Source organism: Manacus vitellinus, unplaced genomic scaffold, assembly GCF_001715985.3.
Source record: "Manacus vitellinus isolate BGI_N305 unplaced genomic scaffold, ASM171598v3 scaffold_7_pilon, whole genome shotgun sequence".
NCBI lineage: Eukaryota > Metazoa > Chordata > Aves > Passeriformes > Pipridae > Manacus > Manacus vitellinus.
The window spans coordinates 24,195,981-24,268,069 of record NW_021940813.1 but is presented as its reverse complement, the minus strand read 5'-3'; the positions used below and the strand labels follow the sequence as shown (position 1 = coordinate 24,268,069).

Genomic DNA, 72,089 nt, shown 5'->3' with positions numbered 1-72,089 from the left:
TCACACAGTGTCCATAGTAACATAAATTCAAACCCTACCCCCAAAAAGAGAGATGAAGCATGAATATGTGAATGCGCCTACTTATCTCTCATGTACAGCCACCATGGTCTTTTATTTCATGCTCAGCTAATACAAATCTGCATATCAAAGAAACCAATAAAACTTCATAAACCACAGAATTTTCTTTCTTTAAAATTAACACAGTTGCCTTTTTATAGTTTCCACTAAATCTATTAAAATCACATAGAATGACCTCTTACAAAGAGAGCAATTACTTGAAAAAGTAACTTACCATGACAATACGTGGCTGTACACACTTTTGAGAAGCGACACTTTTTCAGGCAGAAAGCATTTGTCATATCAAAACAGCTATTATCAGACAATCTGCTATGGACCCCTTAACATGGAAAGGGAGGGAGAAAACTTCCCACTTGCTTTTTGACAGCATCTGGTTTGCAGGGGATAAAGTGTAGCTTCCCAACCATATTTTTTTCTTTGGAAAAAGCCTGCCTAGGCCAACCACAGCCCTTGGCAATCTTGTCAACAAAAATGACATTTAGAAGAAAAAAGTGCTATATTTGCATGATGTGGATCCTTTTTTTTCAAAATATAAATCTTTAAATTCTTCATATAATATCTCAGGAGGTAGACTGATAAAGAGAGAAATAAATGAGCAACGCCACTTGATACTGAAGTCCAAGCCTCACCCTCTTTGATTCCTAACTGTTTTTCATAGAGCTCAGTGTAGTTATCTGCATGCCTCCTAAATGGGAGCGAAATACTGCTAAATTAAACTTCCCCATTAATTTCCCCTACTTGCTGTTTCTATATCTACTTTACAAATGTAGAATGCACTGCGCAAGAGATACTTCATACAGATACATTAGTGGTGATTTCTGCGCTGTCTGCAGCTTTCCTATGAGTTTCTATATTTGCCTGCTGGACCTTGTCATGTTGCCTCCTCCAGAAAAGGAGGCTTCCAGTGAAGGTGGTTGACTGTCCCTGATCACTTCACATTGCTACAGAGGTTTGGCAGTTTCCTCACTGAAGAAAATGCATAACTCTTCCAAAGGACATGTGGGATGGACTTGGTGGTTTCTCTGAGGACTGCTTTGGAGAACTAAGTGTAAGCTACATGAGCATTACATGGTACTCAATTAACTCTCAAGTACACTGTGCTCTGTGGATGGTAGTTATGGGGGACATCAGTGCTCCTCCCTGAATGAGGAAGAAGTACTGCTGCTCAGAGAGGTTCTAAGCACTTATCCGGAAGCTGGTGATGGTCAGCTCCTTTCTGAGATGCCACCTTCCAGGACAGCAGCACATGGGGGAATATCAGTTACACGTTCAGAGCCATCTTAAGGACTTGGTCTTGGGTCATCCATATTGCAAAGTAGCACTCAGAAGATACCACTTTGGCTTCAGAAGGATTGCTGTGTGGGGTCACAGCTGATAGGGGTCTGTCACAGAGGACTCAACAGCACATATGCAGCAATGTCAGACACTGTCTCTGCTTGTGCATGTGCCAAGGGCATCCCTGCACCATCCCTGCTACTGCTTGAAGGGGATCTGCATATGCTGACAGACCATTTGGCATGTCAAATGTAGATATAAAAGCATTTTCTGCTAAAGAAAAATGAGACCAAATAGGAAACACACTCCTGAATTCCTACTTCAGTCCATGCAAATGTGTTTAGCAATAAATAGACACAATCAGAGATGCCTGTAACATCCCATCCATTTTTGTAAGGTCCTTTAGAGCTAACAGCTGGAGTCCTGAATGTGTATGGATGGATTTTTGGTAAAGGTTGGACTTTGCTGGGTTTTCAGTTGGCCATGCAAATGTTCTTAAGTTTATATTAACTTCAGTTTGCTACACTGTGGTAGAGGAGGTGTTAAATCTTCCAGGTGACCAGTGACAGAATCCACATTATTGAGTTTGCTGTGATCTCTGCAAAGACTTAAACACCAAAGCCATAGCCTTGTACTGTCAGTATACTGACTAGAAGAAAATCTATTTGCATTTATTAGTTGAAAAACTGAGACCAAAAATCAGCAAGTAACAGACAAGTTGTGATGCAGTTAGGATCAGGTTAGTTTACAATCTGTCTACCATTTGCTGCTTTGGTTTCACCTAATTAATGCTAAGCCATCCAAAGGAGGGATGTCTTCACACATGTCCATTGATTGTTTTTTCCAATATCCCAGTTCATTCAGGACAACAAGTTTACCTAAGATGTCACAGAAGACTGAGGTGATTGCTATACCAGAAATGTTTTTGTCCAGTTAACTATCAGATGACGTAACTTCTGAGCTCTTTTACAAATTCCTAGGGCAACAAACCTCTGGGAAGTGCAATGTCTGGGCCAAACCTAGACTCCAGGCCCTCTGTAGGTTGGGCTGCTTCCTCACCTCTTCTATCTCTCATCCTCCCCTCTCTGAGGTGCAGGGAAAGCTCACAGACTGTCCCACAGTGCTGCCTTCTGCTGCTTCAGCCAAACACCCTCTGTGGTGTTGTCCATCAACAAACTACTTCAGTTCCCCTTTGCCTGGAAAAACTACCTCTTTGCAGCACTTCAGTAAAGATTACTACAGTAACATTATGAAGTGTAGTAGATTTATTTTCAAACTATAGCAAGTTGAAAATTCAAGATTTCTGGTACAGAAAACATCATAACTTCAGCTTCTTTAGCCACCAGATCAATTTTCCATTTAATGTGGAATAACTTATGTCACTTGATGATCTCCAGGGACCTTTTCATAATAAACCACTTGACAAGTGAGGCAAGTAAGGTTTGCAAGATTTATAATTGATCACTGGTGCTATTGTAGACATGATGGAAATACCATATATAACATAAATACGTTTTAGTAAGAAAATATTATTGCTTCATAATCAGGTGTAGGTGTTAGTCTCTGATTTGGCATCTCTTTGGCATAATGAGCCTATGGTTCTGCATCTACAGAATATAAAAATAATGATGTTTTTATAAGGGTGCCAGACATCTTGCCTGTATATGAAATGTAAATACTGTATTCAAGCTGTAGGCCTTGAAATTGGGTGTGAAGGAGGGATTCTGTTTGGGCCTAAACACAGGCAAAGCTTTATTTGTGGGCTATATTCCTATGGAAGTGCAGCTGTTCAAATGCTCTTAATACCCAACAAAGAGAGCATTGTTCTGTAAATGCATTTGCTGGAGTTGTTGGGGCTCTGGCCAGCTGTAGGTGGGACGACTGCAACAGCAAGAGCCTGTCACTCAGCAGCCCAGTAAACGATGCCTGGTGGCTTCTCATAGCGATGACGGACTGCGTCTGGCTGGGGCTGTGAACAACAGGGCAAGAAATACCTTGCTCAGACACAGTGTGCGGTGCACTTGCACTTTCACTCATGCAGTCAGCAGAGGAAAGCTTGCTGTGATTCTAGCTAGAATATGTGACTAGTGTGGCCTTTTAGGCCAAAAGGACAATTACAAGGTATAGTCCACCTTGCTCTGTTTGTATTCATACATCAATTCCACAAAACAAACCATAGGAAGGAAAAGTTGTAGGAGTCCCAACCTAGCTGTCAAACCCTGGTCTCTGAGAAGCTGTACTGCCTGGAGAATTGCCTATAACCACAAACAGAGACAACAGAACAGACAGAAAACATCATCTGTTGCATGCCATTTCACCATAAAATTTGCAATCATGAAGCATTTTCTGAATTATTTAATTGTCACTAAAATACTAAGAAGCTGTGCAACAATATTATGTGGTGGCACAGCTATAACTGTTGGAAATTTCACTAGAGAATTATAAATCCTCCTGTTTGAAGGCATAGGGCTAATACAAATAAAGGTGAATGAATAGATTATTGCAAAATCCTAACAAGGATTTCTTGACCATTTATCGTAAATATTCAGCATTTTCTGAAAAATAATATCAGGCTAGATGGATCATTAATAGAATCTGTGGTGATAACAGTCATGTACTGGCACAAAAAAAAAAAATGCTTTCCTTGAGGATAACATTTGATTGCCAAGGAAGTCTTCCTTTGTGTTCACTTGTACAGTTATCATGTCGGCACCAGGAGAACATCAAACCTAACAGCATTTTCCGTAGCTCGGCTAAGGCTATATTACAACAGTAGTCTGTAAGAATGCTAGTTGGGAGGTTTTGTTTCTCTGATTGATTATTTGTTTGTTTTCCAGAGACACTTGGAGCAATGCACTCTAACACAGTCCCTCTGTCTTTCTTCCAGGAATGGTTAAACTTCAGCTGGAGTTTTGAATCTCCTACTGTCTTTGAAGTAATTGATTTATTCTTTCAGTTCAGTTGGCTCATACTGTCACTTTGAGATCCTGAATGCAACCCCTATTTGCAGCCCAGACAAACCTGCTACCAGATTGGCAACATGAGAAAAAATTTGTAGTAGGAGAGAAGTAGAGGAGGCAGAAGCAAATTAATTTGATTCCACTCTTTAAAATGATAACATTTACACAGAAGTATCTTATGCAGAGGATTGCTTGAACACGATGCCCTCTTCAGTGCTTCACGTGCAAGTTCCCCTGGGGATTGACTTGCTATAGCCAAGGGTAGAGAGGGTATCTCCCCTTCTGGCTGCAGCTATCCCAGAATCATATCCAGAGGCTAAGCCACATGACTCAGCTCCCTCCCTCCCATTTTTATTTCTCTCTTTCTGATCATATTTTCATTATAGAAAATGACAAGAGAACACTGCAAGGTCAGTCCTCTCTGCTGACATTTGTTGCAACACCTATAGGGATGGAAATACAGAATGAAGTCTAGTTTTTCAATTTTCCATATCTCCTATTAGTTTCAGTCAAGATTAACCATAACATCTTTAATAATATCAAGGTACAAAGTTGAACATACATGCTGGTGTTTTAAATATATTTAAGGCTTATTTTACTAGTTTGGACTGCCTGTGGTTCTGAAAATTTCCTTAGTTCTTTTCATTGACAAATCTGTAGATAAACCAATTGGTCTTAAACTGTCCTCTGCTAGGATGCCTCATGGTTTTTTTAGAAATTATGTGATCAACCCTGTGAAACTCACAACCTATCTCTAATTTTTTTGAGCTAAAATTAGATTTAGTGGCTTAAAATTTGTGAGTTTGGAACAATATGACCTAGCTATTTTAAAAAAAAATGAAAGATATGAGAAACAAGATTATTCTCACACAAACATAAATTAATAGGACTAACATTTCAATGGGCTTATGAATAAAAGTGATTCCCCAATTTTTTGAAGTTTTGTCCCAGCAGTTACTTTCTTTAGCACTAAGACCACCTCTGTTCACCTGCTGCATACCCTGAATTTTTTTCATAGTGGGTTAACTCAATCTCTCTACAGCATTTTTATCCTCTTCCAAAGTGACATCCTGCCCCTGTTGCAATAAGTGTCTTTCTAGGAGTCTTGATTTTCATTCCCTATGTATACCAAAACTGTACTGGTGAGTTGTCATCAGCAGGGAAACAATTCACTGGAGAAAGGCATCTCTGTGGAACTTCAGTAGTGGTCCTGGCTGAAAGTAGTGTCACTGAGCTGGGGCACGATGGAGAAACAAGTCATTTCTGAATGCTCCATGGTGTCTGTGTCTGCTGAGACCAACCAGAGCACCTGCTATATCCATGAGCTCCTTCAGCCAGTACCAGCCAGCTGAGCAACCAAAGGGTTGCCCTTTCCTCCCTCCCTGCTCACTGCCCTCACTCTCTCTCACCCTTCAGCAAGAACAAAGGCAGGGCACCAGAATAAGAATCTGCTCTGGGTTAATTTTAATACAGAGCTGGCTATCTGCTCTGATGTGCTTTGCAGCCGACACAACCACACTAGCTGGGGACAGGACAAAGAAGTGGGCTTGGGAGACTGGAGCAGGAGGAGTATGTGTGGAAAGGAAGATTTCTCCTTTCCACAGCACATCCCTCACACCACCTGAAAACATGCAATGACAGTGGGAAGAACTCACTACCGCTTCACAGTACATCTAAAATATTACACCTAAGCAAGACAAACTTATTCCCATCTTTTATTATTTTACATCAGAGAGTGTTTTATTTATTAAAGGAATGTATAATTTAAAAACTAAAAAAAAACCTGTTACCACATCTTTATGCAAGACAACAATTAGTTTGCTTTAACTTTGAGATTTTGTTCCTCACACTACCTAGATAAATCAAGTATCAGATGAAGATTTAGGTATTTGTTACACAGGATTGTTCCATGAGGAACTTGGGACCACAGTGCAGCTGCATTGCCATGACCCTAGTTCTGCAATCAGACACCACTGTGGTTCTGTGTAAGAGCTTACCCAAGTGGAACTGATTGCAGATTTAAAACTTAAATTTACCCATTAGAGTTTGTAGCAGTGGCCAAACCATATTTCTCTAAATTTTCTGATTAAATAAGAACATTTTGGATTTAGGTCGATTATAAAATTTATTGCAAAAATAATTTTCCTCTCATGAAAAGTTGAGGTTCTACTGATGATGTACTTGTATACTAACTTTTTTTGGTTTTTTGGTTTTTGTGGTTTTTTTGTCCCTTCCAGTTAGCTCTTTTATTTTCCCAAATAAAAGCCCTAAAGCTCTAAAGAGTGATTAGTTTGTCACTTTCAGGTAAGCAGAGAAAAGTGTGTTGAGCTCATGGAGAGGCTGATGTTCTCTCACCAGATCTCATATGGGTGTCTCGTACGTGGTGGTATTTTGGTCTAACTGCTATTAGGTTTTAAGGTTTTAATTAAAAATTATCTCTCAGAAAGACAGGGGCACATCCAAGACCTGCAGCAAATGTACCTGTGATCAAAAGTCACTGCACTGTGTGCCTAAAGAGTAGAGCAGGTAGCACAAAGTGAGATGGGCAGGAGGGAGGCAGCTTGTCTTCTGCTTGTCAAAAAACTCTCTGTAGGTGATTCCTTTGGAAATAAAGAAGTTGCAAAGAGATAGCTTTTGCAAGAAAAGAGTCATTTTTTCTAAGCAGACAGAAGCTGAAGTGGTTTCCTGATGGACACCACCACAGAGGGTGTTTTGCTGGAGCAGCAGAGAGCAGCATCATGGGATGGTCTGTGAGCTCTTTCTGCACCTCAGAGAGGGGAGAATATGCGATAGCAGAGGTAAGCAAGCAGCCCAGCCTGCAGAGACTCTGGGAAGCACATTCAGGAGACAGCAACCATGACCACAATGACTGGTGGTATAGTCTCCTCTCTGGTGGATAAGGATGAAGTTTCAGACTGCCCTGTTACATCCTATATGTGTTGGATATAATAAGGGGAATTTTATTTGATACATGGACAGCATTGTTGATTATCATTGGCTTTCCATTCTTCACCTTCAATAATGTGTTCTTTGTTTTATAGACTTGGTGCTTTTACAGACTAAACTTGGTGTTTGCTAGGAGGAAGTATTACATGACAAAAGCATTTAGTTTCCCAGGGACCTGGTTGAAAAATCAATCTAATACTCTTTGTTATTAATACAAGAAAGAATCCCTAGAAAATTAAATAGGCCTTTTTTTTCTTGCCACTAGTATCTGGAAAAAAAAGAGTTACAAAAGGGTTGTTCTCATTCATTTCCCAGTGGAAAGATACTTTATTATTGCTTTTGTTAACATAATTATCATCATACAACCTGAATAATTACAACAATAAACTTCAGCAAACTACAAAAGTACTGAAAGGACTTAAGTGTAAAAAAATCTAGAGAACATATTTTCCTTTGCATAATGTGAAAGAAAGTTATATGAATGACATCTATTTACTTTTCCAATCCAGCTTCTATTAGTATACAAAAAAAGCTGGAGAAGTTGCTTCACAGATATTTTTCTCAACCAATCACCCAAATGTCATAAAATGATCCAATCATAAAATGACAAGTCTGCATGAGGTTCATTATCCGATCCACTGATTTTTCACAAGAATCAGCTTATTTATAGGCTGGTGCAGCATATCAGCTGCATACAGTAGTATTAAACTACTTTTACAGAAAAAGCCACCATTTTGTATCACATTAGTGAGATTCCATTTGAGTGTGTTCACGACAAATGGCTCCCCTGCAGTTGTCTCAGCATTTAGTTTCCAGACAAGACCCATTTATTGCTTCATTTATTGATGTGCAACACAAGTTATAGAATAAATATCATATCAGTGAATCTAAAGCAGTAATTCACACTGTTCTTAGAGACATGATGTCTGGAGAGTCTAAAACTAAACTAACTCCAGGAGATGTTTATGAGTATTGTGAATGAAGGATAAAAAAAGCAACACCCAAGAGTGATAACTTGATGATGGGACTTTAATTTAATTTGAAGTAATGCAACCAAACTGCATGAGGAAGGAATGGAAGGAACAATCAAGTCTCGTAACCAACACTATTTTATCCTGCCATTAAATTGTTATAATTATCCAGTATTTGACCAGATGGTAAGTCATTTCTAAAGTCAGACCAGGTGTTCAAGATGCAGAGATAATCACAAAGCTGATGACTGTGGTGAAACTAATTAAAAAGTGTGTTGCAGTGGCACAGTGGTGCTGTGGAGAGAGAGCGACCAAAAATAACACAGTAGAAAAATTCTGAAATAGTATAACAAAGTGAGTTGGAAAATAATAAGCAAAAACAAACAGAATTTAATTCATTTAAATTATCAAGTTCAGAGGAGTGCTCTAATAAACTATTAGATAATATAACCCATTGGGACTTTCTGGGATTTTGTTGCTGTTTTCTAACACAAATAGGAAGATAGAAGTGAAAGACAGAACTAATAAAGATGAAAACTGTCAACATGATCAGAAGGGCAAAATACGGGCACAGATGCACATCAAAATGAAATATGGGCACAGAAAGTCCTTTTCATGCGGATGAACGCTGATTACATGGCCACAGCTGGAAATTATAGAAAGCTTTATTCATTAAAGACTGACTATCTTCAATTAGGCTTTGCATTCATGACAAAACAACTGAGTAGCAAAGAAATGAATTGCCATGCTGTGCCTGCAGCTCCCACGAACACGCTGCCCTGCAGCCAGCACGCTTCTGCTTAATAGACACCTTCACCTTCCTGGGACCAAAAATCAATTCAGACATAAGGGAAAATGCATTTAACTGGAGGCGGATGTTGGGAGGGTGAGGGGGAAAGCAAACTTCCAAAAAAACACCAATACCTAAACACCCCACAATGAGAGAAATCAAAATGTCTTGTTGCCAACTTGGTGCATGCTGGTCTACCCTGCCAGCTCTGTACTCTGTGATCATCTCTGGCAGTCTGCTCTAAAAATGTAAGTGTGAATGCTCATGCTGTGCCCATGGCCCTGAGGAGATCACTAATAGGCTTCGTGCTATGTCCACACACGAAGCCTGATGTTAAGGGTTCCTGGGCACAAGTAAAAGCTGAGACCTATTAAAGACATCTCTCTATGTGGTTTTTCAGCAGCTGGACATCACTGGCAGAACGATTGCTCCTCTCTGTGCTCTTGCAACCTGCACCAAAGCCTGCGACACCCAGAGGGATGGGAGCTGAAACATCCACAGGCTGATTAGAGTTTATAAGTCTTCATCTTCAGTGAGCAATTTTCCATTAAAGAATGATGAAAATTATGTGCACGCCTTCACCCTGTGCTGCCACATTGTGCTGATGATGTATTTTGGCACAGTTGCTTTTGCTAGTAATAGCAATTAGGAGAGTCATTCTGTTCCTTGCCTTCTATCTCTGGGGGAAGTTTCAGCTGCGTGAGCTGACCACACTTTGTGCAAGGATGCTAGTAGTAGTGTTTGCAGTCTCACCCAGCTCTCCATCATTAGGGAGAGTTTCTCCTTGTTGCAGTTGTCTTTGTCTGCAGAAAGATGGAGATTTCTTGGTGCAGAGGCATTATGATTTGAAAAAGGAATAGGTAGCAGACGAAGTTGATGTCTGTTGGTAATCTGATTAATTCTGCCAGTAAAAATTTTGCACTTACATTAGTTCTAGCAGTAACGTATTGTTGGCCTCTCTCTTGATTAAGGCTACAGATTGCAAGAACCTTGCAGCTGCAATCTAATGTTTCTTCATACTTTCTCCAGGAAGCAAAATGGGTCACAAGGTATATTAATGGCTGCGAACAACTGATATCTGTTGTACCTTACTTAGCCATTGATGTCCAGACTGTTAAAACATTATCTCCCTATTGTTTTTATCAGTTCTCCAGCTGGCTCAAAACCAGAAGATTTATTTTTTTATCTATTCCTCTTTTTTTTTTTATTTTTTGACCTCATATTTTGGAACTTTTCAGTCAACTTTGGTTGTGACATGGACATTGGGAATACACTTCCCTCACTGGAATGAGAAAAATAAGGACCCATAATTGGAAACAGGAGTGCAGACTCCAGATAATGGTGCAAGTCTACGGAAAAGAGTTTACCCAGTTGAAAATGCAGCTGCATTCATTCCAGCAGTGCTTCCTCACCACAGAACATACACTGCAGGGTACGAGGCTTTCCAAGTATTTTTAACCTCTTAGGCAACTGGGATTGTAGTATAAATGTCTCAAGGTATTTCATATTCAGTGCTTTGCAGTTTCTAATGGATATTTTTCTAGGGACGAATGTGAGCAAACAGCCCATGGACTGCAGCTTCTGTGGAAGCTGATTCAGGCACAGTATCTTTTACTATTACGGTTATTTTTAACCAGTGCATAATCTCCTGCACCAAGTGTTGTTTCTGACTGTCTTCTTGCTGCCATACTTGCCCCATGTTTAAACAAGCAGGGAGTTTCCTGTTTTTTGGAATCAGTCAAATAAAGATAGGTTAAAGGAACTTGGAAATAAAAGCTTGTATATGAATTCAATAAGAACACCACAGGATTGATGTAAACACACTGCTAAGAGAGGGAAGAAGAAGAAAGTTTCCTGATAAACTACAGATTTTTTAATGAGAGCCTGCATACTTGGTCCTGTGTCTGAGTTTACAGTGACCTGCAGAGGTCTTTAAGGACTATGTGATCAAATTTTCAGCATTCAGTAGGCCTTGCCACCTGCTCACCTTTGCATGAAGAATTGAGGGAAAGGCCCTTTTTCCCCCTGACCCTGCCATACAATGATCTCTGCTGGTTAATGGCAGGTGACATTCCACAAAAGGAAGGAAGAGTGTAGGAGCCCTTCTTGTTACCTTTCACAGCCAGATTCAGCCTCAGATGGGCTTTGGCTTTCCAAACCCCATCCCTATGTAAGGACCCAAGAAGCATTCCCCATCCTGGGTGTTTGGCTGGAGGGGCTCATGGCCAGCTCAGAGCTGGTATAACCAAGGAAAGTCCCCAGCCTATTGTGACAGTGTATGTTATCTCTCCTGGGTTTTTTTGTCCCTGCTTCCCCATTCTGTACACTTTGTTTTTGTGTCCATGTTCCATCAGGATCTCTTTGTTCGTCTGCCAGGCCTACTGCCACCATTACTTGATTTCTTCTATGTCAGAATGGACCATGCTTGGAAACTGAGGACTGAAAATCAACCAGCTCTCCTGGATCTCTCTTCTGTCCAGGGCCATATCCCATGAGACTCTTCCAAACAAACTTTTGAACAGGCCAAAGACTATCCCAAACAGGTAATATAGAGGTTCTAAGAAATCTCTTCAGTCTTCACGGTTACTGCATGACAGACATGAGGTCCTCAGACATTCACTCAACCTAAAGTAGCCTTGAGAGTCATCTGTCCCTGAGCTCATGGGCATGGTTTTAAGATAACACTTACTTCAGTGATGACTTTACATCATTTGCCTCAGTATCTGCTTTGTATTTCCCCTTTCAAAATAAACAACTAAACAAAATTCATCTTTTGAACAGTACAATAAACATTTTTCCCATCATGAAGACTAGAGGGTCCGTGCTGCTCCCATGCAGGTTTCACAAACATTCACCCACACTAGCTTTGTAAATGGCTTCAGTCCTGCAAACGTGTTTAGATGTGACAATTCTGTGTTATTTAAAATTTAATGCATGATCAAGGACCTCAAAAATCAGGCTCCACATGAGATTAAGCTCAGTCCAAGTAGATATAACCTACTGTAATATTTACATATGTTAATTCTGTCATAGAATGACTACAACCATCTCAGTAATAAGTATAGTCATGCTAATAAAACCAAGGTGTCTAGAGAGGATAATTACTCTATGACCTTACTGCTTTACAGTGAATGACCTTGTAAGGCTGGGGAGTAGAGGTGGCTGAAAATGTTCTGATAGAATGTTTTTCCTTTGGAGAATGATTCCAGAACTGGGACATTGCACAAGAACATATATATTGTCCTGAAGATTTTGACACAAAATCATCAATGTTGTTTTAATAATTCTGCAGTTCATAGCTTGATGTGATCACAAAGCTGTTTGAACTAGTGTATCAGGATTTGAAATGCATAAGGTACAATATAAAGTTCAAAGTAAGAAACTAAGTATGAAGTCTTTCAATAAATTCATGACAATGTTTTTCACCCTTTTTAATTTGCTCCATGAAGTTTTTTTCATTCACAACATGAAGAAGGAATGAAAGGTACAATGTTTCTGATTTTTTAACTTAAAGGACTAAAAGCAGTGTATTACCAAGGCAAAAGGCAGTCCACTGTCTCCTATATAGGGGGGAAAAAAGACATTGTCTTAATTATTTTGGACTTCTTTTCAATTTATATAGTTAAGGCACTCAAATGATAGCAGTGTTCTCATGGTTTGGGAAGAAATACCTGCATTCTGCAGAGAAAACAGATGTTTTTTCAAACTCTGAAGATAATCAGCATATTTACATACACACTTTTATGTTTAACTGCCAATTTCTGTTTCCCAATTAAAGTGGTTTATTTGACTGTTATCTTTAGCTAATTAGTACTTATTTTAGGGAGTGAATACAGAGTAGGTTTCATGGGAAAGTAAACTCATTGGCTTCAAGTAGGGGGAATAGCTGGATGGCTGAAAGAGAATTGCCCCAGATAATGAATTCCTGTGTGTTTTGTAATGTAACCTAATGCCTCATGCAGCTACTAAACTCCCAGATGGCCCAGCAGAGGCACATACTCATCAGGTGACATATTAGTCAATTCAAAAGATAATTAGTAAGCACTCCTCTTTCTGTAGTCTTTAAGCATTAGAAAGATTCACATTCCACTCTTTCATGTATTGGCCTCCAATTCAAAACATATGGAGCAATTCCTCTTTTTTTTTCCTAGAGGTGCTGCTCTCCTGCTGCTGCCACTGACTTCAGCACATACTTTTTTGCTAAAGATGCTATTGTACATTTTTGCTCATGCATCTTTGATTTTCCAAGCCTCTTCACTGTCAGGGTATCTGCTATTGCAGATGCCTCTTCCAGGTTTCAGAGTAGGGGCAATTTACTTTTATCTTTCCTATATCAACAGCCCTGATGCTTTACTTCACCAAGAAGGATATGATTCAGTTACTGGAGGATGTCAGTGCTGTGTATGTGTTGGCAATAGGACAGGCAAAAATTTGGTAAAATTATTTACCAAAAACAGAAGGCAGATGAGGGATGTGCAGGAAATGGGTCCAGAGTCTGGTGTGGTTCTGAACTATAGTATGGATCTGGCTCCTCTTGGTTTCCATCTCTTTAGACAAGTATCTTAAAACTATTAGCCCCAACAAACTGAGTGTGTAAATGTGTATATAGCTGAGTCTAGCTCTCCCTTAGGATTTAAGTTGGACAGGCTCTGAGCCAAAGGGCACAGCTGTTCTATTCTGGTATTCAGTAGATCACTAGATTCCTCTCCCTATAACATTCTAGCCTGATTTCTTTCAGCAGCAAACGGTGCATTCAGCAGCAAACAATGAAAAGTGTGAAGTCTTGGGCCAAGTCTTGGGAAGCATGTGCTGGGACCTGACCCTTCACAGTCTGAATTTCAGACAATTTGGCCTGGATCTGTTTTGCATCCCTCAGGTGCCCACCCTGCAGTTAATTTCTCCACAGAATATCCTTATCCATTCTATCAGGTGTTCATAACTTGAAGGGATTTTAAGTATACATATGTATACTTGAACATATAAGTCAGCATACATAGAATAGTTGCATATACTGGACTCAGTTGTCTGTCAAATAATCTGTTTAAATCTTTTGATCACAGTTGTTCTTTCCTCCATTTTTTTATCCAATTGCTTTTTAATCATAAATTTCAGGATTTTTTGTGTTTGCTCATACCTCAGTCTCAATTTTCTACCATTAAAAACTTGACATGACAACTTATATAGGTATTATAAACTGGGAATTCCACTTGAATAAATTGTCATGCACCTACCAGTTAGTTTCATATAAGTGCTTAAGCAGCAGTGGCAAGTAGCAAAATCCTGAGCCTACTTCTAGATCTGTAATTGTTTTATGTTATTCCTTTATATATTATTTGGGCAAACCCTCAGACCTCTCTGCCCATGTGCTCTGTAGCATATGGTTCCTGCCAAGTTCAGTGATGTATAGGAAGAGCAGATAGCGATCCCACTCCTCTCCCCACATTCAGGACCTGGGGTTTTTGTTGCACTTCTCGATCGTTTGGTCTCCACCCCAGGCAAGGATGACACTGGAGGGGGTTATTTTTCCAGGCTGTGGCAGGGATGGCATCCAGTTGATCATCCTGGGTGTTTCTATGGCTTGCCATTGCTTCTCTCCTTTGTTATATTACATTCGTTGATATAGAGCAATTCCTTCTCAGCTCTCAAAGCTGCTCTTCTCCAACAGCCAGTAACTGTTTGTGATGGAGCTATTTACAGATATGCAGCCTTTTTTTACAACCTGTGCCCCAACTTTCAAGTTCTTTGCTGTCATTCCACACTTAAACCACACTCCAAACACAAGGGCTTCTGGTGCCAGGCTCCATTTCACACAGCAGACTCCCACAGAGAGATGGTAACAAGCCTGGTAGGATAGGACAGGGCCTGGCAGTGTAAGGCAGAGTTAGCAGAAGGCTACTCTTACTGGGTTTCCTACCTCTCATAAATGCTTATAAAGTCTAAGGAAAATTTTCCGTCACAGTGATGTACCAATTATACATCTCCCCAGTCATCATGAGAGGATTCATAGGCTCTGCCCTTTACAAACTCTGCCCTTTACAAACTCTTCATTCTGTTGCTGCTCATTGTTGCTGCTGATGTGCAGTGGCTCTTTTTTACCAGTAGGAAAAGTAGGAAAAATGGTAAAAAGTTCCCTTCCCCATCTTCAGAAGGACCAAACTTGTTCAGACCTAGTAAATTGCAATGTACTGGAAAGGAGCTACCACTGAAATTTCTGTCTCTGTGTCTTCTCTTGGAATAGTTCCCATCTCAAATCACATAGGCGTCTGATGTGGATTGCAGGAATATGGATAAATATCTGGATTTCATAAGTTGCTTCTTCTGCACTCCTTCAAATTAAGGAGAACCATACAGACTTCTGTAAAACATTGTCAGGAAAAAAAGCTCTGAAACTTAGAGGTGAAATTTGTTACAGCTGTGGATATACACAAAGCCAAGTGTTAAAACCTTGAAGAAGAGATTAAATGTGTAAACAAGAGGAATTTTGGAGCAACAGAAGTTTGAACCATAAAAATTAGGAATATTATGTAAAAGTACTGTTCTGAAAGAGGAACTTATATGTTCCTGTGAATGGGACAAAATTTAAACCATACTTAGTCAGACTAGCAATTTTGCCTATTGAAAATACATTGTTTATAAAAACTGTTTTATACCAAGAGTATTATGTCTATGAAACTCTAATGATCACAGAATCAATGTCTTAAATTTTGGGAAGCAAAGGTTTAACTGTGTTGGAGACCACATAATAATTATTGGACTTATATGGTTTGTTCTTAGATATCTGTAACATTCCGCGTGAAGAGTCTCATAGAAGTCTTTGCTGTCTTTAATATCTTCAGGTATCTGCCAGCGAAATGTACTTCAAAGAGCAAAATTATCTCTCCCTGAAATCAACAGAGACACCCATACTGACTTCAATAGGAGCTGCATCAGGCACTGGTGACCAGCTTTAAAGTTCAAAAACATTTCAACAATTTTCAGCTAGGGAAAAGGTGTTCATTGGGACACAGCTCAGGCCTGTAAATGCATTTACATCTGATTGATGAATAATGAATAATGAATAATTCTATAATATATAATTTGTGCTACAATATTTATGAGTTTGTGTGGAAGGAACTTATAAAGCATGTAGTAATGAAGTTACCAGAAGTAATTTTCAGTGCATTTCAAAAAGTAAGTTGAGATCTGTACAAAGTACTCTTTTAAGATGGCAACTATTATGCATAACTTCTAGGGAATGATAGAATCATAGAATGGTTTGGGTTGGAAAGGACCTTGAAGATCACCTAGTTCCAGCTCCCCTCTCATGGACAGGGATACCTTCAACTAGACCAGGATGCTCAGAGCTCCATCCAACCTGGCCTTTAACATCTCCAGGGACAGGGCATCCATAGCTGCTCTAAGCAACTTGTTTCCATGCCTCACCACCCTCACAGTAAAGAATTTCTTCCTAATATCTAACCTAAATCTCTCTTTCAGTTTAAAGCCATTCCCCCTCACCCTATCATTGCATACCCTTGTAAAAAGTCCCTCTCCAGCTCCCATTTGCTCCCTTTAGGGACTGGAAGGTGCCATAAGGCTGAACAGCCACAACTCTCTCAGCTGTCTTCATAGGAGAGGTGCTCCAACCCTCTGGATCATCTTCATGGCCCTCCTCTAGACTCCCTTGAACAAGTCCATCTTACGCCAGGGTCCACAGAGCTGGATGCAGTACTTCAGATGGGGTCTCACCAGAGTGGAGTAGAGGGGCAGAATCACCTCCCTAGACCTGCTGGCCACTCTGCTTTTGATGCAGCCCCAGGACACAGTTGACTTTCAAGGCTGCAAGCCCCCACATTGCTGGGTCATGTTGAGCTTCTTGTCAACAAACACTGCAAGTCTCTCTCCTCAGGGCTGCTCTTGATCCATTCTCTGACCAGCCTGCCTTTGTGCTTTGCATTGCCCTGACCCAGGTGCAGGATCTTACACTTAGCCTTGCTGAACTTCATGAGGTTCTCATGGGCCCACCTGCCAAAATTCCTCTGGATACCACCCCCTCCATCCAGTATGTTGACAACATCACTCAGCTTGGTGTCATTGGCAAACTGAGGGTGCACTCAATCCCATTGTCCATGTTGCCAATGTTACATAGCACTAGTTCCAGTTATGACCTCTGAGGAATGCCACTTGGCACCAGTCTGCACTCAGACATCAATTGTTAAACACAACTCTTTGAGTGTGACCGTCCAGCCTATTCCTTATCTACTGAGTGGTCTATCCATCAAATCCATGTCTCTCCAGCTTAGAGACAGGGATGCTGTGCAGTGTTGAAGCCATGTTGGCTGTCTCAAATCACCTCCTTATTTTTCATGTGCATATAATTATATTCATTAAATTAATGGATGAAATCTTATATATTGCAGGAGTCTCCTCCTACTTATCGTTCCTACGAATTTTAAATCACATTCAATATAGTGTGACTCCATAGAGAAGACAGTATCCTTAATCTTCAGATGAACTTCAAGCCTATGACTTCATTAATCAGAAGATGAGTTCTTTTAAATGTTTTAAATCTTTGAAAAAGAAAAACTACACATTTTAATTAGAGTAAATGTGAGCTTTATTCCCTAGAACTCCTACAATGAAGAAACAGAAACATTTTGCACAGTCCTATATAACAAAACTGTTTAGAAAGGAAAAGGAATGTAAATTTGCATTCTGGCTCTAATTTAAGATTCAGAAGTTAGAGATGCTTTCGACTCAAGACAGTCCAAGAGCTTTAATAGTTTTGATTTTGAGCAAAAGTAAGAGAAAATCATTTTAATTCCAAATCTTAGATAAAGGCAAGTTTGGGCTTGATTCTGTTGTTTAGTGACAAAATATACCATTTCTTCACGTTCTTCTGTTGTTCCTTCATGGTTGCAACTAATGATGTAAGATTAGCTGAGTTTCTATACAAGACTGTGTCGAACTGAGACTAGATTTTAAAAGGTGACACTTAGGCAAAATTTTCTGCATTGTGCAAGGCAATAAGGCCCTTCATGTTCCAGAACTGAGTTGTAATTATAACTGTAGGCTCATATTTAAGTCAAATGATTCAGTATGAAGTACTTAAATTTTGAAGAGACTGTACATTGAGATTCCATTACTCAGTCCTGCTCCCCTCTCCCCATTCCCGTACACAGAAGTGCTTTACAACCATTTTATTATTATTTTCCATTATGAGTGGTGCTTTTCTGGTCTCCTTTCCCTTTTCCTCTCATAACCCCTGAATGTATTGCTTTGTTCAGACATAAAAAACTGCAAGTATTATAATAAAATTGCTTAAAAGCATTGGAAAAAAGCACTGGAGCACAAAACTTTGCATTTCAGATCGTTAACCCAACACAAATAATTTAGTTCAAATTGGGAGGACTGTAACTCACTGTTCACCAGAGGGGCCTGCTGCTGATCCATATTTTACAGAATGTACATTTTTAATGAATAAGGAACAGCTTTCCATTTTGAAATGGAATGAAATACTGATTGTTCTGTAATTTAAAAAGAAAAAAAAAAGGAAATATCTCACTGCTCCTGGCTGCAATGACAGACTTGATTGCTCATCTTCCTCATAGGTCAGTTCTATTGTCTCATTTTTCCCCCTCCCCCAAAAAACATGGTGCAACCTCTCATTTTTCCCTTCTCTTTCCTCTTAATCCCCCCTCTCCCGACCCCTTTTCCACTGGTACCATTCCAAGATTATTGCTCCTTCCCCCTGAACTGCCCACAGTTGCTCACAGTGCTCCCCAGTGGGGTGTTGCCACCACATCCACAGTGGTGGAATGGATTTTCCATCTCAACACCCAAAAGGGCCAACCACATCCTGGGATGCATCAGGCACAACATCGTCAGCCAGCTGAGTGAGGGGGTTGTCTCTGGTGCAGCCTCACCTCGAGCAGCCTCACCTCTGCACTGGTGCAGCCTCACCTCGAGCACTGTGTACTGTTTTGGGCACCACAACATAAGAGAGATATTAAGCCATTAGAGAGTGTCTGAAGGCAGGCAATAAAGATGGTGAAGGGCCTTGAGGGCAAGCTGTATGAAGAGTGGCTGAGGGCACTTGGTCTGTTCAGCCTGGAGAAGAGGAGACTGAGGGGAGACCTCATTGCATTTACAGCTTCCTCACAAGGGGAAGACAAGGGGTAGGCACTGATCTCTTCTCTCTGGTGACTCGTGACAGGACCCAAGGGAATGGCATGAAACTGAGTGGGTTTCATGGAAAAGGAAAAGGTTTTTCACCCAGAGGATGGCTGGGCACTGGAACCGGTTCCCCAGGGAATCGGTCCCAGCACCAAGCCTTCCAGAGTTCAAGAAGTGTTTGGATGATACTCTTAGGCACATGTGTGGCTCTTAGGGCTGTCTGTGCAGGGCCAGAAGTTGGACTCAATGATCCTTGTGGGTCACTTTCAACTCAGGATATTCTATGATTCTATGATTTGGCCATCTGTGCTGGACACCTCTACAATTTCACTCCCTGAACAGGGGCATTATTCAGAAACCAGGATGCCCTTCCATAAATCCACGTGCTCTTCTTTGCCCAGACCCCTTTAGGCAGGGCAGTCTAAAGAGATGATTTTTACCCTGGGGCTGGAACAAGTGTGGTTTGTGCTGCGAGCTTCATCTGTCATTGTGGGTTTATTTTGGTTTAAGGTAGCTACTCCACTGTTCTCAGATTGCCTTTCACTCTTATAAAGGGGGGTGTAGATTGATGGCATTGGCAAAACAACACAAAGAAAGGCAAACTGCAGATGCCAGCTCCCTGCCTGGCCTGAAGAGAAACTTTCTCCTTTCACAAGCACCGTACAAATGCCCAGTCATCCATTCCGTAGCAAGAATAAGGGAGAAATTATCCTAGCATTTGGCACACTGCCAGCATGCTACAAAGATCCATATACTATACATAGTGGTACTGCACTTTGTATATTTTGATTCTAAAACGTTTCTGCGAGAGCCTCAGCTGGGTCTCTTTTATCAGTCAAGGGCCCTTGCAAAAGGGTGGGGGAGGATTTAGAAGGCCGGTTAACAAGGAGGCTTCTCGCAGAAGAAAACCTTTCCAGGGGCTAAAACTAAATGAAACAAAACTCTAAGCTGCTACTCTGCCTCCCTCTAGTGAAGCGGCAGCACCCGGGAAGGGCGGCCACTGCCTCCTCCTGCCCCACTTCTCTGCATCTTCAAGCATCGACCACAGCTGGTTTTCTTTTCTTTTTTAGCCTCATTGCACACATTGCCATACTCTCTCTCAAAAACCAACGAACAAACAAACAAACCAAAGACCTGCACAGCACACAAAACTTTTGTATGTGGGTTTTACTCTGTTGTTCTTCTTACACTTTTCTTTCAGCTCACAGAAGGAGGGATGACTAAGCCTTTCCTGGTGATTGCAAAACTCCAGGTGTTTGAAAAAGAAAAATCCCTCCAGTTAGTTCTCCTAACAAACTGTAAGCAAGATGAATGAATTAAGAAATTCTGATGACAACATCTAGGCAGCTGTTATCATTCCTGTATTAAGTCTGACTAGTAAATGGGATATGGTTATTCCACTTTAAAGACTATCTTGGGGGATGTTTAGATCAGGTCTCTCTGTCAGCTGCATCTCAATTATTTTTGTGTTACAGAAAGTAGTAGTATGGAGTCCAACAGCCAATGTAATTATTTACATCCTCCTGACATGATCTTCTAGTGAAACAGCATGTCAAAAATAGTTATTCGCATTACATGTTATAAACCTTCTCTTTGAAATGCAGACAGTGTATGTATATGGTCATGCAGCACCCTAAAACAGACTTTTGTAGTCCTAGTGGTTTAAAGCCAGTTACTTTAAAATTAATTTAAAGCTTCATATCTGACTAGCAAGTACAGCATATGACATGTTTTCCATCCTGCACCAATAAAACACTCATTATAATCTCCAGGTCCATATTCTTTTCTGACTGCAAAGTCAAAAGCAGAATCTAACTCCTCGCATTTGGTGAATGTTCTTGCTGAAGCAGGAAAGTAAGAAGCCAACTTGCAAACTCCACAGCTGCTGCAAGGCCCAGACACCTATTTTGGACTGATCCTTCCTTCATGCAGTGAGCTGCCAATCGTTCACTCTAAGGGTCAGTCACATTTCAACACTGAGGAAAATTTGGTTCCATCTTTACATCCTACAAAAGAGTAGTATTTTTCTAAGACAATAATTTGAAATCAAGAGGGAACACTTAGCCATTTCTACAAGGTGGTATCTCTCTCTCCCATCCAATGTGTGATTAACATACAGCAGGTGAGAAAGTGAGTCCCAAGAGGGTGATTGAGAAGACTAATGCTACCTTTACATTATGGTAACCTGTAGCAAGAATCCATTCAATCCTGGGAATTTGTCGAGCCTTTTCAATTGTACATTTATTCAGCTACAGATTGATTTGAAAATATGTTATCTGGATCTTTCGAGGACAAGTGGTGCTTCTAATCAGTTCCTCCCCAAAATTAGATACTGTTTACACACTACAACCACAAACATCCTAGACTTCTGGAGATTTGTATTCTACATACCTCTGTTGTGTTTTTTCTTCTGGTACTGTTACGGCATTGTAGAAGCAGAAGATTCAACTGCCCACATTAGTGATCTTTTTCTTTTTTTTACCGTTTCTTTCTGCTTTGTGTATGTCTGATATGGACTGGATTTGTTAGAAATATGCTCACTTATTGGTGTTGCTAGTTTGCTCTGCTGCAGAGTGTTCTGCAAGAATGTACATTTTAGAGAGAAAAAGGAAATCAATTACTTCCTTGCAGTCTGTACAGTTTTCAGATATCTTCTACCTGACATCCTATTCAGTATCCCACAGGAGACAAGAAACTGGGTAAAGAATCTGTGAAAATAATGTTACTAATTGCAATACTACACGTTACATATATTGTGTTTGCATAATATGTATACAGAGAGAGTTTTAAATACATATAACTCCTTGGCTCCTCTTTCTTCCAGAACCGCAGCATGGCAGCAGATTCCTGCAGATGGTTTTGCCAATGTCATAATAGGGCTTGGAGCAAGCTCAAAACCCTAGTATGAGGCAGCGTCTGCCCCAGGCAAAGGACACAAATTTAAATAAAAATCCCAAAGATGCAAAACGGTGCTACTTGGATTTCCAAATTGTGTCAATAGACAAGGTCATGAGTCAAGTCAGGTGAGACCTGCAGAAAATTCAACCAGCTGTAGTGGTATTTTGGACAGTGCTTGAAAGGAGACAGAAAATCAGTAGTTTATTACCTGAGTTCAAATTTCAGCTTCTAAAAGTGTCAGCTTTCTGGGGGTTGTGACACTTGCCTAATAAACACTGTGTCTCACTTTTCCATTCTGGGGCATTGGGTTAGCTCTGACTCACAAGAAAAAAATCCTCCTATTAGGTAATGAACGTCGTGCCTGCAACTCTCAGCGCCTCTTAGTCCCAAGAAAAATGTCACCTTAAGAGCTATATTATTTATTTCTGCAACCATCAGTAGAATAGACAGGACAGCAGGTTTCGCATGTAATATATCTGAGCTGATTGCTTTTATGTCTGTGGCTAATTAGGAAACCAGGAAACCTCTGATACTAATCTATTAACCTTGAGAGAAAATCACTGCAGGAGAAGACATTACAGTAATGAAACCCCCTTTTTATACAACAGTGATTGCTGATGGGTATGGACAGCAGTCAGACCAATGCTGCTGGTCTCCCTCTGCCTCGCGCAGGTAAACGCACAGAATCGCAGACGGAAACCTTACCCATCTCTTTTTCAGGAGCAATTCGCTTAATTGTTTGGCCGGCAGATGGAACCCTCCTACTTCTTATTCTCCTATAGCTTCACTCGAAATCAAGAGAAAGGTAGCTCCAGTCTTTTTGTCAGCTCGGCTTTCCCGGTGGGGCAGCCCAGGCTTCCCAGTGCCCTGCTCGCTCTCCTCATCTCTGCTTTCACTGTCACTGCCACCAGGAGGAGTATATGACCTTTCCAAAAAAAGGGGAGATAAACTTGCTTCCTGTGGGCTGCGTTTCACTGCCTGACCACAAATGAAACTCTGAAATACTATGAAAACAGAACATGCCTTTAAGCTTTTCTGACAAATGTATGTTAGTTTTCCCCCACAAGGGGGCCTACAAGAAAGCTGGTATGGGACTTTTAGGGTGAAGGGGTAATGGCTTTAAACTGAAAGAGGGTAGGTTTAGATTAGCTATAACGAAGAGATTCAAAGGAGTATTTGGTCAAAGAGCTCTAGGACACCAATTAAAGCTTTAGCCTTTAAAGCCTGAGAAATCAACACTTTTCACACAGAGATCCTTATTTAAGCACAGCTTTAGACTACTGGTTTTTCAATATTGTTTCTTTACTAATACTTTGTTTTCTTACTCTCTTTTTCCATGTTTCACACAGAAATTGACTTACTTTTCTCCCTTCGAACATATCACATTATCAGAATATTCATTCTCTTTGTCACTATAAAAATATTTGATTGGTTAATATAAAGTAATAAGCAGTTCTTTCCCCTGCTGATTTCACCTGTCAATTAATTGCTAATTGTTACCTCCATTGAGCCCTGTCTTTAGTCAAAGTGAATTATTTTTCTTATTTTAAAAGTTTAATACAAATCAGTCTCACCTCTGGAGTTATTCTAACCATGTGTAACCAGTGTGCAAGTTTCGAGCTGGCTTCCCGCCAAGTCCCCGAAACTCGACAACAAGGACCCGCCTCCCAGAGAGGGAAAAGGGAAAAAAAAAAACCAAGCAGCCAAAGCTATAGCAAATATATATATATATATATATATTACATATGAGACAGATACACAAAAGGAGAATACCACACACAGAAGGGGGGGGAGTGGGGGGGGAAGGGGAAGGGAGAAGGACAAAAAGGGGCAAGGACCGAACAAGCCAACCAGCCGACCGAAGGCAAACTAGCAAAAATCTCACCACTTCCCTTCGAACAGGCAGGATGGCTAGACACGGCCCAAGGCTCTCCCCTCACGCGTGGCAGATAACGGTAGTCACTGTAGGCCTCGGCTCCAGATAAACCAGACCAAAACAGGGACCCGCCGTTCTCGAACCTCGCCGGAAAGGAAGAGAGCGAACTCTCTTATCAAAGCCTTATTTATACCCTAGGTTACGTAAAGGAATAGCATGGAATACTTCCTTGGTCACCTTCCCAGTTCCTTCCTGGTTACAAGCTGGTTTCCAGGAAGGCCTAGACTGAAACCATCACAACCAGCAAGGCCTCGAGCAGTAGAGTCATGTGTGAAGAATGCTGCTGCTTCTCAGCAGCTGATATGTGTCCTCACATCCCCCCTGTTCCCTCCATCCAGCTGCAAGTTCTACCAGCCTTTTCTTCTTAAGCGATATTGCATTGCAAATGTTTATCTCTACATCCTCTTTGCTTTTAGCACTACTGCTTCAGAGATTTTTTCCTTGCCATTGACATATGTGTCAGCTTATTTTTTCTCCAGATGGATTAGCTTCGTGTTTCCAAGTTCAGCATCACTCCTTCCCCAAGAGTACTTGCAATCACTCCCTAGTCTCCTTTCTGTGAACCTTTATCACTCCTAAGGGCTTCACTGTTTAACACTCCTACTCCTCTTTTTAGGTTTAAATTTCTTCTCTGAGACAGATTTGTCTTTTCCTGGCTTGCCTCAAAAGAACAGACAATGCAAAGAATGAGAGACACAAGTTTTAAGATCTCCTGGAATTTTTGCTTCATTAGCCATTGTTCTTCATGAACTAATAGTTTATTTTCATATATCAAAGTTCCAGTTGCCTCCACAACTACACTAAACACATACAGAATGTATGTGTATTTTACATAGTCTTATATCAAAATTCTCATTTTCTCCTTAAATATTTAGCTTACTACGTTTTTTTTTCTACTTTGTCACTGCAAATTACTTTATGTTTTATTATAGTATGTTATTGTTTATACCTTGATAAAATGTATTTATATTTTCTCCTAAACCAAACAGAATAGACAGCACACCTAACTTCATACTACTCTGGCAATCTTCCCTTTTTTTATGTCCCCAACTTCTTAAAAAACTTTGAAATCTGAAGGAATAATGCTATATGTTCATCATTTGGTGAGGAAAGGGTTACAGATGAGATTTTTATCTTCCAATCTCTGTTGTCTTCTGACTGACCAATGGCTGGACCTAAATTCCCACTGTATTTCAAGAGAGACTCTTAAGAAACTCATGTTAACAATATTACTCAAGTGAAAAAGTACATTCATGTTTATATATTCAATGAAATGTGATGTGTGTTCCATGAAAAAAATATATTCAACACATGTAAGAGTTGTATCATCATTCCTTTGAAATTATTAAATTCTGGCAAGCTAGAAATCCTCCACTATCCTCTACTCCAAATGACTTCAAGTCTCTGAGCATGATCATAGCCAGGTCTCCTGCCTTCTTGGCTTCCAGATGTTTGTTGATGCAGCCAGCTCTGGCCCTCTATCTATTTTATTTCTTTTGGTATTTCTGTGAGTTTTCAACTTCTAGAATGTCTCTAACTGGCAGCATGAGAAATGGGAAACCTGTACTTGTTCATATAACAAGCCTAGCACAAGTGGCAGCATCAGTGCTGCTCTGATGCTGCCTCTGTTACAGAAAGAGCAGATCTGGTGCCCCCCTCTTCTATGACAACACATAAATCATCTCACCCCGACAGGGAGATGCACCATGTAAACAAACAAAAACAGAGCCTACTATTACAACAGAAAATATATATCCTTAGAATATGTCAATAAATAATGATGTCTCTGCTTGAAGGTGAAATCCCTTACCAGAGAAAGGGAAAGCCTCACGTGACAGACGGCAGGCACATAATTTTGGTTATGAGCGCAAGAATAAGATACACTGCAAGAAGTAATACATTGATTTGTAATATGTCATTTCTGTTGTGGTAACTGCTTGTGTTTACCACAAGATAATTGAGACGCAGCTTATCCTTAATGAAACTAAGATAAAGCTGCCCAATGTTTACAAATAAAGCTGGATGTGTCAACAGGCAATAGCAATAGAATAGCCAATGGCAAATCCACTCCCTCCTGAATGTGGTGGCCATGGCTGTAAAGATCTTCTGAGGTATGTACAAAGTCCTTGAGGATTACGATGCATGAGAGTCTAACTGGAAGTAAGTGACCATCTTCAATAGCTAGTTCTGGATATAGTTTTGCTCTGAGGTCAGTGAAGATTTAGGCTGAGAGCATCAGCTTATACATAGCAGCCACACAATGTTTGCAAGAAGTCAATACCTTCTCCCTGTGCTAGGTCTGAATTGTGAATTGGAAGCAAAACAATTTTTCCCAGATTGTCCCTTGTTTTTCACTAGTTTATTTTGGCATATACAGTTGTTTTCTGTGATTAGGTTTGGAGGCAGGGACAATGTAAACTGTTGTTCTGTCTTTTTTCCTTTTCTACCTGTGAATATAGAATATATTTGGTGAGATCCAAAACCATTATTCATGGAGGCGATGAAAGGCTGGATTTGTAGTTAGTAAAACTAGATATCTCACTGAGGCACTGAGGCACTTCTGCACAGCAACCAAGAGTTCTGGGCACCTTCAGAACAACTGCAGAAACACTAGCAGTGTTGATGGTTCCTGCTCAGTCCTAGAAGAAAGCTGGTCTACTTTCTGTGGTGTGTTTTCACACATATTTATGACCTCCCAATGAAGATTTTGTCCTGGAGAGAAATAAGCCTCAGAAATAGAAATCATTCCTATTACAGCCATTCCCAAGAACGCCCACTCCCAGAAGTGGACATCTGCTGGCTGCTGGGCCCAGCTGCAGCAACATGCAGGACTCTTGAGAAGAGCTGGGCTGCAGCTGCATAAGACATCAATGCTTTCCAGCTTGGAAGCACATTTAACACAATGAGGACTAGAGAAGGAAATATAGGTCTGAGGGAGATGGTAACCTCTTTAGATTGTAAACTTTCAGGTGTGGACAGTCTGGTTGTGCTTTTACAGTGCTGTTGCTGCCATGAACCTTGCCCAGTGCCTGACACCGAATAAACAAAAGGATTGTGCTGATGACCTTGTGAGGTTGACCTGTTGAAGTCATCAGACTCACCAGACATTTTTATTACCTCCAATGCAGATTAATAAAAGGATACTTGTAATTTAGAAACTTCACTAACTAGGTTGCGTGCACTATCCATAATGGTAATCATGTTCTAAGCTTCATAACAAGAGGCCACAAATTTGTTGCATGTTTCTATTTAAAAATTAGCATGATAGAAGTGCAACAAGACCTGCCTATCTGAAAAACCCTACAATGTTTATATATGTCACAATCTTGGTCTTTCCAACAGTCTCCTTTATTTTTCCCATAAGAAAGATACAATACAGCATGTCTGTATGATCTTCTTATCCCGATACTAGATGGGATAAAGGGCTTAAAAACCTGGTTCTATTTTTTTACAGTCTTCTTCTAAATAAAAGGCCTGAGGAAGAAGTAAACACTATATTTCTCTACTCTGTGCTCTTTGCTCTCCTTGAATGAGCCAAGGAATAGAAGCCATGTCAGCGTATCTCTGATCTCTAGTAAGAGAACTAAAGACTGAACTTGCCATCCATGCCTCCTTTCACCCAGTTGGGGAAAGGAAGCCAAATGCTGAGGAGAGTGGCAAGTGTTTTGTTTCCCCACCAGCTCTGTTGGAGGTTGTCACTGTGTGACACTGCAAGAACAGCTCCCCTTCCCCGAGCTGTGGGTGCTGCTTGGTGAGTAATTATCTTCTCTAATTCCAGGATTTTCACACTTCAGCAGATATTGTACACTTGACTGTAACCTTTACTAGTCTCAAATGGCTCTTCTCACATGAAACATCTGGAATCACAGTATCTTTAAATTGATTCTTTCTTCCTCTACTCCTAGAGGAGTTTGAGATGCAGATGGATGTAGCTTTGCTTTGTGTTCCTCAGTAAGGGACCCACTGTGACCCCTGGCTCAATTCTATAGATGCAGAGATAACCTCTGCAGACATCATCCTGCAACACCACTTCCAAATAATAGAGTACACAAAACCCCTTCCAACCTGTTGGACTCATGGAAATCTTTGGGTCCAGAATGCAAGCCAGAAGCAGGATGAAAGGATCTGTGATAGCATATCTTGTTGCATCTGCTTGCCTCCAGTGCCTCCAGTATCTCACTGCTTCACCATGCAGGACCTTACCTGCAAGTATTTGTGGCAAATCCAATAGAATTATCTCAGATAATGTGTGGAAATATAGTAATTTGCAACCACAGTATAACTCCCCAAAAGTATGCCTGAAACACAGAAATATTTTTAAATAAAATGGACAGACATAAAAGTAATTATAGCAGTACAACCCTTTCACCCTTCCTCTGCTTTAACTAAATTTCACTACCTCAAAGTCAACATCAAATGACTTATTACTCAGTTCTGTTACTGCAGGAGACTGGCATTTCTAAAATACTGAAAAATCAATGCTCTATTTTAAAAACACCACAACATCAGGATTCTTGAGCCAAAACTTGGCTCTTCGTCATGAATAAAATACCTAATAGATTGTACAACAGGGTATTTTTTCAGGAAAACTTTTTGCAAGAAACATGAACAAATGAATCATTCTGCAAGGCAAAATGTCATTGACTGATTAGATAGACAAAGCCAGGCTGGACGGGGCTTTGAGCAACCTGTTCTAGTGGTGTCGCAACCCATGGCAGGGGGATTGGAACTAGATAATCTTTACAGTCCCTTCCAACACAAGCCATTCCATGCTTCTAGGCTTCTATCTGTAGGGAAAAAAAATTAAAATAACTTTGCCTTCCTGTGTGAAATAAAAGCTGAAGAAATCACCAGGTATCTACAAGAAAACTTTTTTCCAGAAATGTTGGGGTTTGTCAAAGCAGCTGAATTATCCCAGTGGAGTCTGGAAGGTACCTACATTCACCGAGCTGGGAACTAATCACAAGTCTCTTAGCAGCTTCCCACCTCCATTAATATAAAACAGATATACAATCAGATCCAGTGTCACACACTAACTACTTGTGCTTCTCACAATCCCCAAGGTCTGAAACTCCATTAGGAATTCATTTTATGATACTGAGACACTAATTCTCACCTATGATGAGCATTGCATGTCCCCGACAGAAAAGCAGCAAGGATTTTTGGGGAGATGAGATCACACCTATTAACAGGCAAGCAGATCCCTAATGGGGTGCCGGTAAATAAAGTATCTCGGCAGCCTGCTCAGGGAAGCAGGTGGTAGAAAGTGATGAGGAACTCTTCTGTTTGAGGCAATGGCAGGTTAAATGAGGCAGAGGCATTTAAGGCAGACAAAATGAGGGTAGAGGGAAGCTGTCCTGCCTGGGACAGGAAATTAAAATTGGGAGCATATGGCTGTAGGGGCACAGGGAAGGAGTGGCAGGTGGGTAGGGAAGTCAGCCTCCCAACAAACTCTGCTCTGTGCCTCCATTCCTGTGCTGCCGGGTAGAGCTTTCCTTGACAATTCCTATTACCACCAGGTGATTTATAGTCATCTCTCTCTCAAACGAACCAAAACAAGTCTCTTCTGATAGACTGTGTTCTGCAAAGCATGAGGGTTTGCAATACAGCTGCTATGTGTTATCCCACACAGCAAATGTGGGAATATTTATATGTTTTTTTAATACAACAAATATATTTCCCCAGATGCTCTTGACTGAACATATTGCTAATAGGAGTGTGTTCAGCTTTTCAGAATAAAATGCCTTTAGAAAAAAGAGAAAATATTAAAAAACTGAAGAATCAAAAGTGATTTTTAAAAACTAAAACAAGATTTCATCTGCATTTATGATTTTTTCTTCTCAGAACTACTCTAAAATCTACATTACAATATTTCTTATTAGCTCCTTCTTCTTAAAAATGGCATTACCCAGAGGGGATGGGTCACATTAGCTGGGTAGGTTTAGCACAGCAATGGAAAGCAAGCAATGCCATACTGTATGAGCAGGAATTCTGTATGCTAATGGTTGAATATAAGCCCTTCTAATGAACAGAAAACTAAGTCAAATATCTAACAAAACAAGTTCTAACACTCAGGTGTTGGATGAAAACTTTGCTCTATTTATTTCAAAGATTATATGAGTATGCTACTTAAATTTCCAGAAGACCACTTCCAGTTGTACAGCTTGTTTACTTAGAAGTGTTAACAGATGCCAGGAAGTCAGACCATTTATTGTGAGATGCATCTCCTTATATTTCTTATTTTGGAATTATAATTATTCCTGGATATATAACTTGATACATGTTCCTATTGATTCTCAGTCCCCCTGAAATGAAGGAAGCATATTTCATCATGAAGAATAAGATATCTCAAAGAATTTGAGAATCACCAAGTATGTCTTAAAGACTTTAGAGCAAATGCTTTCTTGACAGTCCATTTAAGAAATGAGCCTCTTTCACATTTCTGAGTGATTGAACAATTATAACTTGTCAATTTTTTTCATGATCCACAGTTACTTGAGCCTTCCTGACATAATCTCCAGGTAAAGGGTTTTTTGTTTGTTTTTTTTATTTATTTTGTAATGTGTGTTCTCAACCTGCAGACTACTTCTCCCATGGTTCACAACTCTGCTTTACCACAGAATTAAATATAAAGGACACATATTTTTTTTCTCTTGTGCTCAGCCCACTAAACCACTCTCCCATGAATTTTTATTTTAGTGACATGAGACTACTCCTACTAAACTTCTTGTGAGATCTGCAATACTTTCAAGGCCTAGAGAGTATATCTAGAATAAAAACATCTAGCTACTAAATATAAAATAGCAGCTTTTTTGAAATGTATGTATGTGCTACTAAAAAACATCCTTCTCAAGCATTTAATAGAAAGTGCAGCAAATACCCATGTATGGCACTTTATGGCTCTTAACAAATACTTTTAAATAGAAAAAAACTTAAAATTTCTCAGGTTTCATGGTAACGTTCTTTTAATTAACTTCTCTACTGAGCTATCTTGCAATAACTTCTATGCTTCACTGAAAACAATGGGAAAATTGACACTGAATTTAGTAGAGAAACTACATCTATCCTTACTTTTTAGCTGTATATACTGAGAAACACAAAATATATTTAAAAAAGGAGAAAAAAAGAAAGACAACTATAAACCAATATCTATAAACCAAGTTATATAGATATTCAATACAGTTGCAAAAGGAAAATCCCCATTCAAAAAATATTAAAACAAGACTACAGACTGAAATACTGAAGTAATTCACCTTATATACTCAGCTCTGAAGATAGTAACCTTACTGGAGGATTTCATTTTGGTTTAGGCACAAAACTGTGAGGAATATAAAGGTCAGGTTGGATGGGGCCTTGAGCAGCCTGGTCTCGTGGAAGGTGTCCCTGCCCATGGCAGGGGCATTGGAAGTAGAGGATCTATAAGGTCCCTTTCAACCCAAACCATTCTATGATTCTATGAATTTTTAAACTTATGGATGCCAGGAACTCAATATCAAAGAGCATATTTTTAAGATTTCCTAATCAATACGGTGATCAGCTGCTATTAAATTTTACCATATCTATGTATTAAATATCCTCGAAAAAAAAACAGATCTAAGAGGTATTTAAACATATTTGAAGAGATTTTTTTAAAATTTTTGTTGTTGTTGTTAAGAGAAATTCCTGCTAATTTAGAAGCTAAAGGCCAAACCAGAATAGAAAACAGTTTAAACGGCATCTTGGAGTGCCTTCTTGTAAATATTCCTTTACAAATAAGAATACACTGTACACTTTGTATGCTTTCTTTCACTGTGGGGTGCTTGCTCCTGATACCTTCACATGCTGCAGGAAACTTTGTATTTCCAAGGCTATGTTCATATCTTGAACAGAAAAAGGTTTTCAACTCCATACTTTATTTTCATGTCTTCGCAATCACTAAACTGAGTACAAAGAACCCAAACTTCAGGTAATGTACATCAACAAAGTACCGTGATTGTCATGGAAGCATGGTAATTCAGAGCAGTGGAAGATCTAGTCTTAAACTAGTTGAATGGGGAAAAAGGGGTCTGCTGAGAATTAAAAATCTTGCACAGAGGAATAGGGTTACTGATTTTGTTTAGTATTTTAGTATTTTATAGCTATGAATGAAAGTCCTTCTATAAACAAATCTATTTGATATGAATTATGTCATGATTAATATCTCCACTACAAATTTATTTGCATCTCATATTTTGAGAGTGATGATCATTTGTGTTACTGCCACAGTCTCTGTTTGCTCAACTGATTGCTTTGTTGTTGTTTTTCTGTCTGCTCATCTATACAAGTGAAATGATCTTGTCCTTTTCTCTTTCCTGCCTGTTTTCTCAGATCATTTAACAATGAGCTACACTTTCCATTGTAGCCCTTCGTGATGAAAAGGGGGGAAAAGTATGGGGGGAGGGACAGAGCACTGAAGTCAGTGTCAGATTCATACAAAGTGATTTCCTTGCTGACAGCAACTTTGCTTTCCAAAAATCTTTTTCTTTTCAAAAATTGTTGTGTTTGAGGTTACACGCATTTCATTTTTTTCCATGGGGTCATACTTCGATGGTTCAGTACCAAAATCTAGTTTTATTTGAATCTGGAAATTCTGAGATTGTGTTTCTCTTTGGAATAAAAAAATAAATAAAGATAAAGCAAACCGAATTTTTATTGTAGTTACCATTAAAAGGCACAGAAAGTTACAAAAATTTTTTAAAAAATCATTTAATTCCCTCTTTTTTGACTCTTATAAAAAATATTATTTACAATTGTATTGCCATCTTATTCCTGAATAACCAAAATTGTTTGCAATAGACTTTAGCAAGGACCCTCTTGAACTCTGCTACTGAGTGTGTGCTGGATTGTAGTCCAGACCACATCCCTGCTCAGGCAGCACTCATCATTTGGTATCACCTCAAGATACCACAGGTAGGGATGCTGGGCTCGGTGGTTGCTGTTGACCCCTCTTACTAATGGAAGAAGTGGGTAAGGGATTGGGATGTACATGACACCAACTATCAAGGCATGTTATGTCTGCTTTTTATCTAACCTAATAAATAGCATATGGGAGTTAAGCCAGAACTAAAGCAGAAGTATGCCTGTCTGAGGAGAGATTCCTTCCCTTCACCATGCCCCACAATGGCACTCATGCATTGGCCCTGACACAAGGGAGCTTTCATGCTCACCGTCTGACATGTAAGGCATGAGCCCCACAGGCTTAAACAAATAATAAGTATCCAGTGATAACATATTAGTCTGTAAATTATCTACAGAGGGGAGAGGAAGAGAGAGGAGGGGAGGGGAGGACCTGCTCCATGATCCTTGATGTCCTCAGGTGGGTCTAAATTCTGTTTGCAAGAACTGCAGAAGTGCTCTAGGAGACTGGAAATGCCACAATGACTTCCTTATGATGAGGAATACTTTCAGTATTAAATGTGAAATTTATTAATAGATCAAGTGGAACAGTGTTTTTTCTCCATTTGCAAAAAAAAAATGAAATAAATTTTAAAAAATCCATGTTTCTTGTACTTTGTGCCATTATTAAATTTCCAGTTTCAAGATTACCATAGATATGAGTAAATTGTCTACCACTCTGGCACTATAAATGAGTATTCCTTACTACAGCAACATGGCAAAATCTACTCATTGCAACACAAGATATAATCCTTTCTACACCCATAAATGTTTTTCTTTACCTAGAAAGATTTTGGTAGTGGGTGGACAATCAAAATCTGATGACATCAGAGAAGTTGATGATTACATCAGAGAAACTACCCTCTGAAAATTATAGCAATTACATGGCCTCCTTTCTGGCATATCAAGAGTTCAGAAAACAGCTTTGACCTCTTGAATCTCATTGTGATTTACTGAGATAATTTTTAATTCACTCTATAATTTGGATGGAGAGGCACTGAGAGGGGATGAGAAGAAGTCCATACCACATAACTCTGGCAGTAAGTGAAGATGCCTATAGAAAGAGCTTAAAAATGTAAAATTTCCCAGCAGAGCAAGGAAGACAGACAGATTTCAGTAGATGCTCCAGTTCCAGTCCAGTCTCTCTTCCTTGGCAGCATACGTAGTCTAGGGAAAAATCAACTTTTGGCTCAAGTAGCTCTATCAGATGCCTAAAATTGGATAGACTGTTTTCAGCTTTTACCTCCAGTCTTTATCAGTCATCCACCACATTAGATGAGTTTAGAGTATCTTTCCTATTTCCTGAAGCAGAACTGTTTCTTCAGCTATCTGCAGACCCAAGAGGACAATACTGCATTAATTTTTTTCTGCATTTGATTTCCATTGGACTGATAGGAAGAAGAGATTTCATTCAAGGCAGACCCCAAATACAGAAGAGGGAGTTTTAGATACTTTTCCTTTAATCACCTGATCCTGTAATGTAAACTTTATCTCCATCTTTTCACTCTGCTTTTCTGTATCAATACCTAAATAAAAAACAATTTTAAAAAGGCAGTTGAATTGAAACATACTTTTCAGCTTTCAATGTCTCTTGAGTAATTTCACTTGTTTTGGTTGAAATGTTTAGTGGGAGTGATGTTGAAAAATGAAATAAGTATAATCAGCATCCAAGATAGTGAGGAGAATGTGAAGCTAAATTAGTTATGGTCTCATATAAAATACTCTTGGCAAAGGCTTATATTTGAGGTATAAAATGCATACAGAGGGAGTTTAATCTGTAGACTTTTGTCATTAGGTTGTATTTCAGTATGAGTGGAAGTATTTGAACAAGTCAGATACTATCTATCATCTGACAGCACATCCTACAGGCAAATGAGGTGTTGTGTGGAGCTTCCCAGCAGCCTCCCCACCCCCAGATATTTAATCTTCCCAAAGACATTGGCATTTCTTGATTCTTGCCCAGTTGTTTGCACACTACTTAGTGCCAGTGTTCGAGGGGTCTGTCTGGATAAAAACATGCATCTGGAGTGGATAGGTCTTCTAAAGCAGTTACCTTTTTAAGCAGTGTTCCTTTTTAACCACTGGAAAAAAAAATAAGACCAAAGTTTACCTTGTCCTTAGCAGATGTCTCCAAAGTTTCAGGTGACCTGCACCTTTCACTTCAAGTGAACACACACTTCACTGACCATGAAGGGAATCCAGAGTGACTAGTTCACATGAAGATGTCTACAACGTTGTTGTCTGAAGTCAGGTAAGAAGGTTTCTTTTTTTTTTTTTTTGGTTAATATTGCGACACTTGAACCACAGACGCTATCTACTGCCACCACAGTACCTGGTTTTGATATAGGCTTTCAACTCACCTAATGGAAAATGTAATTATTTCCCAAGTCATTCTTGACTCAGATCAGAATAGTGAGAAATTAATGCCACTGACAGAATGTTGACGTTTTATTTGGGGCTTTTTTAATGAATGCAGTGTCACATACCACATATGCTTTCACAATTCTGTTGTGTGGGAATCTATCCAACCTCCCAGGGAGACTTTCCAGTATTGATCTCCACAAGAAGGGAGGAAGAGAACAAAATAGTCTCTTAATTTGACTATTAGCTATCTAGTCCATAATAACTTAAAGGTTGTTATCTAAAAGGTAAGAGGGCCATAATTAATATTGCTTAGATCATTATTTTCAAATATGGGTACTTCACTGTGTTTTAAGAGTATCTGAAATATGCCTCACACTATCTTAAAAAACCAAAACCAAAACAAGCAAAATAAACAAAAAAAACCACAACAAACAAACAAACAAACAAACAAAAGCTCCAAAGGAAAATAAACTCCTTGCATCAAAGAGTTAACGGTGTCAAAGTAGTTTATAGAGCTGACAAAGCATGATTTACTTCATTTTTCATTGCAATGTGTTTACTAAGGTCTTGGAACTTACGAGACCTTCACGCACTGTAATCTTTCTCTTCTTGCTCCCAACGCGCGGTTATTTGGGTGACTGAAGCTGATCTATGACTCCAGTGACAGGCTCTGCTGCAGGTTAAGATGTGTTTCAGGCAGTCAGTCCTTCGGGAGGCTTTAGAGTCGCACGGGTGGATGGGTGGGTGTCTCGTGTGCCGCTGAACAACCACCAGCCACCGTGGCTTCTGTCCATGGTGCTGATCACCCCGGGCTCCTGCCTGGTTCCTGTTCCGTAAACAGGTGGGGGAAGTAAAAATAATAGTTTTATTAGAAAGTCAGTGAAACATTGGGGTTTAAAATGCGTAAATTAATTTAATTAATCTATATTCATTCTTATATTATAAATATAAGAATTTACAATTACTACACCACTTAATAATTATTGTGATAATATAAATACCCACATAATTTCTTGTGCCAGTTTATATATCTTGGAATTACAGCACAAAACCAGTCTATAAATTACAAAAATATGTTAAAAAATCAGAAAAATTTATAATCGAAGAAGAGTATGTCCCTCTGGCTATTTTTTTCCCATGTGTTGACATTTTGGAGAGCCTGGTTAAACCAGAGCATAACCATAAATACTGGTTAAGCCTATACATAAGCATAAACCCCATATACTGAAGCCCTAAGTCAGAGTTGGAAGGCAAATAGGAAGGGCTACTGAGTTTCTGGAGAGCCTCTCATTTGTTAAGTTTCATCAGTTTTGTATATAAATCCCTTTCTTTTATATTGTTTGAAAGTTACTCCAGATTTGCTATCTTTTACTAAAGCACACAAGGTCTTTTTCTTGTTCTCATTATGTCTAACAGCTGCAGGATGGATAGCCTGTATACCACAGAGCGTGTAATAAATAATGAATCACTTTGAAGCACTGCTTTCATGAAAAGTCACATACAAATATGATGTTTACTTGTAATTTGTTTAAGTTATAAAAACACTAGCTGAAAGGGTGACTTCTCAATAAATCTGCTAGAGTACTGGGTAATGGAGCCTCGTTTCTTTTCTTTTCTTATCTTTTAATTTTTCACCTCAGCTAATTTATGAACCCTTTCCAAAATTATTCTCTAAAGTGCATTTTTAGAAAATTCCCCAAGTGAAATGCATCTATGAAATACTAAATTTTCTTCAATTTCAATGAACAGCTTTAAGTTAAATGAACAACAAATCATAGAAAAATACCAGCTTTCATGCTGTTTACATTTGCTTCCCAAATGTGTCAAAGCACTAATATCATAAGGATTAGTTCACAAATGTGAGCTCAGTTATTTACATTTTTTTCATAAATAAAGCAATAGAAGTAATTATTCTAATAAAAAATTGGATTAACCAAAACTGCTACAGAAAATGATTGTGACAGTGTCAGTTTCACCAGTGCTTTAGTAACAGTGATGTATTTTAAACTAGAGACTTATGCTTCTTACATATCCACAAACTAGTTTAGCAACAACATGCAAGCTTCCTTCTTCCTTGACCCGCTAGACCCAGGCCTGCAGGAACCACAGATCTTGAAAGGTCACCTGCTCCATTCCTTGAGTACATCAAGATTAGCAACAGACAGTAAGTATGACTATGAATTGTGGGGGTTTTTGACTCACAGAGAACCTAGAATGCCTTGCAAACAGCACCAAGAGCCCAAGAATTAGCTGTAGATACAAGGTGTTCTGGTTAACATTGGCCATTCCAATCTCAAACTCTCCTTTCAAAATCCTTCTTATTATGATCAGATGCTCTTTTGTCAAGTATCTCTGTCTCACAACCTAGAATATTTTACACTCTGTTTTGCAGGCTAAGATTCCTGTTATAAATCTATGGCATTTGGGGACTCTATTTTATTTCTGTAATTCACCATTTTTTTACGTACTGATACAAGTTTCACTGAAGTCAGTTACAGTCATTCTGTCAAGCAGTGAAGCAGCCTTCTTGAATTGGGATCATACACTTACTGATATACAGAAGATACAAAAGATATTGTTTGTAATTTTATCAAAATAGATTTGTGTACTAAGTGTTCTCTTACTGCATGTAAAGTATAAACACTAAGATCAGGAAGCGCAGAAATAAAATGGTGGGTTTTGGATGAAAGCATTCAAATGAAATAAGACATCTCAAAGGAGATAAGACATTTTTGTCCACGGTCAAAAACTTTTCAGTGCAAGTATTTTTCAGCTTTGATGGATCACTTTCAAGACACCTGTAGGTACTGAGATTCAGATTTAAAGCAGTTTGTTAACCTGTTAGTGGAAGCACTGAAATCCACAGGATTAGCCTGATGAGCAAGTAGTTATCCATCGGGGGAACCTGAATTGCTGAAAGCAGAGCCCAATCACTAAACAGTGATGCAATCACTAAATACTGATAACAACAAACATCAAAACACAGAAATATTCTCTGTTTTAAATAGATGACATTACAGATACAGTAAACAAGGTATTTCTATCTACGCAGCACTGACTGAAGCAAATAACAAAGTGATAAACACAAAAGAAAAACGATGCTTTTTACATTTGTGTACAAGGGCCTACAGAATGCCCAGATCTTTGAACAAATATTTTTATACTGTATCTTTACAAGGGTCAAGATTATCCTGTTAATCCAGTTGTCTTTTCTTTCTGTTCCAAATCCTATGAAATGCTGTATGATTTCAAAAGGAAGATTTTAAAAAAGATTTTTCAAAAGGAGGAAGTTAGAGGTGCTTTTTTAATCTCATCAATTTCAACAAACTTGTTCTAAAACAAGAAGAAATACTCCAGTCAGCTTCAACTAAGTATTATAGTACTGTGTTCAATAACATTTCTGAATGTGCATTAGTAAATTTAAAAAAAACCAAACAAACAACTAACTAATCTACTACTCCTGTGAAGTTTGAAACCATTTACAGTCATAAAGTAATAACTTGTGACTAGAAAGGTCTGTTCTGGTGAAACTAGACAGTATTTCAGACCAGAAGTATTGGCTTTGTAAACCTCATGTGCATGTTTTCCAATTTGACAATGTTACATAAATTCAGGACATTTTTAATGAGCTTTAACTAATATAGAGTTTGCAGTTAAACAGGATCTTTATAAACTCCAGAATACTCTGTCTAAGTCTATACTAAACAAAAAAAAAAGCAAACAAACAAATAAAAACCTAAACAAACAAAAAAAACCCAAAACCAAACAAAAAACCACAAACATTTCTTTCACATTCCTCCAAGGATATATTTACTGTGATACTATTTTCCCGCACTAATTATAAACATTGTTTACAAATTCCTGGTAGCAGTAGATGTGCTTATAAAATTACCTCTTATCAGTTGACACTGATGAGAAGAATTACTTCAAAGGGGATAAAATCAGAATAATTTTACCATTTGCTTTCAATTTGGCTGCAAATGCTATTTCAAGTTGTCTGACTTAACAGTAGTGAAATAATACATTTTCCATTTTTATTTAGACAGGTTATTTAATTTGAAAATGCCAAATTGCATTTCTCATAGATCACTTATAAATTAAATCACGTAATTCAGAAACAGCTCTGAAATTCTCCCTGATGGCTGTATGCAGCTTGTTGGCTGCTGAGAACCTGACATATTTTTTTTTTAGTATTACTGGTTTTTATAGTAAGGATTTCTATTTTGGTTCTCTTCTATTCACTTTGTCTTGTGTGTGCTCTTTAACACAACAGTAAGTAGGTACAGACTTTTCCTGAATAGATGGAATGGTGGAGCAAGAGAATTGAAATAGACATTTGAAGAGATACTGGGCAACTTCAAAGACAGAATTTAAAATCTCTGCAGAATACAGATCTCATGATTACTCTGAAAGCTTTAGAAGTGTGAACAAGGATGGAAATATCATTGTTTAATGGGTTACTACCTGTCAGTGACTGACCATCTTCATATGCCTCATTTTCATTGTTTAACTTTCTTTGTGAAAAGAATCATGCTAGCTTGAATCACATTCTATGTGACTTTCACAACAAGCTAAGTGGATGTAGACTTTAATCACACTTCTGTAACTAGTATATAGATCTAGAAATTGTTCTGTCTAGGGGTCTGTTGGAAAGTAGTTTAAAACTGATACATGTTTTTTCTTTCTCAAGATTTTGAAATTCACTGACACTAGTTTCAACCTTTTCATTATTACAGACCATTCACATAGTAACAGATGAATTCATTGCCCAAACAGGGTCATCCGACTTACGCTGTATGGACATTTCAGCTATAAATAAATAAATAAGTAAAATTTTAGAAAAGGTTTGATTTATCTAATAATAAAATCCTCACATAATCCAATCAATTTTTCAGCTTTTTTCCTCAAGAAATCATTGATTCTTTAGCCAAAGTGTATGGACATGAGTGAAGAGAAATTGAGTCCAAACAGCAACAGTTTTTGATACATCAATTTGCCCAGTGCCACAGAGAAAATGAATTTATATTGTTTAGGATTAGTTATTGATAGTGATACCTGGAAGGCCAGTTTTTCACATTGCTCTCACTAGATATTTCTAAGGAAATTGCCATGGTTAAATCATAATGGGATTTTCTTCAAATTTTTTTTTTAGTTCTTACTTGGTCAAAATTATGCACTGAAAATTACCAGGTTTATTTAACCATGTTCATGATAAGAACACGAGCACCATACCTCTTAATAATAGTAAGATAAAGTTCATATAATATCTTTGAATCATAGTTAACAAAATACAATTTCTGTGTGGTTTTGTTTAGTGCATAAGATTTTTATTGTGTTTTTTGGTTTTAATTCAGTTTGCTTTCTGATTTCTTACTAGAAGGTGGTATCCATGGATCTATAAGAGTTATATTATTCATCTGAAGTTTATCATGAGAAAGAACCAGAGGCTTTACCAAAATTCTTCATCAGTTTTATCTTAAGACTGAAGTCTGAGCAAAGATTGAAACGGCATGGTGCTGGGTGGGGTGGGTTTTTGGTGAAGGTACAGAAGCACATTTTTCTAAACAGTCCTGAGACTGCTGTTGTAAATAATCTCTTCCATGATATCACCAGAAAAAAATCCTTCATAAACTAAATTTGAAAACTGAAAGTTCTTGAAATGCTTTCTCAATTTCTACATATCTTTTCCCAATACAGCAACAGGAAATTGTCTAGTAAATAATGGACTATTTGAATCCAGACAGATTAACATCAAGCCGTCATGACTGGCACTGCAGGGCCAAGTGGAAGAATGTAAACAGCAGAGCGGGAATTTAATTCATCTGCTAGTTGTTGTATTTTCTTGCATCTCTTTCAGTTCAGTCCCAAAATGACTACAGTTGTCTTCACCACGGCTTAAGAATGTTCATATAGCTAGTAATGGCTCCAAGATTTGTTCAGAAACTGCTCTCTCTCCTTTGCTTTCTCCCTGTGCTCTGTGCTCTCTCTTATGATATGGCACTTGATTGTTTCCAAAGTTTGCAAACAGATCTGTGGTCCACCTCTGCATCAGTTCCCTCATGACGTCATGACTTGATTTGCTGGGGTGAGGCTCTGGCACCCTCCATTTGCCACACTTCTCTTTCATCTTTGGCTTATATTTGGTTTTCTGTTTTCTGTGTGGATGGGAGTACTACTGTGGTTTCAAGATCATAATGAGCATGTAGTCATGCTCATTGCTTTCTTGGGTATGTGACTGGTCACCGACACACAGTAAATTGTCATCCAACGTGAATGCTAGAAATGCCAGTCTAGCTGAGGGTGTTTCTATGCCAACTGTCCACCAGTTCAAAGGCCCTTTGCTGTAAGCTTGATAAATGGTGAGTCTCCATTCAGACAGATATATTGCTCAGGGAGAGATTTCCCCAGAAATCCAATAAGCATTTCAATCAGCTTGATCTCATTTAGTTCAAGGCATTCAAAGAAAGGTGGATCCCTGGTTTACCTATTCCCCTTTACTGATCCTAATTCACTGTCTTTTCAAAAAAATCAAAATAATAACAAGCATTACTTCCAAATAGATTGTCAAATAGCTATTTTGCATTATTTCTTATATTAAGAATCTCTAATTTGTATTATTGTCCTATTTTGTTACAGTTATTTTGCTTACTTCTCATGTTATTCAGTGATGCTGATCAACAATGCAGAAAAACCTGCAGGAAAAGTGAGGGTTTTCACTTTATAATATGTTTGCATAGCCCTTATTGCAACAGAGTTTTAATGTCACTGGCTTCTGGCAACAACAGTCAATATCAATATTCAATAATTATAATAATGCACAACATCCTTACTTGTTTCATTTTAATCAGTACAGTTTATCATAAAGCAGTTCTTTGATTTACACTAATTATTTACACTAAAGTAAAACAGGAATAATGCAATACAGACAGTGCCAGAGAATGAAAAAAATGAACATGCTCTATTTTCTCTTTCAATCCCTTAATTTCAATTTTTTATGACAGCTTTCTTGCAACAAGTGTTCAAAAGCTGATTCAGTTCAGGTTGCCTGAAATTTCACATAATAAAATGCTTACTTTTAATTGCATACAACTTTGCCAGGCACCAGGCTACAGGCTGAAATTTTTCATGCTACATGTCTGACTTAGATTGAATATTGATTTTCTTTTCTTTAGAATTTCAGGGAGGAAAAAAAAAGGAAAGAAAAAAAACCCCAACTAGTTGCTTCTTAGGTTTGCATAAAGCAGTAACAGAAATTGACTGGAGCTATATTTTAAATATATAAAAATATGTAAAGCTGTACAAAAATGCCACCTATTCCCTTATGTGCTCTGTAGATAAAATTATCTGTATTTGTGAAGCACTAATACTTTACACCACAAAAATACCTAGAGAAAATCACCAGTTTTGTTTTCTTTGAAATTTGAATAAAGTGTAGTTGTAAGGCCACATAATTAATGAGGAATATAAACAGAAAAAGTGAAGATTAACTCTTATTGAAGAGACAGGTATCTCAAGGAAAAATTAGCACATGATCATGCAGGTAAAGACTCAAAAAGTACATGGATAAGAAGAGTGTATTAAGATTTCATGCACAGTCTCAACTCTGCTTTTTTTATGCTTTTAAGTACTAATCTTTAGATTCTTCACTGTTTTACTTTGAATTTCTGTTTGTTTTATACCACAAACTTACAGGAAGTATGTAAAGCACAGTATTAAAAATTATGTCACACGTAACATTTGCCACAATAGGAAAAAAAGAGCTGTTTCTTTCACACTTTTTCCAGTTTACTATGAAACGAGCCACATCAGTGATCTACACCATCTGGAACCCTAAAAGCTCAGAACTGCAGCCTTATGTTTCTGCAAGATAACCGGAGACTGTTAATACCTATCAAATATATCTTCCAAAAGAGTTCTCATCTGGATGGGGGTTTTTTGAGCTGTTGAGCATCAATCATTTCTTTGGGGACTCCATGGTTAATAGAGAAATTGCAGAAAGAATCTAAGATGGATACTACCCCAAAAACTACAAATTGATCGAGAGGCCCTTTTTTTAGAATAATTCTACCACAAACTTTTCTGTAGCATCAGTCTCAAGAAAGTTTTTAGTATAGGCCTTAAACTAACCTGTAGTAAAAGCTTTTTTGTTAAGGGCGCAACATCAAAACACTGGGTTTGTTTTTGTTGTTGTTAGTTGGTTGGTTTTCTTCTTAAGAAAGCTAGTGTGATTTTAAGCAACTCTGTAATCCAGTCTCATAAAATGCATAAATTACACATTGAAAATTTTAAACATAGAAATCTATGAGAAATTAGAATTTTACCTCAAAGGTAAAATATATAAGTAAATATATACATAAAATATCTCTATAGCCATAAACATATTTATTGCTTAGATGTTCTACATCATGACTTAAACCTGTGTTTAATACTGTGAATTACAGTCCTTCGCATAAATGTTCATTGGGATTAGGCTTCATTGTGCCCCTTACATTTCCTATTGTTCAAACTCCTCTGAGACACCAACTAGCAGGAGGCATTAGAAAAAAAGAAACTGGATGACAGTTTAGGCTACCTGTCTCTAAACAAATATCTTTATCAACTCCATGAGTTGTATCCCGGGTGACCTTTTTCTAAGTAAAGTCTCAGTGATAAACATAGGTTTAAAAATGCAAAAATATTTACTGTTACTCAGAGGGAGCCCAAATAATCATATGTAGGCTCAATAAATTTTTGGACATACTGTAATATCTTTGCTTAAAAGACAAGTACTGCACATGAAAGCTAATTTCCACTCTTTCCACAAAACACTCCTTGAGAGCTGTATAAAGAAATGTGATTAATGCACGCATCCATGCCAGTTTTCATAGAATCATAGAATGGTTTGGTTAGAAGGGACCTGAAGATCATTCAGTTTAATTCCCCTGCCATGGGCAGGGACACCTTCCACTGGAAAGTGTGTCCTTTCTTAAATATAAACAAAACTAAGTTTCAGGATTTCTTTTTGAAGATGTATTTTCAATCTATGCCCTTTAAAAAAAGAAAATTATATTCAAATAAAGAACAATTATTTTAGAAGCCACAAATTGCCAATTAACTACTTCTTTCCTGGAAAAGATGACCTCAGTTCTAAGCGTTTCAACAGCAGTTCTCTTTGGAAATGGAGTCAGTCCAAATGGAGTTTGGACTCTGTCTTGCAGTTGCATATAGTATCTCTGGCACCAAAGCAGATCTTTTCCCAAGAACCATAAAATTTACTGGTACTCATCTGTGCACACCTTCAGATATCATGAGAAATGAGCTTTGTGTACGGCTGTGGGTGATGGATGCTGTTGGGGTGCAGCTGGCAAAATGCACGCAGGCATCCAGTTTAGCAGGGTTCTTTCCCAAAAGAAAGCATTAGAAAACTACCTGATACAGTAGTAGTGGACGAGCAAAGAAGGGATAGTAAATTAATAAATCAAATATTCACTAAAATAATTGTATCAGACCTTCTCAGCTACATCCAGGGGAAGATGATTTCATAACCGAAGGCCTTATCAACTCAAGGAACCTATAGTTTAAGTGGATATCTCATGAGAGAATGTATGATTTAACTTATTTGTAGTTAAGTAACTACAGGAGCAGAGTACACATGTAAGGTAAAACTTGGTCAGCACAATTGACTTGTTGGGTGGAAGGTTGCAAACCACTCTTGAGTATCAAAGAGACAAAACTTGTCCAAAGAGGCTACACAAATTAAAAATAATAGACATTCAGGATTAGTTTTGATTAATTAATTCAAAATGTAATTAATTTAAAATTAATTCTTTTCTAGAAATAATTATTTTTAAAAAGTAGTTTCCCCACTCCAGTGCCATAAACAAGTGTTAATATGACCTACTAAGGACACAAGAAATTAATTATAGTCTTCAGTGAAGATCAAAGTTGGAATTTAATCTAAGAAAGGATTCTTTTCCATAGGTCAACATTTTTGAATTTGCCTCAGACAGACTTGAGCCATGCTTTGTGCTGTCATGACTTCTTTCTTAATTAAAACTTTATGTGAATTTAATTTAACATCCATTTTAGCCTCCAAGCATTTTCTATCACATTTTAATTGCTGAAACTTGTTTGTTTATTTCTAATTGAGACACTCTCAACATCGTTTCCAAGGTGTGTGACTTCTACTCTTTATTTACATTATGGTGTTTGCTTATGACAGGAATTCTGTTTAGGTGATGCCTTTATGCTCACCTGTGTCTAAAGTGTCTCAGTTGCCTTTTACTGGGAGGAGGTTTCTACTGTGCTCTCCCAAAGCAAACATTGCATCACTGGCATCACTTAACAAACTACAAGTTTGGCTGACAAAAATAGTAACATTTCTAACCTTTAATGCTTTGGCCACCTTTATTTGGGCTCCTTCAACTGACCCCAGACTTGAAAGTAGTCTTATGCGCACAATCAATTTATGAGTATGCAATCATAATTTATTGTGCATGATGCACGTAATAAATGGCTGGGGCCAACGTGGTGTGATGTGCTCAGCAGTTCGTGACCAGGCAGATGAAGCCGCTCTGCCAGCCAGGTTGGCCAGGCAGTCGGCAAATATGCAGGAAAGTGCCAGCCCTTGGGTTGTTTCTTGCAGTGGGCTGAGCTTTCCTGAATTGCCACCTTCCTCCTCTCTGATTTTACATCTTCCCATACTATGGTTTTCCTCTTGAGTCTAACATGACTTCATATTTTCTGCTTTAAATTAGTTCTTTTGTCAATAGCAATTTTGTACTCCTGTGGGCTTCTCATTTCTGCTTTTCAACTTGCATGAGCCAATGGCCCATGTTAACTGCCTCTTAAGAGCTGAGACTGCTACAGCTCAGCATGATCTTCCCTTCATAAAAACTGGGGCAAGGGCACATATGGGTCTTCTTTGCACATGTACTTAGAGGCTCATTGTCCAGCATCATTTGGAGACAGAGAGCAAGAGTCCTATAAGAGGAAAGCTCGTATTACTGTAGCTCTGCAGGTGACATTTACGACAGGCATGGCAAAAAAATGGAGACTCCCCAAGAACTAGCTGTCCTGCATGTGGGAAAAGACGGTGCATGTTTAACCATGTTTGAAAGGGAGCTGTGAGGAAAGATGGTCCTGACCAGCCTCTCATAGACATGCCTTGGCTTGGTACTTGCTCAATGCTAGGCCCAGGCATGGAGCGACAAGGGTGCCAGGGAGGGCAAAGAGAGCACAGAGCTCACCTTCCCTCTCCGTACCTCCACTCTCTCCCCTTCCTTCACCTCTCTTTTCAGTATATCTCTTTAGATCAGCCCTTTCTCTTCTTCCTCTTTCCCATTGGTTTGGCATGATCCTGTTCCCTCCTGTCTCCCCTCATTCTCTTTTGTTTTCTTACCCCAGTTCCACTTCCTAACCCTGCTTCCCTGCCATGACACGACAGTCTCCCTTGAGTCATCCTTACTTCCCCCCAGCGTCCCCTAGCACTCTGACGTCTTTCCCCCTTCCTCCCCCTAGCTCTGACGGACACGGTCCTCTCACCCCACTGAACCCTCCTCCTTTATAAAGGGATTTTTCCTCTTTTTAATCCACGAGCCCCCTGTCGCAGCCTCAGCACTCGGCGCACCGCCCCACCGGAGGGGAAAGAGACGATCCTGCCTTTGCTACTTCCCTGCCCCCGCAAGCGGGAAACCCCCGGGGGGGGGCAAAGCGCCCAGCGGCTCGTCCCCGACACCGCCCCGCGGGATGCGCGGCCGTGCCCCGCGGGGTGCCGGGCAGCGCGGCGGCGGAGCGCAGGTGGGCGGCGGGGCGGACACCCTTCCCTGCCGAGGCGGGGGGCGGCGGGGCGGGCGGTCCTGCCGCGGGCGCGGGGAGGGATGCGCGGCCGCGCACGAGGGCGCGGCACCTCCGCGGAGCGCCCCGGCAGGTAGGGATGGTCCGCGGGATCCGTCGGGAGCGTGGACGGGTCTCGCCGGCGCAGCCCTGCGGGAGCGACCGCGGAGCGGCGAGCCGAGTTGGGAGGGGGGTTCTGGGAGAGGCGGTTTCGGGGCAGCCGCTGTCCGCGTCGCTCGGGAGTTCTCCCCCGCTGTAGTTCGTATACCTCGACATTTCTGCCGTCCGACAGCTTGTAAGCTCTCCGTTTGCTTCTCAGATTGCGAGAGAGAATAGACTGATACTTTTCATGCTGGACAATTGAATGTTGCAAAAAAGAAAGTGCAGATTTTAAAATACGGGAGATGATAGAGGGGGGGAAAGACTCAGCATTCCAACACAAAGACGTAAAAGATGTATTTTGCTGTTGTAGCTATTACTTATCCATAGTTCTTATATAATTTAAAGCAGTTTTGTGGCTTGTCTTCAAGCTAGAGACTTTTGTATTAGTCCATATGACCAAGTTCTTCTATTCCCTGTACCAAAGTATTCCTTGACTGAAGAGTTCCCAGATACTGAGAACTTGGTGACACTAAAAAAAACCAGTGCCCAGTAACTGATTTCTAAGAATAGTGTAGCTTTCAGCCATATCATTCATTCCACTTTGTAATCAGAGGCTACAACCAGTGGTTGTTGCTCCACAGGCATTTTAATTCATATGTAACATTAATCTCAATTACACCTGAAATTGTCATTTCATAAATTCACTGGAATAACCATCTGAGGGGGTTTTGTACACTGATTCTAAAAGTCAGGTTTGTTAAAAGCAGACCTATTATTGTATTCTCTCCAGAGGTCTTAATGAAATTGCAATAAAAGAAACAGTTGGGACTTCAATATGGCTTTCCATGTGGAGGGACTGGTGGCCATAGTTGTCTTCTACCTGGCTATCCTGGCAGTAGGGATATGGGCTGCTTGGAAAACCAAGAACACTAGCAGTGAAGGAGACCGCAGCGAAGCTATTATAGTCGGTGGAAGAGACATTGGCTTGCTAGTTGGTGGATTTACAATGACCGGTATGTAAAAAACACTCCTTTTTTTTTTCTTAGCCAGTGTATAACTTGTCAGTTTTCCATCTGAATGAAGTGTAACCTGCATTTTGAATAATGCAAAATGGAGAAAATACATATACTTTTTATCTAATTGTTTAGTGAACAGCCAAATGTAGCATCTGTACAAAACAACAAATATTTGTAAATCATACAGGAAGAATATATTAATGTTAGTGTTCATTGCTTCCGTATTTATCTGTGGATCAGATATGTTCAGGACAGAAGTATGGAATTTGTATAGATTAATAAGTATTAAATTATTGTTGTTAAAGCCATCCAAATTTGTGCGTTATTTTTGGTTTTGTTTAATCTGAGTAACGCCAAGTTTATAGGGAAAAAGACTGGGGGGGTGGGGAGGAGGGTGTGCAACATCAATCAACTTTCTAAAAGAAAATTGTTGTGATTCCAAACTCATAATTCTACACATTTCAGCAAACTTACTTTGTGGATTCTTTCAGCTTCTTTTGCAGCAATTTGAAAAAATAATACATTACTATCAATAGTAGTATCAGTAAGAAAAGCCTAGGTGAATGAAGAGTTCTTCACTAATTTTGTGAACAGTGCTGTCTGGCTTCCCAGAGCCAGTCAAACCAGCTGCCTTCCCTGGGTAAATAAGATGTTCACAATGCAGTCCAAAATCTCAAAACTTACATTATGGTATTGGAACAAAAATGTATTATAAGAACAGTAAATTAGCGCACTATTTTTATTTAGGTTATTGAATTTTTAATCATGTCTTTTTTTTTTTTTAATCTAAATCCTATGCAGGCAAAGCCCTTTCAATTGTCAAATTGAATTTATCAAGTTGTATTTATGTTTTGCAGCTTTTCCCTACTCTGCTTTCAGAGTTGTTTAATAAGGAAGAGCCACGTAAAACTTGGGCCAAAATTCTGCGTTCTTTAATCTAGATAAATTCTCATCCTTTTGCAGGGGCATTTTGCTCATTCAAAGACTGAATATTAGATATTGAGTAAAGAATGCTTGTAAAAGTCAATAAAGTTTGAATACAGTCAGTTCTACTTTTTGCACTTTCCTATAATTTACTGTATCACGTATCCATCAGCTGCTGAAGCATAAGATATGATGAGATTACTCCTAACAAGAACAGATCGGACTGCTTTCTGCTGAATGAAATATTCTCAAGAGCACTGAAACAAAAATATTTTGCAGAAATATTGGTTTTCACAAAACAATAAACATTAGATTGAGGGAGCGGAGATAAAACAAGGCACACCCCACAGAAGTGGTTATAACTAATGGTTTTGCATGAAGAATACACAAATTCTGGTCTCCTTAATCCTATTTTAAAAGAGCACTTTGCATAACGGCTGAAGCACAGATGAGACTTGAACTGAGGCTTCCTATTTGCAGGCAATTACTACAGACACCACAATTCACATCCACACATGCTTGTTCTGTTTCGTGGAAGTTTTAGGGATGGCATAGTATCTCATCTCTGCAGTAGAACGTCTGACTTATCCCAAAGCCTTTGTGTAGCTAAAACTGTCATGGATTTTATACTGTCAGGGTTGACACGCTTTCTCTCCTATGCCTTCATTAAATATGGCAATTAAAGCTTGAAATGGCAACTAAACTGCACTTTCAGTTGCAGGGAGCCACGCCTGGCACATGAAGCTAGACGTGGGCACAAATCTCCTGAACCAGGAGTTAGTCCGAGTTTTGTTTCAGTGAGGGTGTTTGGGACACTCAATTTGTAAAGTCATAATAAAACAATTATGAAAGTAAGCTGATCAAAATATGCAATATTTTTTACAGATTTATAATTTTTACAAAATGGTCACATTATTCAAGAGTATACTTTGCTCCTTAAAAAATGATAGATGCAGAATGGCACCTTGCAAACAAAGATACAGGAGTATCCCAACATTGTCTTTATATTCTACTGGTTTAATCATCTAAATATGAACTAAAAAGCAAAACCCACCCTGAAAGAGGAAAACAAGACTTTTTTTTTAAAGATCCCCAGAAAGAATATTGTTTATATGGACGTGAAGCACCTTGAGATAAGGCCTAATTCTGTCTTTCCTGAGACAAACACTACAATGTTCCATGGATATTGGCTACAGAAGCAGTAAAGGTTTCCAGGACTATTTGGTTGGGAGGATGACAGCACTTAGCCTATAAATTTGAAATACAATTCGGAGCATAAGCATCAAACTCAAGATTCCTGAGTAATTGTAGTTGATTCTCTAAACAGCATTGAAAAATCTTAAAGCACTACCTATGAGTAACAGCTATGGATATATTTAAATATACTCTATGATCCTGAAGAAGTAGCTGTATCAACTAGCTACTGAAATACTGAACACAAAGCCTGTTGAAAGTTGAGTGTGTCTGCAACTATGAAAATAGAAAGAGCGAAAAGGTTGAATTGTGGATGGATCACAGCAGCTCATATTAAAATGAACTAACACCTCACCATAGAAGATATGCATTTAATGTGTATGATTTTTACATAATTATAGATAAAATGTTGCATTAAATATTAGGTTTCCTTATTTTGTGAATTAAATTCTTAAGAAGAATTAAGACTGCAACAAACTTGAGTCTACTTTGATTTTGGTGATTGAGTTTAAAACCCAAAGGAAATATTTGACATAACGTGACCAAATGCTCACAAACATGACCCAAAAGGTAATAATCTATTGATGTAATTTTTTCATTTTAGTTGGATAAACCTATGTATCTTTCCACAAGAAAAAAAAAATAAACGTTACAGCATTATATTTTGTTGTAATCCTTGGGTCAGGATTTTCGTTTTACAGAACTTGATGAGTTTATGAAATAATTTGAGTGGTCAGACAATCGGTGGATCATTCCCAAAGAAGTGCCAAAATATCTGGTTTTCTAATATATATCAATATATGTAAAGAAGTCTGAGATCAACTTTTGTGTGCCTCATAAGAACTAGGAGCAGAATTGCACTTCACATCCTCAGTATTTGTCTGATAGGGTGCATGTTTTAAATGGATGTTGGTATTTGCTGTGTTTTTTGGTTCTTCAGATGGCAGACAAAGAGAAGATTAAAATAGATTACCACATGAATGCTTCCACAGATTACTAAACATTATATTCCTTTTGTCCAATTTATGATAAAAAAAAAGAATTTCACCAAAAATAAAGGTATTAAACTAACTTTAAATTGTGGCTTAGCAAACTGAGTATCAAAATATTAATATCCCAGGTTGAAATCCCATCCCATTATTCTACTTCTAATGTATTTATTTATGTCAATATATGTGCTGACTACCCATTCACCCCCTCAGAAGAAGACATATAGAACCTTTGTAGAGCTCTGTGGTCCTTGACAGATGTTTCAGTACAGTTATGTGCACAGAAAAATTGATCAGCAGCTATTTTTCAAACTCCAATCCAGAAATCAAGAAATTAAAAATAAAGGCTGAATTCTCCATGCCGCCTTATGTAATATCTGCCTGCAGGACACTGTTCCTGTCCCCAGCCAGGGGAAAGCAGTGACCTCTGCAACATTACACAGAAGGGAATTGACTTTTTCTTCTCCAAAAGAAAATGAGGCAGCTAGGCATAGCATCCAGGTGCACTTGACAAAACAACTGCCACCTCTGTAGCAAGCCCAAATCATTGCTGGGACTTGAAGCACCCTTGCACCACAGCTGCAGCAATGCTGGACATCTGTTGTTGACTATAGGATATTATTCCCCATCTATAACTGAGTACCATTTATGTAGAATTCGTGTTCATGCATTTTCAGGGAAGGAGACAAATATAATTCCTAAGTATTTACTTTTAATATTGTATAGAGGTGTTTACCACCTATGCCATAAGACTGTGCTGCTTGAGACACAGTAGGCATCCCAGGTAGTCACAGACTTAACATTCAACAACTCAGTGTCCAGGTGGAGATCAGTAGCAAGTGGTGGCCCTCGGTGGTTCCTACAGGGACCAGTGCTATTCAGCATCTTTGTCGGGGACACAGACAGTGGGATTGAGTGCACCCTCAGCAAGAATTCAGATGACACTAAAATGAGTGCTGTGGTTGATAATCTAGAGGGAAGGGATGCCATGCAGAGGGATCTGGACAGGCTTTTGAAGATGGGCCTGTGATAGGCCAAGTCTAAGGTGCTCCACCTGGATTGGGGCAAACCCAAACATGCTTACAGGCTGGTTGATGAGTGGATTAACAATCCTGTTGAGAATAACTTGATACTGGTAAATGAAATGAATATGAGCCAACAATGTGCACTCACTACTCAAAAAGCTCATCACATCCCGGGCTGCACCAAAAGAAGTGTGGCCAGCAGGTCCTTCTACTCTTCTCTGATGAGACCCCACCTGGGTTAACATGTTCAGTTCTGGGGTCTCCAGCGTAAGAAAGATTTGGACCTGTGGAAATGAGTCCAGAGAAGGGCCACAAAGATGATCACAGGGCTGAAGCACCCTCTGTAAGAGGACAGGCTGAGAGAGTTGGGGTTGTTTAGCCCAGAGAAGAGAGAGATCTGTGCAGACCTCGTAGCAGCCTTGCAGTACCTAAAGGGGTCTTACAAGAAAGATGGAGAGGGACTTTTTATCAGGGCATGTAGTGATAGGATGAGGGGTAACGGTTTTAAATGGAAGGAGAATAGATTTAAATAGATATTAGGAAGAAATTCTTTAGTGTGAGGGTGGTGAAGCACTGGAACAGGTTGCCCAGGAAAGTTGTGAATGCCCCATCCCTAGAGATCTTTGTTTCTAAAGCCATGGTGAAATTCAGCAAAATACCCTCTGGTATTACTTGGGAAATATCACAGTTAAGTGGAAAAGAGTGGTAATTTAGATTTTAATTAAATTTCTGAGGGATTTTTATTTAATTTTCTTCATTTGTGTTTCTGTCCAATTTTTTGTCTTAAACACAAAATCAAGTTTGCTTGTTTGATGGTGGATGATGGGAAAATTGTGAAGAATGTTTAAGGAAAATACATTTCTAAAAATTGTGACTCTTTACAAAGAAAGCCTGAGCTACTTTTATATGAGAAAGTAAAGGTTTCTGACACAAATCAAAACAGAATTACAGAAAGCTAGGACTTGTAATGATCTGTCTGCCTTTGTTCAAACTACAAACCTAGATTCTTAAAACTTACCAGTATACATTAGACATTATCAAAAATTTTTGCATGGAATCTGCAAACAGGAAGAGATAAACCTTATTATGTGGTTTGTTATGAAATATTTTTGCAGATGTAATTGCAATACATTTCTATGTTGGAGTTTTTCTCTCATACATATTGTAGATCCCAAATTGTCAAGTATAGAAACTTCCCTTAAAGGCAAAGAATCAATTCATTAAGTGTCAGTGATTGGTATATTAAAAAGACTGCTTTTTAGAGAGAGAGAGAAAATCAGAAATATTGCAGATAGCATGAATATGTCTTCAGGAAGAACAAAAAAAAATTACTCACTGTTTAGAATTTACAGAGCAACAAAAAAGCAACACAACCCTGTAGAGAAATATTTAGACATCTCAGGGTTTACTGAATGTACTTCATGTAACAACAATTTTAATATTCAGCAAGGGCTGAATATAAGGGCAATTTTTTTTCATGAAGGGCCAAATAAATTACACATTCATTAAACTCTTGCCTAATTTAAATTCTTTGAGTTTTTCTAGCTGGGATGACTTTTTCACTGTGTGTTTATTGTTCTTCTTCAGATTCCCCTTTACATCTCTCCTTCATTTGGACTAACACAGAGAGAATAGTAATGGAAAATAAATGGTGGGGGACTCAGCCCTCACACCTTCACTGACTATACAGAGACTTAGACACTTTGATGATTGTCTCAGTTCCATCTGACTTCTTTTTTCATATGCTTAAGCTGTAAGTTCAAATTAGGGCTGCCTTTTATAGAATGATGCTGTGCCTGGCACTTGTACAGTACAAGTAATAAAAAATAACAGTATTATAAGTAATGACAATTTCATTATACAATGTATGAGCTTTTCTTTCTTTGTGTACATTAAAGACTTTTCCATTTCTTCCTTTTCAGCCACATGGGTAGGAGGTGGTTACATCAATGGAACAGCAGAAGCTGTGTATGTCCCAGGCTACGGTCTAGCTTGGGCTCAGGCACCTATTGGATATTCCCTTAGCCTGATTTTAGGTAAGCAAAGACTAAAACTAATAGTTTCTCAGTTTAAACAGTTCTGATGAAAAGTTCATTATGTCAAATGAAACAACTAGGGTCTGATAAAAGGATGTTGCCGTAAACTGGATCCCTTCTGCCAGTACATTTAGCTATTGCAAAGAAAACAGAAGATAGCTATAAATAGTTTGATATCTTAAGTCTCCTGGACTCCTTGTCAAGACCTATTTGATTATTACAACCATATTGTCCTTGGGGGGGAGGGAGTATTTAAATTACATATACCAAGTTTTATATATTTGGGTTTTCTTTGAATGCCTACATGATCTGTATCATGACCTAGGTGCCCAGGAATCAGGGCACCTATAATCTTGGAATTCAAGAAGGACAGATATCCTTTCAGGTTAGGAAAGTGCTTATACAGATCTTCACCAAGAACCTATGTAACTTTTTTAATTTTGTGTAGGAAGTCTGTAGTATAACCAGATTATTTCCTTAAAATTGGACCATGCGTCCTCTTAATTGCAGTACGAAACTCCAAATCGAAATGCAAATACACAATCCTGCCACATGCAAGGTCAGAGTGTAAAACACAGACAGCATTATAATTTTTAATGCTGCAGTAATGATGCAAGTGTTTAAAAAGCATGTTGTTACAAAAAAGATTCTTTTTTTCGTGTTGCTTTAATGTGCCCAATGTACTAGCTTTTCCAATATTACTTGACCTCTCAGTCTATTCTGAGTCTTTTCTCATGGTTTTCCCACCTAATCTGTCCCTTTATTTCCTTTGGTTGCTTATCCAGATCTTCTTTCACAGTATTTTTTTTTCTTCCTATACGCTTGTTTTTCTTCCTCATTCTTTTTTTTCCCTTGAAAATGCTTTCCAATGGCCTGTCCTGGTTATCCTTTCTTCCCAGGCAGAAGCTTTACCCATCGTAGATGTTCTTCTCTGGCATGTGTACGCCAGCTCCAGTTCCGATAGTGGTTCCCATCCCTGAGAACAGCTCTATTTCCTGTAAAGAAAATAATAACAGTGGTTGTCTGGCCAGAGACCAGTTTATGTCATTATGAGGTCATGATGGTCATGATCCATCGATGTCATTAACTGGTTGTTAGGACTGTAGTCACAAGCGTCTTGCTGACTCTCAGCCTTTGTAGAATTGACACAAATTAACAGTAGCCCAGATGGGGTTGAGTTAGCCTCTCTGCTCATTTCCGGCTGGTTTTAGATATCCAGACTTGTTTTCCTGGAAATTACAATAGCCACTGCAGAGTAAAGAAGTCTGTATCATGGGACCATAGATCTCTCTGCTGAGCACAGAGAGGAAAGTGTTTCTGTAGGCATGAGCTGTACATGAAGTTTTGAGTGAAGGATTACTTATTCTTCTTTAGAAAAATAAATAATCAAAATTATAAATAAAATTCTAGGAGAAATATTATTGCTTCAGACTGTAAGGATTTAAAATTGATATAATCTCCCTGTTTGTTCAGTGTTGTTCTCCATACCACTTTTCCTAATTATTCAATCAATTTAGGTTAAAAAGTTGCAATATCTCCTATTTCTTTTGACAGGTGTTTGAACACCATAATAGATTATAATACCAGTGACTCTTTGTTTTTCTTTTTAATTGTCTATTGTAATTATGGCATAACAAGTAGAATAGCAAAGGGATCCATTACTAATCCAAGTACAGTAAAAAATGGTGGAGAGTTTCTGCATCTTTCCACCTAAAGGCAGTATTCACATAAGCAGTATAAATTACGATTGTTAAGCCAGTACCTTCTGTTCAGGGAACCTAATGTAATGAAGAAATATGAGTGATAAAAGGCAATACATAGAAATGTGGAAAATCTTCTGCACAGTAGAATGAATACATTACATATCTTGTGATAAAGAACCTAATTAAGGGTTGCCAAATAATATACAGTAGATTTTATTGGGAACTGACTGGTTTACCATTTCTTTTATTGTACCTTATATAGCAGTTTTACTATGGTAGAAGTCTATTTAGTTATAGTCATGCAGATCTCAATTAAACAGGTTTCCATACAAGTGATCTTTCAGCTTTACTGAGGTATGTCCTTTTTTTTTCCCAAGCCAGAAAGAATTTTAGGAGGGGAGGCCTTTGCACATTTATGTACATATCCAGCCAATATACAAGCCAGGTGGAGCAGAATTGTGATACAGCAAAATTCCTGAGCATACATAAGTGAAATAAGCATATGACAAATATTCAGGAAAACTGACATCTGCAGAGCCCAGACCACCTCTGACCTACCCTGAAGGTGTAATAAGGTTGTTTTAAGCATACATAATAAATTTGAATTGTCCTGAAAGAATCAGTTTTGCTATATATACACTAAACCACATGTGAACTTGTACTTCTGATCCAGGAATCTCAGACAGTTTTATTTTTAGAGTAGGGCTATATGAAAATTCATGCTGGATTCTGCTCTAAGAATCAACAGGATTAGGTAGAAAGGCATTACCTTAGGCTGATGCAAAATGAGACAAAACTCCGACAGCATCCATAATGGCAGATTACATAAACTGAACCAGACAAAATAAGAAAAAAAATTATTTTTTATTATCAGACTATAGGTATTAATGGGCAGGAAGGGTGTGTTTAAGTAACTCTGTAGACAGTTGCAAGGTAAGAGTTCCCAAGGATATTTTAACTGTACTTTTTACTTAAAAAAAAAAAACAAAGAAAGAAACAAAAAACCCCACTATTGCTGATATTTTTGTACCCTTAACTGACAATGAATGTTTTATGCCTTAATAGCAATGCATTTCTAAACTGCAGCTGGTGTCTTATACTGTTTTTCTTTGCAGGTGGCCTTTTTTTTGCAAAACCCATGCGATCCAGAGGCTATGTGACAATGCTAGACCCTTTTCAGCAGCTTTATGGAAAAAGGATGGGAGGACTACTGTTTATTCCAGCTTTAATGGGAGAAATGTTTTGGGCTGCTGCCATCTTCTCTGCCTTAGGTAAGGAATAAGCAGTATAAATATTAATTTATCACAGGTAGAAAATATTAGGAATATCAGAAATGCATTAAAATTCTAGCTTCAAATGCTAAATATTCAAGCCAAATGATTCAGAGTGTGACAGTTCTAAGACCCATGCTAACTAGTAATTAAATCCAGTAATGGTACCCCATTAATTATTTTGATAATGGAAAGATGTGCAAGATATCTAATTGTTTTCACATACCTTTAAGTTGTCTCTCTTCAAAGAGCATGAAAAGATTTAGCAAAAAATTTCCTTTGATTGTGCGAGTGATGTGAGTGAATCCAAGTGCCCCTTTTGTATTATCTGACCCAGCTTTTCTTTTACACCACTGGCATCACAGAAGCCAGTCAAAATTTCCCTTAAGAATGTGTAACATCATTGCCAATGCATCTAAACAAAATAATCCTTTGCATATAGATCTACATATACAGAACTTTCCATAACACAAATAATAGAAATAAACCAGATGCTGATCAATAAATTGAAGAATTCTTCAATTCTAAATGCCTTTCTTCTTAACAAAATGAAGAAAATACTTGGGATTCAAGAAAGGATTCAGAGAATTAGTGAAATTATGACTCAATAGAAAATCACCCAACTACTCATCCAGTCCTGAAAAAAAATCAACTTCCAGGGGTTTTAATTATATTTCAGGCCTGAATTTAGCAATCCCTTCAAGAACTGAGAAAGCCCTTGAGTTGAAGCACCAGTAATTGACTTTCACCAGCTAATCATACTAATAATGCACATGCATGTGGTAATGCTTTCTAGCATATGCTATTTGAAACAAAAAATAAACTTTGAAGGTACTCTCCAACTGCGCTGTGATGAACTGCAAAGCAATAGGGGAGCTTGTTTACCACAATTTCATCACAAAACCCTTAAAAGACTAAGAACAAACTGCATACTGAGGTGATAGGACTTGAATAACTTGAAGAACACTCAGAATGTTTGGAATATTTTTGACTGAGGACAAGCCATTCTGTTTTATTTCATTGCAAGTGCTGTGAGTGCCTTTCTAGATTTATATTAACAGCTGACAGTTAAGGATTATGAAGGTCATTGAAGATTTTGATTTAACTATTCTGTGACTAATTTTTATGTCTCCTGATTTGCACACCTATCCTCATTGATGAATGTTTAATCCCAGTGCTCTTCACTACTCGATCTTCATTATGACTCCTTGCTTGGCAGAGCTGTAGAAGGGAAGCAGGTCTTACAACTTGTGAAAGAGGTCTGAGCTTGTTATCCTTAAGCACGTGAACTTTGAAGTCTCACTGTACAGCAAAAACCACACCTGTCAGCTCCCAGAAACTCTAATATATATTACACATCATGTTTTCTTCTGTAGCCAGAACTCTTCCAAATATGTGCTCCAGAATATCCATCTACAATAATTGCAAGGCCTAAAAGTTGTTGCAAGAGGTTTCATTTAAATCATCCTAATTAGAAGCAGAGGAATTTTTTAGCATGGTTTTAAAACATTGCAATCACTTGAAATAGTTAATACATCTAAGAGAGATGTATAACCATTCTGATAGCTGCTGCAAGGGCAATGCAGGAGGACACAAGCTATTCAGGTTTGTTCAGTGCACTAGCAGCTTCCTCACACAAATGATCAGGGAGCTGATGAAGGAAGGTGCTCTGTTGCACCTGTTACCTACAGACAAGGAAGAACTCGTTAAGGGTGTGAAGGTCAGAGGCGGAGTTGGCTGCAGTGTTCATGAGATGGTGAAGTTCATGGTCCTGAAAAAGGAGAACAAGGCAAAAATCAAGACTGCAAGAATGGACTTCAGGAGAGTAGAGCTTGGACTCTCCAGTATTCTGCTTGAAAGAATCCCATGGGAGATGGTCCTGGAGAGGAGTCCAGAAGAGCTGTTTGCTATTCAACCATTACCTCCTCCAAGCTCAAGAACAGTCCATCCTGACAAGTGGGAAAATGTGGACTGTTGTTGAATGGGATGGGGCACCTGGTAGCAAAGGGTGTGGAAAAGGCTGAGGTACTCAGTGCCTTCTCTGCTAAATTCTTTGCTGGTAAGACTAGCCTTCAGGAATTCCAGGACCCTAAGAAGCCTAGGAAAGTCCAGTGCAAGGAAGATTTGCTGGAGGAGAATCAAGTTAGGAAACATTCAGATACACTGGACAGACAGTTTCATGGGACCTCATGGGATGCATGCCATGAGTGCTGTGGGAGCTGGCTGATAACATTGCAAGAACACTCTCAGTAATCTTCTGAGGACTGTGGTCTTCAGAACACGGATGTTCTTGAAGACTGGAAGAAAACAAATATCACTCCCATCTTCAAGAAGGGCAAGAAGCAAGACACCAATAACTAAAGGCTGGTCAGCCTCACCTCAGTCCCTGGGAAGGTGATGGAGAAAATACTCCTGGAAGCTACTTTCAAACCAATGAAGGTCAAGAAGGGGACTGAGAATAGTCAGCATGGATTTATGAAAAGGAAATAATTCCTGACCACCCTGAGGTCTCACATGATGAGCTGACTGGCTTGGTAAACAAAGGGAGAACAGGGCATGTTGAGGATTTCAAAAAAGGCATTTTATGCCATCTCCTATAACATCCTCATAGACAAACAGGTGAAGTACAGACTAGAAGAGGAGTGGACAGTGAGGAGGAGATTGAGGATTGAGAACTGGCTGAACTCCTGGGCTCAGCAGGCTGTGACCAGCAGCATGGCTGCCACCAGGTGGCCGGTCACCAATTGTCCATCCCAGAGGTCCATACTGACTCCTGTATTATGCAATGTTTTCATTAATGACCTTGCTGGTGGGGCCAATTGCACCCTTGGCTAGTTTGAAGAAAATAAAAAATGGTGAGGAGTTGCTGATAGACCAGATAGTTGTAATGCCTTTCAGAAGGATCTCAAAAAGCTGCAGAACTGGGCCAACAGGAACCTCATGAAGTTCAACAAAAAGAAATGGTAAATCATGTACCTGGGAAGGTAGAACCTGATGTTCCGGTACGGGCTGGGGGTTAACCAGCTGGAAACCATGTTTGCAGCTAGGACCTGGGAGTCTTAGAAGGCAATGAAGCTGACCATTATCCAGCAACGTGAACTTGTGTCAAAGAAAGCCAATGCCATACTGGGCTGCATTGGAAGGACTGCTGCCAGCAGGTTGAGAGCACATTTGGAATACTGGATCCAGTGCTCCCTGATACAAGAGATGTGGCCATAGCAGAGAGACACTACTGAAGAGCAACAAAGATTATTAAGGGACTGGGATATCTGGTGTACAAAGAAAGACTGGAGAGGTGGGGCTGTTCAGCCTGTAAAAGGCAAGGCTCAGGGGGAAATTATCCATCTGCATAAATACCTGATTTTATATTTATTTATTTGGGATAAAGAAGCTGGAGACAGGCTCATATCTGTGTTGCCCAAAGATAGGACAAGAGGAAATAGGAACAAAAAGAACTACATGACATTTTGTTTAAATTTAAAGAAACTTTCTTTTTTTTTAACAATATGAGAGATCAACCACTGTCACAGACTGCACAGAGAAGCTGTGGAGTCTCCACCCTTATGGATAGTCAAGACCTGACTGAACGTGATCTGAGCAACCTGCTTCATCTGACCCTGCTTGCATGGGGACTTGGAAGAGACAATTCTTAAAGGTGTTCTTCAGTGTCAGCAACTCTTTGATTCTATGAGCTGTTTTGTGGTCAGCTCAACATTGTGATTTGCTTTCTCCAAATGAAATCTGCTTGCTAATGCTTGGGAAAGTTCTTGATTTCTGGGTCAACAGTGGAGGATGGATTTTGCAGTTTGCAAAGAAACCCGCTTTTGTCCCACATACAAAATTCAAGAGCACTTTAGAAATGTCAGTGGACATTTTAGCAGATGCCTCCTCTACCGTTCCTTCCTTGGCCAAAAGGAGCTAGCTCACAGCATAAATGGGATGCAGCAGCCATCCCCAAGAAAAGCCTTTACTGCAAAGATACACTTGCTCCCATGTGGCTGCTACTCACCCAGGGAAGCTTCCGCTGTCTGTGCATAGCTGCTTTTCCCCAGGCACAACAAGAGAGTGTAGTCCCTACAGAGCATGAGCACTGTAAGGAAGGGCTGTTGGGAGCCTTCTGTCCTCATTTTCTTAAGAACCTGCAAAATGACAGATGCTAAACTTGGACCAACAGGAACATCCCTTTTACCACTCCCTTCAAAGGTGCAGAAGGGGTGTACAGAGGGGGGAATATATTAGTACTGTTATTAAGTGTCTCCCAAATCTTCGTTCGCGAAGCCTAGCCATGAGTATTAAGTGTCAGACCAGCACCTATATATGCAACTTAACAAAGGTGTACCTTCTCATCAGACTTACACTAACACACAGTACTTTGGTTTTCCCCTTAGGTGCAACTATAAGTGTGATCATTGACATTAATGTCAATATTTCAGTTATTATTTCTGCCCTGATTGCAACTATGTACACACTTGTGGGTGGGCTTTATTCTGTGGCCTACACTGATGTAGTTCAACTCTTCTGCATCTTCCTGGGACTGGTAAGTTTGGTGCTTTTTTTCCTTTTTTGTTGAGAATTTTGCCCTGAGCATTAAGATGATTGCTGAGACCTATTGCTCAGTTTTAGTTTTGGAACTTTCTTCACTGAAAGCATGGAAAAGGAATATCTTCACTCATAGTGGAAACTGACTTTAAGAGTCTGCATTTGCCTTAAGGTACAGTCTGTGCTTCGAAAATAATGTTGCCCAAGAGGTCTGTTTCTTTGGCTTTTTTTTCCTACGAGTAGGACTGGAGCTGACTCCTTCCCTGTCTGTCCATGGGACTGTGACACAGGCACTGGAAGAAAGCATTAGACATAGGAAGCAGTCCTATGCCTGAAATACTGGCATTGGACCTGCAGAGCTGATACTCTCCTGCCTCTCTTTTCTCTGGTTGTTACCTACTCATGCAGCTTAGTTAACCTCCTGTTAACTTAGCTAACTTTCTTGGGTTTTTCCTAATTTCCCTCCACCATCCTTGGTGACCATAACACAGGAGGTTTTACCGGATGTCTTGGCTGTTTTAATATGGTAGTATGAATATCCTCTCATCAGCTGCTAATGATAGTGGGCAGCCTTTTATTTAGTGCTGTTCTTTAAGACCCACACTGAAAAACACCAATGTAACAGGACCCAGATCACTAGGGTGCAATCAAAGCAGCTGCTGTCTTTGTTTGCCAGTGGCAGTAATAGATAGTCACAGGTGTGCAGAGAACTGAGAGAGCCTAAAATAAATGAGGTGGCTCAGTGTGAAGGAGCCAAACAGCACTTTGGGGACTTGAAGTTCTTTCTGTACTTTCAGCAGAGCTCTTGTGCAGCTCTAGGGAAATTGGTTTACCCAGTGCTCACACAGGTGGTCACTAACCAGCTCTGTGTGTGTCCTCACTCTGTGGTATCTTACTGTGAGGGCTATGGCCTTACTTGCAGAAATGCTGAGTGTTCCCTCTTGTAACTGACTTAATGGAAATGGTGCTAAATACTCTGAAAAAGCAAATCAAAGTTCCAGCTGGCCAAGTCAAATGAGAAGTTATTCCAGATCTTCTTTCCTCATACCTCTGTTCTTCACCTATATAGTAAGGAAAATACTGTCTCCTTCCCTAACATGAAGGTTAATATTTTTTGAAACATTCATTTTCTACAGATGGAATGCATTACAAAAATTCCCAACATTTTAGATAAATCAAAATGCTTCTTCAGTGAGATCAACCTCTGAACTGCTAAAGACGCTGATCCCATGGGAATAACAACATTAAAATCAGCATGAAACTGACAGACAGGAAAAAGCAAATGAAGGTTGTATAGCAGTCTTCTAAATGGTTGGATCTGTAGCTTTATGGTGTTCTTTCAGTTCAGGTTGGGCTCTTTATGTAATTTCCCATTTGAAATAGTCAATAATAATACAACTGTAGAATAAACCACATTCATGAACTTGAGAGTGTCATCAGTGAGGCTGGAAGACTTGGTATCTAAATGGTCAGGCAGTTTTAGATGAGATGGAATACTTTCACAGGAGATGTCACAGCAGAAGATGGCACAGTTACACTTATCCCAGCTTCTCCTGCAGGCCCTGGAGCAGTTTTTATTCCCACTGGTGCAGAGCTTTACTGCTGATTCCTCTAATGTCTGGTTTCTCTCCTGCTCCTTACCCAGGAGGAAACACTTGCTATAATCACTTCTGTTCCCTACCCTGACTCCTCATTTCAGACACAGCTTCTTCCTTATGTTTCAATAACCTCTACCCCAGCCATATGTACATCCTTGGTTTTCTCTTTACAATCTCATGTAGTGTCTCTTCTACCTTCCTCACTCTCTTGTATCCACATCTAGAGTTCTCATCTCTTTGTCTTTATCTTGCCTGGTGAGACTTTCCTTGACTGTATCCTCACTATTTACTGACTTCATCTCATCTGTATTATTAATTCCCCATTCTGTACTCTCTATTTTCCCAGATAATTCCCAGAAACAGTTGAGGTTTGTCATTTTTGCCAGGAAAAGGAGTCTAAATGTATGGATGTAAACCATGACATGCCAGTGAACTCCAGGGCCAGAGAAAGTGTCTTGATTTGTTTTATTTACTGCTGTAAAGGTAGTCCTCGAGACCACAAAAAGCTAGGTTACTGTCAGAAACTGGAATGGCTTACAAAAGCTCATAATGCATTTGCAATACAGTACCTACTAAATCCTGGGTTGTGGCATGCAGAGTCCAGAGAGACTTTCAGAGATTTACCCCACTGAAAATCCCAGTGGAGTATGGTCAAACTACAACTGTTCAGAAGCTCATCAGTCGGACATGCTTGAGATTCAGAAACGAGAATAAAAAAATCCTTTGACATCCTTGTTCCCCATTAATTTCTCAGTAAGAGCAGTGTTAATATCCATTAATTTTGAAAATATATTTATTTTTCCCTCAAAATATCTTGGAGACAGTTGAAACATTTTGGTGAACTTTCAAGCTCAAGCATGGAGTGAGAAGGGAATCTTTCTACCCAACTGCTTAAATTGAAGTTTAACATGTAGCAGAACAGAATCCTATGGTATGTGTTAAACTGCTAGAATAACAGGCAGTGCTGCAAAATATTCTTCATACATTATTGCAGTAATTGTGCAACAAATTAGAGAAAGATGTTTATTTTTCCCTTCCTTGCTCCTGTTGACCCCATATACTTAACTGTGATCAGCTGAATTGTAGCAATCTGTGTGGTTTTGGATATCATTGGATCCTTAACGATGCTATGCTTGTGATGGTCTAGCCCATATAGCACAAAGCCTGATTTTCATCTCAGTAGAAGCTGCTGATTTTCTTCTCCATAGAAAGGGAGTTATACCATTGCAACACAAGTTGGCAAGTAAATGCACAAAAAGCCAGTTGGAGAAGGAAATGGACCTTCTGGCAGAAACTATCTCTGGGAAAGGTTTTTTTGGCATAGATAAAAAAAGAGAGAGACTGAAAATGGTCAGGAGATCCCAAGAAAACACCCTCAAGGCAGAAAAGTGATGTAACACTGGGCTAATGAGATTTTTGGAGGAAGACAGTTGGGGTTGCGCCAACATCACTACTCTCTTGTCGTGATATAGTTTTGTACTGAATTACGAACAAATTCCCAAGCCTTCAGGTGTGATGTCTCATGCTTGTAAACTGGCAAATCCTGATGCTATTACATGCAAGTTTATATGTAAATATCTCTCTACTGTCTGGTCCAGGAAAGAGTGTAAAGAATATATGAGGAGTTCAGGGAAAATAAAACAAAGATGTATAAATTTGTCCTCCCTGCTGATTTTGTGATTTACATTGATTAATTCTCTTCTCACAGTCTCCAGGAGAGACGTAAGCTATCCACTACCAAGCTCTCTGGATTTCAGAGATGTTCCTCCAGCACATAACTCGACTTTACTGCAAGTCAGTGTGGCAGTTTGGCTAGATCAGGGTTAATATCAACATTTCACAAATTTAGAATGTCTTCTTTAGACATGAACAGTGTTTCTCTTTGGTTACAGTGGATCAGTGTCCCCTTTGCGATGTCCCATCCTGCAGTAACAGACATTGGGCTCACAGCTGTGCACCAGGTGTACCAAGCACCTTGGCTTGGATCTATCAACTCACTTGACATTTACACATGGTTGGACAATTTCTTTTTACTGGTAAGTGGTGACTTGTATGAAGGAATGAAGCATTTATACATTCACACTGTGTTACTGTGACAACTGGAAGTAATAGAGCTTAATTAAGAGTTTCCAGCAAACTGAAACCCTCTTGACTCCTGCTCAATCTTTCTGCACATTTGAATGATTTCAGTGACATATCAGTCATCATTGCCAGGAATGCAATTTAGATATCATCAGGTTGAAAGAGTTGACGTGTTAAAATTAAATAAAAGTGTGCAGCTAATACTTAACTGATGTCATTGTTGGCAGAGGAATTTATATATTGCAGAAGGCAATAAATATGTTATACAAATGATCAAATATGCCTTAGATATAGGTGAAGTAGAAAAAGCTGTGCAGAGATGGATGGCAGGATGGATGAATTCATACATGCACACATCCCAGAATGAACCAAGGGCTTTTGTTATTTAATAACTATGTATTACACGTGGGATCAGTGGTTATTAAGTACTTTCCATTAGAAGATCTAGAAACACATGCTAACATTTTCCATTCTCAGTGTCCCTATGCAAATCTGAACTGGTTTTATTATCATATTGTACTTCGGGATTACCTTCTCTGTCTTTTTTTTAAATCATCTCAATAAAAAAATCTTTAGGGTTTTCTGATAATTGGGCTATTAAAATACATTATTTTATCCAGCTTTCTCTAAGAGATTCAAAGTATGGCATTAGCTCAAGTGGCTGTATTCTCTCTGGTAAACCTGAAGGTTTCATCTCTGTTGATGACCAAAGAAAAGCTCTGATGTTGCCAAATTGTGACACATTTTCGTTTCATCTTGTTTGTTTCATTATAGCTCAAGAAATTTGCACATCCTTGGAAAGCTTTGTTAAAGGATTATTAAGTCAGCAAAGGAAAACAGTCATAAATAGCAAGTCAAAACCAGATTTGTCTCTGAAACATTGTTAGTCCCTATATGTGCATGAAACATACATGAAACACCTGTATACACAATATTTGCTCCAAATACCTCCTACCTCATTTAGTGTGTAGAACTGGACAGTGTCCAGTTAGTGAGCACTTTGCTGGGTTTTCTTTCCATGCTGTTTAGTAACAGACACTTTTTTATTTAGTGGAGACTGTTCAAATCCTACTCTCAAGGCAGAATTGTAAGCACTTGGTTTTTTAACCTTTGCTAATACTCTCCTGTGTTGTATTTTGCAGAAATAATTTTGTCTCATCAAGATCTTCACTGTTATATAACGAAATAAAAGATAAGGGTTTCTACCATAAAAGAAAACTTGCTTTTACTGCTCTGTCTTCAATTTCTATTTTTATTGTATTTACTTAAGGCAGTGGGAGAATAATTTTTCAGATTCTTGAGTTCGCTGTATACAGAACATCTTGCCTTGTTCAAATGACCACATGCATTTGCAAAGGAAGATAAACTCTTGCTTTCAAATCCTATCGGAGAGTCCAATCTAATTTTGATGGGAGAAGGGTATTGGAGGCAAATTCTTCAAATATGAAATACGACAATAGTATCTTATAACTTTTTGTAAGACTTTATTAAGTATTTGGGGGTTACAGAGACTATGTGAGCACAAAGTGTTGCTTCTAATCGTACAAAAAAATAACTTGTCTAAAAGAATGGAATTTAAGTGGACTTAAATTGACATTTCTTGTGAGAATGAAAGTTGCAGTTATTACTGACTAAATAAATTAAAAAGTAGCAACATGGCTTTCAGCATTCAAGTGATGCTTCTACATGCTTTCTATATGGTGATAGCAAAAAAATCCATTTAGCTCCCAATGACAGCATTCTGCCTGTTGTGTTTGCAGACATTAGGAGGAATACCATGGCAAGCATATTTCCAGCGAGTTCTTTCCTCATCTTCTGCCACATATGCTCAAGTTCTGTCATTCCTGGCTGCTTTTGGCTGTCTTGTGATGGCTATTCCTGCAGTACTCATTGGTGCAATTGGAGCATCTACAGGTAAATGATTAAAAATCAGTAGTAAAATAAATGTAAAATGAATAGTGCAATAAGTTTGAGAAAACAAAGCTTATGTTAGATATAGGTGACATATAGGTTAGATAGTCAGGTGGCACTGTTAATCAACTCATGAATTCTTTATGGGAAGGAAACTACACATAAAAATAACATTATAGAATATTTCTCCAAAAGGAAAGTACTCCTACCCCAGTGGGTGAAATGAAATCATTTTGCACATTATAGATATCTACAGACATAATATCTCTATTCAATGTTTGAGTTAGATTGTGGTACTTTTATTTGGTCCTAACAGTAATAATGGTGAGTGACTGAGGGAGCTGGGATTGTTTAGCCTGCAGAAAAGGAGTCTGAGGGGAGACTATATTGATCTCTAGAACTACCTGAAAGGAGGTTGTAACAAAGTGCAGGTTGGTCTCTTCTCCCAAGTAACAAGTGACAGGATGAGAAGAAATGGCCTTGAGTTGCACCAGGGGAGGTGTAGATTGGATATCAGGAAAAATTTCTTCACCAAATGGTTTGTCAAGCAGGCTTGTTTGGAGCAGGCTGCACAGGGTGTATTCATCATCCCTGGAGGTATTTAAAAGACGTGTAGATATGGCATTTGGGATCATGATTTAGCGGTGGTCTTTGCAGTGCTAGGGTGACGGTTGGACTCAATGATCTCAAAGGTGTTTTCCAACATAAATGATTCTATGATTTATCAGGAATTTCTTATCTTGACCAAGATATCCTTGTCAAGACCTTTGTCATAGTAAAAGTTGTCCCCATCGCAGTGACCTTGTAGCTAAACTGATAGAAATGTTTAACACATGGCTTTGAGCCCTGTCTGTAATCCAGGAGGGTAGTTAAACACATCACTAAGGAACATGGACACCAGATTTGTTTTGAAGAAAATTACATTTACAAGCATTGCAAAGTTTTAATATTAAAATTTCTTCTGGATAACCCCAGGCTATGGTGAGACTTATTTTAGAGATAAGAAAAAATACTGAGCAGAATTAAATCTGCCTAACAGAAATCAGTGGGATGCTGTCTCTCTGAAAAGTGTTGGTCTGGTCCTGCTAACAGTTTGGGTATTGAATGTGAATGAACGTGTGGCAGTATGAATAGCTCACTAGAAATGAATTCAAGCGATGCTGTAGCCGATGACCACTAATGTTACTAATAACATACCTGTGTCCATATTGTAGCTTGGAACCAGACTGATTATGGTGTCCCTGACCCCAAGAGTAAAAAAGAAGCAGATATGATTTTACCGATCGTGCTCCAGTACCTTTGCCCAGTCTATATCTCATTCTTTGGCCTCGGCGCTGTGTCTGCTGCAGTGATGTCCTCAGCTGATTCTTCAATTTTATCAGCAAGTTCTATGTTTGCTCGGAACATTTACCAGCTTTCCTTTCGGCAAAATGTGAGATAACATTTTTGTTTCTATTTTTAGAGAAAATTTTAGGTGATTGACTGTGGTGTAATTTCCTAATGAAACACCTCTTTCATGTTCCTCCCTAGGAAAAGGATGTCATTTAATTCCTAACAGTTTATTGAACAAACTGAAAGTCATAAAAATATTTATGGTTGTGACCGATGATGGAGGTAAAAAGCCAGCTTGGGAAGAGCAGCTTTCAAGAGTTTTCATGGCACTGCAGTTTATCCAAAGAGCTAATTACTATCACTGCATCATAAGTTTTACTTAAATCCTTAACAAAATGAGACATTTTTTCTAATTATTCATTTATCAGGAAGTCATTTGATAACAAAATGGTCTAGTGAGTTGGAGTTTTTCTTAGGAAATGGAGAAGAAGAAATTCTGATGCTGACAGTTATTTTCCTAGTTGAGCCATATTGTGTTTCTTTCTAATGGTTATTTCTAACACTTTTGCTTTTTCTCTTTGACACATTCTCAAATTTTCCCTTGTGTTCAAAAATTAATGACTTTTGGAATGGCAACCATAACCCTTGGGGTTTTTTTTCCTGAGTTTGAGGTGGAGATAGAGATATGACTTTGTAAATATTATAGAATGAATCATGCAAAATTTCCTCTTACAATGCAGCGTCTTATATTAACTGTGCATAAATGTAGGCATACATGTCTCATCATGAAAAAAACCACCTAACACTGCCCTTCTTTTGCAGGCTTCAGACAGGGAAATTGTGTGGGTCATGAGAATCACTGTTCTTCTGTTTGGAGCATCAGCAACAGCAATGGCACTGCTGGCTTCATCAGTGTACGGCCTGTGGTACCTCAGCTCTGACCTCGTATATATCATCATATTCCCTCAGCTCCTGTGTGTGTTATTTATTAAAGGAACCAACACCTATGGTGCCATTGCAGGATACTTATTTGGCCTTGTTCTCAGAATAACTGGAGGAGAACCGTACCTCTACCTTCAGCCCTTGATCTACTATCCTGGCTGGTATCAAGATGATAATAATATCTATGTCCAGCGATTCCCATTTAAAACACTTGCTATGCTCACCTCCTTCCTTACTAATGTTATGGTCTCTTACTTAGCCAAATACTTATTTGAAAGTGGGACTTTGCCACCAAAGCTGGACTTCCTTGATGCTGTTGTTGCCAGGTACAGTAGAGAACACATGGACAAAGCGACTCTTGTAAAAAGTGACAATATTGTACTAAATGAACTTGCACCTGTGAATCCACGACACAGTCTAACTTTGAGCTCAACTTTCACGAACAAGGAAGCCTTCAACTACGTTGATTCAAGTCCAGAGCTGTCCAACACTGAAGATAATTAAAAAAATCTGGTAGCCACAGGCAAAATAACGAGAAATAGGATATTCTACAAAGAACAGTAAGAGGCATTTTATCGGAAGAAAAGGAAGAATTGGGAATAAAATACCGCTGCACATTCAAGTTGTTTCTAGGAGCAGGAGCATGAGAGAAACTCTTTTCTGTTATTATCTAACATGTTGGATTAGTTCATAGAGCTTTTACCAAAATATACACTCAGATCCCATTCTTTGCACCCAGAACTATATACTGTGCAATTAAAAAAATATTTACAATTGAAAATACATGTAGCAGAAAATGTGCAACAGCTATTTAGCTAGGATATCATATGAAGAGATTATAATACAGTCACTCTGAAATATTATCAGTCAACATTTTATTGGTACTAAGTGAAAATATATTGTCACAGCTGGAAGTGATTTATCACTAAAGAGCTAGTTGCTTGAGCAAAGACAGATAGATAACTTCCTTGGAGTTTTGATCTGGTCATTTTTTTTCTCATAAAGAAATTTAAATAACACAATCTAGTATTTTATTATTTGTATGAGACAGCAAAATGCACAAATAGTAATAAATACCGTACGGGAGTGCTAAACATCATATATTAATTTAAAAAAAGTTAAAATTAATTCACCAGTTTAAAATTCTGTTGTACCTAATGCAAGACAACCTTAAGCAAAGTGTGTTAATATAGGTGTTCTTTGTTTTCTTGTGGTTAGTGGCTGTCTCAAAAATTCTTAAAGCAATAATTGGAGTTGAAATTCAGCTTGTTAAAAATGATTCTTATAAAAAACCCCTGATAAACTAGATAGAATTTTTCAATGTTGAGAAAAGAAGTCTTATCTTGAGTTATCATCAAAATGAACACTGAGCAAAGCACTCTGACATGAAGCAACTGCACCAATGGAATAAATATTGAAAAGTAAGGAGAGTCAAGAAGGCTTGAAAAGACATTTTCACATACTGAAAAAAGTCTTCTCTAAGTTATCGAAAAGTCTTTTGGTGTGGTCTTGCTGGGATTACTCTGGAAAGTGTAGATTTTCCATAGAAAATCACTCTTTCTCAAAAATATTTCAAAACACAGGCTTGTTGGACAGTTTTCCACATCTGTAAGTGTCTGCCTCTAAAAGCAGCTTGGAGAGGAAGTCAGAGGAAAGCTGAAACCACAAGCATAGCGAAAGTCACAGTGGTGTCTTCCACTAAATGCTGGACTCCTTCATCCTGTCTGTCCTCCTGGCCACCACAGTAATGCTGCGGAGCATCAGCAGTGGCCGGATGCTGACAAGACTTCTCTCATGAATGGCCAGAGGCAGCAAAGCAGGGAGATGAGGCCTCTCCTGTCTTTGCCCTGGCTGGCAGGGAACACGCAACATCGTTTCCATTTGCCCACGGCCAAGATGATTGTGTCTGTCCCCATTGGTACGTGCCTTTCACAGTGGGAGCTCTAGTAGCTAGATTTCTGTACAGTTAAGAGTTATGCTCCAATAATTCTTTTTAAACTCTGCGCATGACACAAAATGTTCCATTGAAATCCAGACATCCTCGTGTTGCTGGTCACTGCTGAAATGTCTTTTTTTAACACTCACAGCACGAGGAGCTATACTAGAGGGTAGTAGATGTAAGAATAGGTTTTGCTGCTAAAGGAAGAAGCCATCAACTTGTGCATTCAGTGTTGACATAAGCTTTCACAAGGCTGAATTCTTAGGTATGTTTTTGCTCCTTTTGTGGAGTCTTAACAGCATATATATATTTTATATGTAGAAAAAATTAATTTTAGATATGTTGATTATTTTTCCTTGCACTGCATTTAAAAATAACACTGCATC

The 72,089-nt window shown here is 38.8% G+C and overlaps 1 protein-coding gene across 1 annotated transcript; it reads left to right on the top strand.

The window, feature by feature from the left end:
* Positions 1 to 47,377: 47,377 nt before the first annotated feature.
* On the top strand, positions 47,378 to 71,459 carry SLC5A7 (solute carrier family 5 member 7). The gene is made up of 9 exons (XM_008922150.2): positions 47,378 to 47,395; positions 47,993 to 48,215; positions 54,273 to 54,386; positions 57,205 to 57,360; positions 61,749 to 61,897; positions 65,390 to 65,533; positions 67,340 to 67,493; positions 68,705 to 68,922; positions 69,645 to 71,459. The coding sequence occupies exons 2-9, from the start codon at positions 48,038 to 48,040 to the stop codon at positions 70,266 to 70,268; spliced, it is 1,737 nt and encodes a 578-aa protein (XP_008920398.1). The 5' UTR covers positions 47,378 to 47,395; positions 47,993 to 48,037; the 3' UTR covers positions 70,269 to 71,459.
* Positions 71,460 to 72,089: the final 630 nt, after the last annotated feature.

Excerpts from the sequence above, each read along its gene's own strand:
- SLC5A7 (XM_008922150.2), top strand. The coding sequence starts at position 48,038 with ATGGCTTTCCATGTGGAGGGACTGGTGGCCATAGTTGTCTTCTACCTG. Across the intron at positions 61,898-65,389 it reads TCTGCATCTTCCTGGGACTG|TGGATCAGTGTCCCCTTTGC; the intron begins GTAAGTTTGGTG and ends CTTTGGTTACAG. Across the intron at positions 65,534-67,339 it reads TGGACAATTTCTTTTTACTG|ACATTAGGAGGAATACCATG; the intron begins GTAAGTGGTGAC and ends TTGTGTTTGCAG.